Raw genomic sequence first — 72,089 nt, 5'->3', positions numbered from 1 at the left:
CTAAAACTGTTGGTGGCCCAAACAACCTTAGCCAATCTTAATTTCAGCCCCTATCTCCTTCCAAGTTGGGCACCCCTGATGTAGCAGCTACCCTTCAGAGTCAGTGTGGTATAGTGGTTTGAGTGCTTGACTGTGATTCTGGAGACCAGGGTTCAAATCCCTGCTCAGCCATGGAAACCCACTGGGTGCTCTCACCCTCAGAAAAAGACAATGGCAAGCCTCCTCTGAAACAAATCTTGCCAAGAACACCCTGCAATAGGTTAGCCCTAGTCTCAAGAAAAGTCACAAACAGCTTGAAGGCATGCAATACCAAGCTACTTTTACATCAGAGTGAGGACCTTCAGATGTTGCATTCCTCATCATTAGTAACTATATGGAAGCTGCTAGGAGTTATTGAACAACACCTGGAGGACCACATCTCTCCCCCCCCCCCCCCAGTTTACAACCTTATATTTGTCAGATTTTCCACATTGTTTTGCATACAACCTGCTCAAAATTATTCCACTGCCATACACGTGCATATACAAATCTCTACCTGCTTATTCTCTTATAAATATTGTCTGGCATTCTTCTTGGGACTTATCTTTTCAAAAATGACCTTTACATGCACATACATGCTAAGGCAGTGGAGTGGAGAGAAGGATACACTATATACTGATGCTCAGTGGGTGCACTCCCTAATGCACATCTAGACACTTGATAGGATATGCTAGAGTAGAATGGGAACACTAAATGCACATCAGAAATGTCCAATGCCCAGTGCAGCATTCTTGCTGGTGCCCAGCTGCTAATCTTCATTATTCAGTAATAGCATTTCTTTGCATTTCTGAAACATAGCAATGGATTTGTAAAGCTATGAATGATAGACTCCAATCTAGGATCTTGGCCATTCCTTTTAAATGTTCATGCTGGTAGAAATCTAACCCACTGGGAAGAGAATCAAAATGTTACACTCTCTATGTTGTAAATGGCAAAGAGAGATTGATAATGATCACATTCTTAAAAAGTGTATTCTTGTGCATGTGGCTGTCTACTGGTGTGAAACGAAACAAAACCTTACATGGCCTAAAACTCTGTTGCTTCTGGACAAAACAGGCAAGAATATTTTCAAAAGAATGAGAACCTTGGCTTCTGTGATGTAGTTAATGAAGCTGGCAGTCTGTTAGTGACATACATCATCATTGCTAATGATGCCATTCATTTTATGCAATGACCACAACAAACTTGAAATTACCCTGTTCCCTCCCACCCTCAAGACCATTTAGTGAGTGGTAGAGAGTGTAGGATGAGAGCCGTCATTGTGTTGTGGTTTGAACATTGGACTACAAATGTGGAGATCAGGGTTCAATACCCCACAATAGAAGTATTGGAAACCTATTGGGTGACCTTGGGTAAGCGACACATTCTCAGCCCCAGAAAAAACCATGATAGATTCACCTTGTGGTCACCATAAATTGGAAGCACACAACAACAAGATAGTGGAGGCAGTGGAGCTGTAACCAACTATATATCACTGTAGTCAAATGCAGAAGATCATTATCTTATGGAGGACTGACGGGGGCCCCCAGAGACTGTCATTGCCATTGTGTGTCTATAGGTTGCTTATCTGCCATCCCTTGCCCTCCATCAGTTACTAAGTGGTTTTGTTAGAAGGTACCACCCTGGAACCAGGAATTCCATGTGAGGGTGGAAATCGGACATGAAACAAAGGTCCACATAGGGAGAACTTTACATTATGACTCCTAGAAATGAGGTCTATGACATGATAAGGTCTATGACATGTGAACTTTCAAACTGAGCTATAAAAATGCCTAAGAGTTCAGCAAGTTAAAATAGACTGAAACCTGACTTATTTACCTTTTGTACTCCAGTTTTTTAGCAGGGATATCTACACTTTTCTTGTGCTGAAATGTTTTATTCAGACTTTTTAAAGAAGATGCTACATGTGGAGAAGGAGGGACATTCTGCTGGCAACCAAAGCAGGGATATTAATTAGGTATACTTAACTAGGTAGCTCTTGTTGAATACTAACCCCTATTAGCAGAAATAACTTTATTTTCTCCTTTACAATAAGAGTAGAGGATCTGATTGAAACTGGAATCCTAGCATAGACAAGGGGAAGAGGTTTAATATTTTAGCCATGGTGGGGATACCAATCTAGATTGGGGCCAAAGAGTGCTGGTGCTTCACAAAACTACATATCCCAGGATTATATAGGATGGAGCCATGGTAATTAAAGTGGTGTCAAACTGTATTATTTCTACAATGTAGATGCATTCTGTCATTTAAAAATCACTTGAAAAAATGGGACAGTAGAAGATGAATTGGAATTGTCCCTGGCAAATTGGGAAGTTGGAGGCTATGCTTTTGTATAAATATAACTCCAACAACAGTTTATCCAATAAATCTATTCTCATTGGGACTAGCAATTGAATTTTGCTTGATGCTTTTCCTCTAGTCAGGAGATCCTGACCAACAAGTGCAATACAGAAATGCTCCCTGTACTGCTACATGCCGTAGGCTATTATTTCAGAGGAAAGAACTGGCAAAACCACCTCTTACCAAAGAAAAACCTATGAAGTTCATGGGATAGTTGTATGTCAATAGTGAGTTGAGGGTATACACACCACACACCCACACACACACACACACACACACGTAAAATGGATCTCTGATATGAACAGAACTCTGCAAAAACAACATCAAAAACCTGTCCCTGAAATTTGTCTTGCATAGAACCTGGTTCAAGAGACACATGCAGTTAGGGATGCTATATCCCGCCTGTAGGTGGGGCAATCCTGCTTTTGGTGGTGCCGGCCCAGTCCCGGTCCGGTTTCGCACCAAAACTGGGACTGCCCCGTCCGCAGCCACCTCCGCCCCCGCGCACGCCTTCTTTGTGGCCATGGGGTCCTCCAAGGCCTCGCTGAGGCCTGGGAGGGCTCTCTGCGGTCTGAGCTCCAGCCGCGGAGATGCTCCCTCCTGGGCTCCGGTGAGGCCTTGGAGGCGGCTCCACGGTCAGAGCTCCGGCCGTGGAGTCCTCCAAGGCCTCGCTGAGGCCTGGGAGGGCTCTCCGCGGTCGGAGCTTCGGCTGCGGAGACGCTCCCTCCCGGGCCCCAGCGAGGCCTTAGGGTCGGAGCTCCGGGCGTGGGGTCCTCCAAGGCCTTGCTGAGGCCTTGGAGATGGCTCCACAGTCAGAGCTCCAGCTGCGGGGTCCTCCAAGGCCTCGTTGAGGCCTGGGAGGGTTGTCTGTGGTCGGAGCCTCCCGAGCCCCAGCGAGACCTACATATCAAAATGTAGGACTTTTTTTTAAAAAAAAAAGTCCTACATTTTGGTATGTTGTCCTACATTTGTCCCGGTTTGGAGGTCTTCACTTATGGCAACCCTACATGCAGCCTGGAACTACAGTGCAATCCCAAAGTAAAGTGCACCAAAGCATTAACATGATCACCCGATCCCCAATGTAGATCTTTGCTTTTATCAATTCTACCTTAATATTCCTTTATCAAGGGTCTAGTCTGATAACAAAGGCACCTTGGTTGCTAAGGTGCTGTCCTACCATCCTCCTTCTTGAGCCATCCTCCATGGCTGCCATTTTGATTCGGCTTTAACATATTCCTCCATATCACACCTCTTTAAGATTGTCTTCTATTAGCCTTCTGAGATCCTCAGCAACAATCTGTTTTCTTCCAAGCCCTGCTTGCTTCATGGCAGGCCTGCTCTTTGTTACAAGCCTGCACAGAGTTGTATGGTTCCCGTCCTTCTTTCTTTATCCTTCCAGCAACATAGCAACAGAGCAACTTATTTTATTTCTAGCCATATGCTAAAGCTGTGAGATATATGCCCGACAACATTTCACAGATGAAAATGTAGAGATATTTTGTCAAGTGACACTAGTATGTGGTTGAGGAGGTGCAGCCACTACAAGAAGAGGTTGATAGTTAACCAAGGCCCACAAAACTGAGGGTCATAAAAACTCTTTTTATAGGCATTAGATATTTTAAATCCAAAAATTACCTTAGGTTTGCTCCATCACATACAGGTTTTTTTCCACGATTTACTTTGACATTTCTACACCATAATATTGGACTGAATGAAGTGAGCATGCAAAAAGTAAGAAAGGGTTTAAAATCTTCTAATAGACTTTCAAAACACTTTAGTTCACTGATATGAAACACAAAAATCCATTCGAAAGCACTGAAAGAAATCACACTGGAACATCCGCATCCACACTTAATCAATGCTGAATAGCAACTGAATTGATTTTTTAAAAAATCCTGTTTGTGAAAGAACTGTGTGATAAGACATTTTAATTGTGATTTTTGAATCCAGCTCCCAAAATACATTAAAAACAGCTACAATATTGGGGGAGGGAATGGTTTTTCCTTGAAGGTTTATGTTATTAATCTGGAAGAACACACAAAACTGAAACACATGGAATTTATGTAGTGAGTTTAGGAAACCATGAAAAAAAGATAAAGAAAAAACAAAACACCCAACCAACCTTCCTGGGAATGGTAAGACTCCAACTCTGTTCCCATTCTTGCTGAGTTAACTCAGCACAAATTCATTTTGCACTTTGAACTCGGTTCGCAGTAGCTGTAGTGAGCTGAGAACAAAAAGAGTTTATTACACGTGGGGAAAATTGAGTGTTTAAACTGGCATTATCCAATGATATCCGCACGATCATAGGGAAGATTTTCACATGCACCATGATTGAAGATTACTTATCCCAGGAATAACCAGGGAATAACCAGCAACAAATCATTCACAGGGAAATCCCATAAATGATTTGTTGCTGGTTATTCCCTGGTTATTCCTGGGATAAGTCATCTTTGACCGCGATCGTGTGTGAAAATCTTTACTGCGATTTTACAAATATTGTTTGATAATGCCCTTTTAAATCCCAGTTTTCCCTATGTGATAAAGCCCATAGTTAAAAACTGACAGCATACAAAGGTTGAAAAGCAGTTAAGCCATCATAAAATGGAAATCCTTCAAAAGTGATTAAACACAACAACATATCATATTAAACAAGGCCTATTCCCTTTGAAAAATCAGTTCTCAAAGACGTGCAGGAATATAAAGGCTTTTATCTACTTGCAGAAAGATGGCAAGGAGGGAGACAGACTAGCCCTTAACTTTTTTCTTTACTAGGGATGCTGTTGAAGTATCTTTTGTTGCCATGGACTTGTGTCCCCGCCACAAGATGTAAGATTTAAAACTCTAAAGTGCATCACACGGTACTTACTATACATCTTGGGATGGCTGGGGTTGCAATTTCTCCCACATGTGCTCCAGCTGCAGGAGAAAGAGTTACTGCAATCTTTTGTGTCTCCTTTATTGTGAATGGGGTTGTATATTGATCGTTTCCAGTATGTTGGCCACCATTTTGTTTTCCATATTTGTTGACATATATTAGTTAACACTAGAGCTGAGTCTGTTTGTTTGGGCTGCAGCAGTTCAATTGGAATGTCATCTGTTCTCTTCCCCTCTCTCTATAACTTCATTGCCTTGGAAGTTGGTTGTTGTCTTATAATTTTTTGCCCTCTTGGGTGGGTGATATGGGCTTGAGTCTTGCCGATGGGAGCAACAAGCTGATGCTGGCTCTATTATTTCACTGCCTACAGCTCTCAACTCTTATGCTGACAAATAATGTCACTAGTGATCATTTCTTTCAAGGCACTGAAATGATTGACCTCAGCAAAAGTTTAGACCTATCTGATGTGCTGACATTTGTTTGCTTGCTTTCAATTCCCCCAATGCTGAATGCCGCTGACTTTGAGAAAGGAACAAACACTCTGATTATTTAGTGTGGGCCCATTAATAGCTGCTTGTTGATACCTGCATTTTCATTCCATCCCATAAACCACTTGTGAGAGAAGCTTTCATGCACTGCAGCTCAAAGCACTTTGTTGATAATAGCTGAATGAAATGCGATGGGACAACAAATCATTACCCGAGCAAAAAGGACATCTCATAAAAGCTATCTCAGACAAAATGTGAGTGATTTAAAAACAAAGAGGATCAGTGTGCACATGAACCTATCTCTCCCCCTGAGGAGAATGGCTTCATTTGCAAGGGGTGTAACAATGACCATGCTTAGCACTGGCAATCCAGTGTGGAATGCCAAGCGCAAAGGCAAAAAAAAACAATAAGAGGTTCACAATCATCTGATTAATTTGGCAAATCTTGACTGTTCGCTGCTAGGGGTCCAAATCCTCAGCCATGTCATCCTTGTATTTGAGAATAAATCATTCGTTTTTTTTCCCCTCAAATGGGAGAAATCCAATATTCCTCTGAGGTATTCTCCTCATATTTGAATGTTCTGAACAGGACAGGAATTATTCTGTGGAGGAAAAAACATGTATCTTTTTGCATGAAAACCCTACAGAAAACAAGGACATTTGGGGGTGGGGGGTGTTACAAAACCCAAATGTTTTTCTGTGCAGAATACTTAGAATCATAGAATCCTGTTCATTACTTTGGGAATCAAATATCAGCAGAAGACTGGCCAGAATTTTCACTGGTTTATTGTTTTTTTCCTGACAGGAAAAATGGGTAGCATAATCAATGCACAAGTTCACATGTGGAAGAACTTCCCAACAGTAAGAGCTGTTCAACAATGGAATATGCTGCCTTGGAGTGTGAGGGAGTTTCCTTCTTTTGAGTTTTTTAATCAGAGGCTGGATGGCCATCCCTCTGAGGTGCTTGGATTGTGTCTTGCTGCATGGCAGGAGATCAAACTGGATTGCCCTTCTTGTCTCTTCCAACTCTAGGAATCTATTATTCTAAGGGGATTACCACATTGCTAAAAAAGCTGACTTACCCCTGCTGCAATGAAGTCTCTTTCGGGATAAAGTCGGGTATTATCATCCGTAAAAATGCTACTGGTGCCACCTGGCTAACCTCCGGCTAGAAGCCATGCTCAGCTAGCTGAATTGCAAAGCCAAGAGCTTCCCAGTTTTAAAAAGAAGTCGGCTGAGCGCAGCTTCTAGCCAGAAGTTACCCATTCTGCACTTGGCTGGCTGCATTGATGGCATTTTGTGTATGATAATACCCAACTTTATCCCACAGCTGGGGTAAGTCAGGTTTTTTTAGCAGTGTGGTAAACTCCTAACCCCGGTGCTGAATCTTGGCCTGTATCATATCCCCTTTGTGCTTATACTGTATATAACTTTGTAAATGTCACTAACAATGGCGCTTTACAGAGTGCCCAAAAAGGACACTCTGCCGGCACCTGTGGTTGCTGCGCCAGGGAACCGCAGCTGACAAACTGCGCGATTCCCTGGTGCAGCAAAAAGAACCTGCAAAAAGCGGGTTCTTTTTGCGACGTGGAAATGACACCGCAAGGCGCCAATGGCGCACTTGCAGCATCATTTCCGCACCGCGACGTGCGGACGCTAAGTGTCTGCTACGTGAAGATGGCGGCGCCCAAGTGTATAGGGTGCTGCCATTTTGTACATGCTTGGCACGTACTAGGGTTAGGGGCATCTGGAAAGGACGCCCCTTCCTAACCCTAGTATGTGCCAAGCACGTACTTTTTGGCGGTGGGGAACCTGCCCATGTCATGAAATAATTTCTTCCCTTCCCCTCACTCCTGTTGCTGATTTTCAAGAACCAACTAGAGAAATATCCATCAGGAGTTAGTTTCATTCTGTTCATCACATTCTGGAGCTTGGAGTGGCATACATTGGAAAACCTGTCTTCTCATCTCAACAATCCCGTAAGGCAGAACAAGTTGAGACAATGTGGCCGGATACAAATCAGCCAATCAGCTTTCTGGCTGAGAAGTCATCGCGGATACACACACTTCACTGTTAGAGTAGTCTGAAACCACCTTAAGTGCCATGACTCCATCCTCTGCAATTCTGTAGTGTTTTGTGTGGCACTAGAGAATGAATTCTCAACCTTTGCTCCTTTAACTCCCCAAAGCCCTTGCCAGCATGGTTAATGATGATGGATTTTGGGTGCTGACATCCAAACAATATAGAGGACCAGAAGTCGAGACCCACTGTACCTGTTGAACACCCATTCTTCTTTGTTGCATAGACCTCTAAGTACCTCTTAGATCCCAAGATGGGACCATGACAAATATCAAACTGCTATAATGCTGCAGTATGTGCTTTTCTAATCATATCCAATATCAGGTCCATTAAGCCATGCTGACATGCCTCCATCTATGCTTATTTTAACTCAGATTGTAAAAATCTATAGTTTCTACAAGTGAATGCATCACTCCCTCCCACTGAAGCTCTAGTCTCATCAGCAACTCAGAAAAGGTATACTGGCAGTAATAAAAGAATTTGCATATGCTCCAGGGCTGATAATAAATCAGTGTCAAACAACCAGAGAGTTCATACAATAAACACTGGGTTAGAAATAACATTGTTCCCCAAAGATCCCATTTTAAGCATTGTCTTCCCGCTCTCTGCATTATTAAAATTGACAGGAACAACCATTAAAGTACCATACACAACCATGATCAGGTACTCATTCCAGCTTTGTTATGCCCAGAAAGGTAAGTACATAAAAATTCAAAGTACTGGATTGCATCTTATTTGGAGAGTGGAGAACATGTCAGTGGAATACAAAGCATTGCCAACAGAATCTCGTTTCCATTCAGCAGCAAGAGAGAAGGGTAGAGGATCAATGGATTTAATCTGATTGTTATCCATTCATATGATGATTTTGCAATTTATATTCAAACAGTGCATTTGGTTTTAGATGGACGCTGCATTACAACAGAGCTTTCCTCCTGGGAGTTAGATTGAAAATAGTGTTATCCTGAATTCCTGGTCTCAGTGGGCCACCTTTAGAATAAAGTGAAATGCATTTCTAAATGAATTTTCTCCTAATATACACATTTTAAAATGGATTTTGATACTCTGAGCAGTTAGGGAATGTGAAACCTGGGGGATAAGTAAGTTCTGATCCACCCTTTAATCCAAGGGTTGTGAATCAGGTTATTTGTTATCAGAATTGATGAAAATCTAATTCCTCAAACATCCCTAGAGCCAGCTTATAGGCTCTAACTCTGGTGGAAGGGATGAAAGTTTTATTTTACTTCATTTTTCATAAGAAGGTACTCAAACCCACAAATTTCTTCATGTACACGATGGAAAGAGCCTGAGATTAAACATTTCAATGAAACCACAACTAACAGATTTATCCAGAGTTTTGATTGCTGAGCTCTTAAAAACCTGGCTTTGAATCCCTGTGCATTCAGCCATGGACAGGACTTCAGCAGAAGAATGTTGAAATCTGTATACTGGTTGGATGCAGACATAGCAATGCTTAAAACATGCACACTGAAATCAATGAAAAATGTGGATCAGAATGTCACATGGATTTCAATGGCTTTAATTCAAATATGAAAAACCCAGGTCCAGTAAAAGGTTTGAAGTAACTCACAAAATCTTTATGCCAAAGTATCTTGTAGTACCATTGAGACTGAGGCCTTGCCTGCATGGACCAGGATACTCAGTGGGCAGACTTGAGTATCCTGGCCCCATAGCTGCCCCAATCTCTCCCCATTACCTTGGCCTTTATTCCTGAACTGTAGCAGCTGTTTGCATGGGAATCCCACTGTACCAGTTGGCACATCCACCACCATGAGTCATAGAATCATAGAATATTTCTTTTGGTTCTGATACTGTTAGCTGGTCCAAAAGTAGGGTACACCTATTGAATCAATGGGATTTACACAAGTGTTGATTTTTGATTCAACAGTCAAGTGAATGGAGCTACTCCAGCTGGGGCCTCCAATTGTTTTCAGGCCAGGATCTTATAATCTTCTGGCACTTTCTCAGTGTTCTGCAGTTAATTGTATGATAAACAAGGTCACTTCAAATGGGAAAATTAAAATCTCTGGATGTATCGAGAGTTTCCGGTTCTTTTTGTTTGTTTGTTTAGATTGTTTCTGCTTATTCATATGTTGCACCCAGTCCTCTCCCTTAAATTTTCCAGGTTTCCCTCCCACCTTCCTCCCTTGTGTCCTTCCCCTTCCCGCTCCATCTGATCATGTGTCATATCCAATTTCATGCAACATTTGAGAAATTGATTTTTACATTATTAAATTATTATTCAGCAGTGAAAGTGCTTAAGTGCTTTAGTAATACTACACTAGTTAAGCATTAAGATCATTTTGTGTTAGTGCCAACATTCCTCTTGCCTTCTCTTGATCTTTGTTGAATCTCTATCCTGGAAACAATAGCTAAGTTTACTGGCATGACTGTCCTAGGTAGTTCAGAAAATGTAGAATCACATCAGGTAAGTGCAGATACATTTTATTTTGGAAAGTAATAAGTTAATTTAAACTGACCAGAATGAAAATCCTTGGTAATGCCAAGCGCTTCCAAGAAATACTTTCGGCTGAAGTAAATGACATATGTGGACCTCCAAAATAAGATGGAAAAGCACAGGTACAAAATCCAGGATTTCCAGAGTTTTTTTTAACACTCCCCCCCCCCCCCCACGGAGCAGCCTAAATCACACTGAAATGGAAGCAGAAAAGGTAGTCTGAGAAATTAAAAAATCAAGGAATTTTCTTGTTTACCCTGTACCAAACAAGATGGAAACAATAGTACAATTTTGAAATGTACTGGAGCAGGAAATGGTCAAGTTCAATGAAGACAGACAAAGAAGTTGAAGTTTTAATCTTCAGGAAGGCAGATCCATTAATTCCTTAAATCATGTTATGTTCTTATTTTGTCTAAGGATTAAACACAATGCCAAGTATGTACATGCTTGTCAATCATCTCAGTCTTTTTGGACTACTTTGTCTAGAATTCCAGAATGCAGGGACAGGTTATTTCCTCTTCAATCACACTGCAAAGAATAAAATGTTAAAAACGTGAAAACCAGGAGTCAAATACTGGAGTAGAGGAGTGAGATGTTAGAGTTAATGGTGAGTCTTAGGTACAGGAAGCCCCTACTTATCTGATGGGTTAGTGACCAGAGGACTGACAAAAAGCAGAATCCATTGAAAAGAAGAACCATCTCTTTTTAGCTTGCAAATACAAGACCGAACATTAGATGGTGCTAAGTCAACTGATCAAAAACAAGACCAAACCCCTGAGCACATTGAGTAATGATTGAAAGAGCAGACCAGGGTGTGAAAGTGTGGTATAGGTTGCTTTAATTTGGACCTGTCAGTACAATGGAATGTCCAAAAAAGAACCATTGAAAAGAGGGCGATGCCTGAATTTATTATTCATTTATTTAATTGTCATATCAAGAAGAAATAATTCCACAGAATTTCCTCCCTTCTTGGTGAGGAAACAAGCATTTCTGTGAATTATTTGGACAAATTTTCTCACTTAGGGCATTTTTCAAGGAAGAAAAATTGTTCAAAAATGGTTTTCATGTAAAAATCAAGTGTGTTTTTGCACTGTTTGCTGGCAAAAATTGTAGTTATTTTTTTGAACAACCTTCCACAAGTTTTGAGTGAATTCTTTTTTTTTTTTTTTTTGCAATGAGTAAAAGGCTTGAAACATGAAATATCTCAATATCACACAGTCATTATTCTATTAAAGCCTTGGAAATGGAAATGTGTGCCTCATCTCTTTATTCTGGGGTACTGATTCAATGCTTGTTTGTAATTTCTCTGTTCTGGGTTTGCTGATAGGCAGTGGGACACCCCTCTACAACAGGACTTGAGAAGAGACAAAAATTGGTGGGTTGCAAAGACTGGTCAGATGTTTCAATAGATCAGTTCTGGAACAGCTAAATTCAAAGTACAATATTCATTAAAAAAAAAGTTCCTGTCTGGTTCCCACACCATCTCTTCCTCCACCCCCTTAGTAATGTTTATGAGAAACTGTTACAAAAAAAGACATTTGAAGGCGGCCTGAAAAGAGGAAGACCAGATTATAGATTAATTGACTCAGTTAAAGAAACCACAATCTTAAATACGCAAGTCCTGAGCTGTCTCATTCATGGGGTCACAAAAATTTAAAGCCAACATAATGGCAAATAACAGCAGAGATTTATACATTTCAGATAATTGTACAAAGTTACTGGATGAATGACTCTTTTTTTTCCCAATGCATGTGATTCTGAAATAAAATCACTTCTCCCATGGTACTGGAAAACTCTTGGGAAGAACAGAAAAGCTGAGCACCAGTCATAGAATGGTATTTTTTGCCTCGCCTACTGCTTCTGGGCTGCTGTTCCATATGTTATTTCCATCTGTTATTTCATATGCAAACCCAAAGACTACTGAGTATTCTGGGAAAAACAGTATGCAGTCTAAGCAGGGACAAACTAGATGCTTCAGCAAAGACTTGTCAAGTGGAAAAGATTATGGCCAAGGGCAAATTACCAATGCTTTCAATAATAGATAGTCTGGAAAGAGAAACACTGGGGAAGGAAGGCAGCTGGTATATCTCTCTGCAAGAAACGAGTATTTCATGTGGTATTGTCTTTTCCACAGTGCCTGAGAAAATTTCCCTCCCTACAAGCATCCAAACAAGTAATTGCAAAGTTTTGGAGAAAACATGAGTGAACAAACTAAAGGCTTCAAGGGAAATCATAATCTACATCTGGGATTCTCTGGTATCATTCCATCTACTTGAAATAAGTAGAAGGAGCATTGCCATATGTCCTTCCTTTAGCCTTGCAGTGCATAACAGTTGCAACACCCACTCAAAAGGCAATCATGGCATGGCCCAGAAGCCTTGTAAGCCAATTCCTTGTGTTGGATTTATTAAGCTCCCGGAAACTGCAAGTGTAAATGCTTTTCCAAATAGGAGACACAAGATGTGAGAGGATATGGTCCAAGTGATAATCAAATGTGACTATGCTTCTGAAGTAGGTCTGGAGAGAGCAGTGAGCCCTCGCTATCCACTGATTCATTATGCATGGATTCAACTATCCATGGCTTGAATATGTGTGTGTGTGTGTGTGTGTGTGTGTGTGTGAATATATATATGAGTTCCAAAAAACAAACCTTGATTTTGCCATTTTGTATAAGGGACACCATTTTACTATGCCATTGTATATAATGGGACTTGAATATCCATGGATTTTGGTACACATGGGCGGTCCTGGAACCAAACTCCAGAAGATGCCAAGGGCATACTGTACTCAAAGAGAGTTGTGGTGGAGGTAAAAAGGACCACCAACAAAGAGAAATCCTTTTGACACCTTTTTTATTTCCATCTCCACCATTCCCCCCAATCTTTGAATAGTCTTAGAGGATTTTTCAGAGGAAGAAAGAATTGCATAATGTGCTGGACTTTTATATGTCATGTTTTACTTTGTTCTATTATTATTATTATTATTATTATTATTATTATTATTACAGTGGACTCTTGTTATCCGCTGGGGTTTGGTTCCAAGATCCCCCATGTATAACAAAATCCGTGTACGCTCAAGTCCCATTAAATATAATGACATAGCAAAATGGTGTCCCTTATAAATAATGGAAAATCAAGGTTTGATATTTGAAATTTATACATTTTTTTGAACATTTTCAAACCATGGATGCTTGAATCCGTGTATAAAAAATCAGTGTATAAAAAGGGCCGACTGTATTATGCTTTATTTATATAGCACTGTAGATTTGCACAGCATTGTACATACAAACAATAAAATAGATAAGAGTAAAGCTTCCCATGGCGTACAGTCTAAGAAATAATAGCATAATACATATAAATCATACAAAACAATACAGGATAGGGTTCAATAAAGTAAAGCAGGCAACAAATTAAAAACGTCACATAACAAATAATAATCACATAATGCCTGGGAATGCTTCTCTGAACAGGATGGTCTTCAACTCAGTTTTGAAACTGGTTAAAGAAGTGATGAGTCGTGTTCGTGGGGGAAGGAGGTTCCAGGAGTGAGGGGCAGCAAGTGAGAAGGGATGAATCCAGGACAGGGCAGTGAAAATCCTAGGCTGAGACAGCAGACCTTGACTACCAGAACGGAGGGCACAATTGGGAAGGTGAGAAGAAAGAAGGTTAGATAAATAAGGAGGGGGCCAGCCCATGGAGGGCTTTAAAAGTCAGCAACAGGAGCTTTTACTGAATATGGAAGGGGTACTGGTTTCAAATTTTATGACACAGATTGAGTCCCCTTTATACAAAATGCTTGTTGTTCTTAACCTCTCTAGAAAGCCTGAGCTCATTCTGTGCTTTTGCTTTTCTGACTTTACCCCTACACGTGTTAGCTATTGGTTTGAATTTCTCCTTGGTGATTTTCCTCCTTTTCCATTTCTTATACATGTCCTGTTTAAAACTTAGGTCAGTTGAAAGTTCCTTAGTCATCCATCCCAGTTTATTGAGACACCTCCCATTTTTCCTCCTCATTGGAACTGTTTGAAACTGTGCCTTCAGTATCTCCCTTTTAGAAACTCCTATCTATCCTGAACTCCCTTCTCTTTTACTATTCCTGACCATGGGGTTTCCTTCCAGGAGGTATGTCTGACTATGCCTGTCTTCTCCTTTCCACTGTACAACAAGTTCCAGGAGAACATGGTCACTCTCATCTAAGGATCCCACCACTTGCACCCCTTTAACCAGGTCATCCCTGTTGGTTAGGATAAGATCTAAAATGGCTGATCCCCTTGTTACCTCTTCCACCTTTTGGACAATGAAATTGTCTTCCAGGTAAGTGAAGGAGATGGGATGAGGGTGGAAACATCTTAGGGTGTGGTTAAAGTACAAACCTTATACAAGCAGGAAAATCCCACTCTGGGTCTCCACGAATGAGGCCTTTTTTCGAAGAGAGGAAATTTGATAAATACTTTGGGTTACATATAAGGATATTTTACAGAAAGATCAGGATTGACCTTATTGGTTAAAATCACCAGACGAGTGGGTAGATGAAGGATATAAATATTATTGGTACTCCTACAGACAGATCATGGAGAGATATAGAGTAGATAAGAAAACCTATGGGATAGACCTAGAAGAATTGGATCTTGAGAAGATTCTACTTAAAGAGAATAAGAAAGTCATCTCCAAAATTTATAAGGTCTTACTGAATCTTGAAATGGAACCAGAAATAATTAAACATTGTATGATAAAATGGGCCAGAGATTGTGGGGAGAATAATCCACTAGAAGACTGGGAAAGATGTTGGAAAAAACATATTAAATATATGGTAAATACAGATCTTAGGGAACAGTATTATAAGATGCAATATAGGTGGTATATGACCCTGGTCAAAATTGCCCATATGTTTAAAACCATCAATGATCAATGTTGTGTTAGGAAGGATTAAATTAGGGGAGTTTAATTAGCTCAAATTTATGAGAGGCGTGTCCTAACAATGCACGCAGTGGATCAGGTCCCTATGTGTATACCAGAGGTCATCTAGTCCAACCCCAAGAAACAGAGACTCAAATGCCAAAGAGTTGCAATAAAAATATAAACATTTATTAAAGCCATATAACAAAAGGGATCACACACGCACACACACATTCAATGCTAAAGCAAGGGAGGGGTGAGTTTGGGAGTAAAGGAGAAAGGATAGAGGCACAGTTGGAATATTTACCTTAGGAGTCTTCTCCAAGCGACGGATGTGAGAGATGGTGGATGGTGAACACGGCCGCGGGGAACGGGGAAAGCAAGCTGCGACCATGGTGGCTAGGAGCTGAGCTGCAGCGGGCAAAGCTGACTTAGAGGCCCAAAGGAGACAGTGAGCATTGGCTTAGCTCAAGTGATTTCAGCGGAGCTCGGAGAACTCAAGCCTGGAGCAGCAGCTCAGCAAGCAAGGTTTTGAGGTTTGGAACTTCAGCTCAACAAGCCCAATGAGGGCAGAAATCTTGGTCCTATTTATACTGCGAAACGTATCCTCAGGCTATGGCTACCTGGCGAACAAAGGTCTTGATGGCTGTCTTTTGTTTAAGCTGAAACTTACACAATGGATACACAAAGGAGAAGTCTGACACCTTTCAGGGGAGGACAAAAGTCTAGATGGCAGAGCGAGTGATTGTTTAATACAATCACTCGCTCATTAGGAGAGAGGTTACTTCTTTGTCCTCTTCTCTTTGGGGCAGCCTGTGAAACTTGTAGGGCAACTCCCAGAACTGGTTTCTTAAGGTTTTAGTCTACCTTTTCCTATGACCTAGTCCAGCCAGGCTTGCTGGCTATGTGGTCCGCTCGCTTTTAGGGTAATGGCGGCTTGCAATGGGGTCAGTCAGGGGTCATGATTTTTTTTTAAATATATATTTTTATGGAGTACATCATACCAACAAACATCAAAACCACAGAACGGAACAAAAAAAATACATAATATCAACAACAACAAATTACCAAATTCCCATACCATGCAACAACTTTCCTATCCTAAAACACATATAACATATAACGAACCTTCCTATTGCCTGAATTCTTCTTATTCTTGTTCAAGAATGTAACTGTTTCATCTATTTTCATAACTTAATGTTAACTTTACACTTATATTGTTCATAATCAAATAAATAACACACAATGTAGTTGCTATACATATCTCAAATATTTTCCATGTCTATTTTGATAAATCACTTATAGCTTTGTTTTAACACATTATCTATACCTTCTTTTAGCTAAGATTGTGTGAGTAAAGTTCTTGCTCTTCTCCTCTTGTTTCGGTTTGGTATTATTTCTCTTGCTATAATTCTCTTAAACCTTAATATTTACAGCATTCTATTTGCCGCATTTTATTGTTCATTGAAGACCTTGTCATATCTCCTTTTTCATCTCCAGGTCAAGTTTCTCTTATTTTCTTATATCACTGGTAGTCCTTGTCATCTCGTCTTTAGAAAGGCATATATTGGTTCCCATTTCTTTCTTACACTGTCTTCCAATTTCCACTTTCCCCCCTTTGACATCACATCAAAGGGGTCATGATTTTTGATCGCTTGGCATCCAAAATTGATATAAAACCAAACTCGGTAACAATTGGAAATGTGGGAAAGGAAAGGGATTTTTAATTCATATCTGGTGGTCCTGCCCAAAGGAAAAACAATACTGGGCAGCAATTCAAGAAGTTATTGAGGAAATTATGCAAATAAAGTTAAAGAATATCCCAAAAATCTTTTTGTTGGGGATGTTTGAACAAGAATTAGAAAAGAAATTTGGGAAAATTTTAGTTTATTTGTAACAGTGTCCAGACAGGTTTATGCCAAACGCTGGAAGGGGGAATATATCCCATCAATACTAGAGTGGAACTGGAAAGTGTATGATTTAATAGAAATGGATAAATTAACTCAATCAATTAAATTTAATTATTTAGGAAAATTTGATGAGGATTGGTACCTGATAATGAATTTCTTTGACAAGTATTAGACTCAAAAGTTCTCCTTATAAAAATAAAATTAAAAAAAAAAAAAAGAAAATGTTAAGAATCTGATGAAATCTCTCTCCTGATTAAAGGATAGAAGTAAGCTTATTTTGTAGAAACAGATCCTAGAAATGCTTATTTATATTTTAAGCTTTGCTTTGCGGTAAATTGTAATAGTCATAAATTCAGAAACCCAACTGTCTGTGAAATTATTTATTGAAATAACAGATTGGAAATATATATATATATATATATATATATATATATTTCAACCTTCTCTTATTAATCTTTCTTTTGGGATCAAATATAAGATGTAAGATGTATAGTTGACTATGATGTATTGTAAATTGTAAATTGTACTTTAATTGATATGTATTTGTGTGATGTATGTATGTAATGTCTTTTGTTTTTCTTTGTTTGTCTACTATATTTCTTAATAAAGTTAATATTAAAAAAAGGAAACATCTTCCTCCTGTGCCCCAATAGTCAGAAGAACAGACCTCAGTCTTTCAGAACAGCTGCTGCCCAGTAAAGTAAGCTTGCACAGGGTGGGCTAGGAGGTGTTACTTAATTACACTTGTGTAACTATGGCCCGATTTACATGGGCCTTTGTGCTGCCCCCGTCACATGCTAGGGGTTGACTGAGGATGAACCGTCCATATTGGCCTCACCCCTAGCACATGACAGGGGCATCAAAATGGCGGCGCCCTGTACACACGGGTGCCGCCATTTTGATGCAACGGACGCTTAGTGTCCGCACATCCTGGCACCTTTGTGACACCACAAGTGCGCCATTAGTGCCTTGAGGTGTCACAAAGGTGCCATAAGAAGAACCCACTTTTTGTGGGTTCTTTTTGTTCTGCGACAGAGCCGCACAGTTTGTCCACTGTGGCTCCCTCACAGAGCAAACCAGGATGGCGGGAGACCGCCCTTTTTGGGAGGTCTGTATCCTGTCTATGTATCCATTGTAGAATATGCCCCCTTTTTTATTTAAAGGCAAAATTCCACTCCATTGTGCTACTGTGGCAAGGAATATCCTCATAACTGTTTATTTGTTGGATTTGCCGTGAGTTAGATAATGCTTCACCTATTAACTGAAGTACATAGTGATGAACAAGTGATTTAAAAAAAGAAATCAATACTGCATTGACCATGAATTATCTTAGAAGGATGTTGTTGTTGATTCCTCATCATTCAAATTCCTAGATTAAACAGCCCATGATTTGATTTTATCTCATAAAGTAACAGAACATAGCATTTAGCAATCACTAAACAGCTTCATCAAGGCATCACTGTTTTCAAGAAGAAAAGCATTCTTATTCCAGAAAGTGTTCATAGGTATTTAGCCTGGGTTATCTAGTTCTTTGGAAATGAAATTTGGATGAAAAGCTGCATATTTCAATGAATAGATTCTTTAATCCTAACTTTAATAAATATAAATCTCAGAACATCCCAAGTGAATTTCTTTCCCAAATCCCCAAATGCTTTTTGGTTTTTCTTCTTTACCAAAAGATGATGAATTATAATTCTTAAACACTGTAATCCTCTAAAATTACTCAACTGCCTTGCCTGATTAGGGAATGATTGATCATAGAGGTGTGCACTCCCACTGGTCTCTCTCATTATGATTAAATAAGAATATAACTCTGGGATTATTGCCAAAATATCATTTTATGCAAAATATGAATTAAAGCAGCTTCCCCCCTAAAGCAGCTTCCCCCCTTGTAGATTATGAATGAGGCCCTAGTAAGGATGATCTTAATGAAGATAAAGCAATACTCACTTGGGTGTTCAGCAATACATAACTCTGGAGGAAAGCAGAAGAACTGTTCTGACACAATTGAAATGAATTGGGGTGGGGGGAATGTTCACAAACTTATTGGTTTCCTCTCAGAGAGGAGGTATATTTGGGTCTGTGCTCCCACTCTAGGAGCTTCTGCTGTTCAAAGGGGTCAGTTTCACACCCATCAAGCTATTTGATATCTCATCTGGTATCTTGGAGAGCATCCAGGCTGTGGACCTCCCTTTCATGGAAGATTCAGTTAGGGCCTGAACAGACAGGCCTAAATAAAGCTGCTTTGGGTCACTTTGGAGGTATGCTGTTTAAATGACACACACATCTTAAGAGGCCAGAAGTTGCATCAAAGCTGCATTCCAGTCCTTAGGACTAAAGTGTGGTTTTGGCGCGACTTCCAGCCTCTTAGGACACATGCATCATTTAAATAGCATACCTCCAAAGTGACCCGAAGCAGCTTTATTTTAGTGTGTCTGTTCAGGCCCATAGTCCCCTTCCTGCTCTTTTTCCAGCAGAAGGCTCAGGCCTTTCTGTTGAGGCAGAACTTTGATTTCTAATCATACAGTTTACAGTTGGCTGGGCAGAAATCATATACATTCATGCATCTGATGAAATAGACTTAAGTCTACAAATGCTCGTGCTGCCAACTTCTTTCTTTAGCTAGTCTCAAAGAGGCTAACAGAGCTATACAGTGCGCCCGCATCATGGGCTGGAAGCTGCACCAGAAAAGCTTCTCCCATGCCCCAGGAAAAACAATGGGGGTGTGCACCTTGAGTTTACGTGGTATTTCCCTTATGCAGTGGGGTCTGCAACGGATCCCTTGCATAAGAGAAGGGCCAACTGTATTTTTGAATTCTACCAGTATGGTATGAAAAAAGTGAGTCTGAGGGGATGATGATGATGATGATGATGACGGTACCTTTTCCTAGTTTTAGATTCCAGACAGCTTGCAACAAAATATAGTTAAAAAACAAATATATTTAAAAATTAACATCATACAAAAGTTAAAAAGTAATTATGCTACAGGTTCCGTCTCCCTTATTCAGAATTTCAAAATCCAAAATATTCCAAAAACAAAACATCTTTCATGGTGACACTTTTCCTTTCTGATGCTTCAATGTACACAAACTTCATTTCATGAACAAAATTATTTAAAAATATTGTGTAAAATTTCCTTCAGCCTATGTATATAAACATTATATACATAGGCTGAAGGAAATTTTACACCATGTTTTTAAATAATTTTGTGCATGAAATGAAGTGTATATGAAACATAAATGAATTTCAATGTTTAGACTTGTGTCCAATCTCCAAGGTATCTCATTATGTAGATATATGCAAATACAAGTAGTTCAAAAACAAACAAACAAAAAAATCAAAAATCAAAAACACTTCTGGTCCCAAGCATTTTGGATAAAGGGGACTCAACCTGTGTCATAAAATTTGAAGCCAGTTAGAACAAAGTAAAACATGGCATATAAAAGTCCAGGTGGAAGCACTAGCTTTAAAGGTCCAAATGCACATCTGGCTGACACTGAGAAAAAGGTCTCTGGCCTCAGGGTTGAATCCAGGAAGAGCCACATACTGTATTGCGACCCTGCATTTTCAAGAGGAGTGTAATCACATCAAGCACAGGCTGAATCCCTATTTCCGGATCTGTGATTTGACTGAGGAGGATCACATTTGTCTTATCTGGATTAAGCTTCAATTTGTTCATCTAGTCCCTTACAGCTGCCGGGCACTGGATTAGCACAGAAACAGTTCCCTTGGAAAGGAGTGGAAAGGAATAATAGTGCTGGATATCATCATACTGTTGACACCTGACCCCCAAATTCCACATAACCTCTGGTTTCATGCATATATTAAATAGGCTGGGGGATAAAACAGAAGTGTGAGAGACTCCACAGGCCAAAGGTCAAGAAGTCGAGTAGAAATTCCCCGTTACCACCCTTTGAGAACACTCCTAAAAAGAACTTATTGTGGAACAGTACATCTCAGCAAGGCAACACAGATGGCTACCATAGTTTATGGTATGGAAAGCCAGACAGGTTCAGCAGAACCGATAGGGACATATTCTTCTTGACCAGTTCCCAGTGTAGGTCATCCACCAAGGTGACCAATTTCTGTCCTATAATTATGCCTGAAACCAGATTGAAAGACTTGGAAGGACATCTATGAGGAACTAGACAAGATAATGAAATGTAAAGATAGATCACTAAGGTTAGGATTGACCATGCCATTGTATTTCCCATTTCTAGGTATGCTTATGAAAAGGGGACAGTGAAGAAAGCTGATAGGAAGAAAATCAACTCATTTCAAATGTAGTGCTAGGGAAGAGTTCTACTGATACTGTAGACTGCTGAAAAGATAAATGAATGGGTCCTAGTTCTAGAGCAAATAAAGCCTGAACTCTCCCTTGAAGTCATAAAGATTCAGCTGAGACCATTATACTTTAGCAATTTCATGAGAAGACATGACTCACTAGAAAAGATAATAATGCTTGGTAATGTAGGAGGCAGTAGGAAAAGAGGAAAACTTCACTACAGATAGACTAAGGGGTGAAATAGACGATCAAGATAGATAGACTAATAGGTAAAACAGACTAAGAAGAAAGTTCTGACACAAGCTTTTTGTGGACATAGTCCACTGCATCCAGATGCATTGCAACGTCCATGTATCTGATCTGTGCATCTGCAACTGTGCATGGATGTGCCTGCACATTTGACTGTGCATTTGGTTGCATATTTGCTGTCTTGGTTGCATAGCACAATTAATGCATGACACTATGAGGGAGAAAAGAGCAGCTGGGCACAGCTTTACTAAGCCTTGGACTCAGGGTGATGGGAGGCCCTTCTTCCACTCCAATTGTCAGTGTTGTTACTTCTGAGAGAGTGAACAGGAACCAGATGCAGTTCTATCATGCCTTGATCCCAGTGGCTGGTGAGAGGCCCTTCCTCCATTCCAACTGCTATTGCTGTGGCCTCTGAGGGAGAGAAGAGCAGCTAGCATATGCAGAACCTAATCCCCCTTTCCACTGATATCTCCTTTTCTTTGTGTGCAATGTCTTTTTACATTGTGACTCTGAGGACTGAGAACTGTCACACTGACAATTTGTAAACTGCTCTGGAAGCCTGAAGGATAGTCAAACTATAGGGCTTGTCTTTGCCCCAAGTCCATGATGCAGCAGCCGGATGCTGCAGCATCAACGCGCTGCCAAAAAGAAGCTGCGTAGAGCGGCTTCTTTTTTGCGGCACCATAAAGGGGAAAGGGCGCCACCATGACACCATTTCCTGGAAGTGACATCTGGATGCTGCACGACATCGGCATCATCATGGTGGGGCACATACTAGGGTTCAGGAGTGTGTGGTTGGTGCTTGCTCCTGAACCCTAGAATTGGGCCCAGGGCACCAAAAAGCACCCATTTGTACTGGGTCTATCTTCCTGTCCTTCCTGCTCTCTCTATAGTTTTAGAGATGGGGGGGGGGAATAACTCCATGCAGATTAACACTATGCAGTCCATATGTAGTGTGTCAGCCCATTCTTCAAAAGCTTTACTTTTTGGCAAATTTTTCTCAGGATAAAGTGGACTTCTCTTTCTTATTAATGTGGAGCCCCCCCCCCCCCCAGTTGTAATCCAAATGTAACTGGTATCAAGATCAGACAGGGTATTTTCCCCAAATTGAGAAACAGTTCTGAAGCAGTTCAAATTTGATAGACACTAGTTTCCTCCTCCTGCCACTATTATTCTCTAATGACTTTCACACCAGTCTCCAAATTGTCTAAATATCCTGAAATTAAATGGCAGAGAGTCATATTCTTGGGGGCCACCAGACCAGAGTGCCTAGAAAGGCAGGGAGCCAGGCACACGGAGATTCAGCCTCCTTTCTCTGTTTCTTTTATCATGCTTGGCCCATTGCCACAGCTGCTTCTCCTACGCCATTCATGAACTGTAATTTAGATAGAAGAGGAGATTGAGTTTTGCAGATCAGAAACCTGCCAAAGGCTAATGGAACACCAGCTAATGGGTTTGTAGGAAATTTCATGATGATGTGCACTATCTGCCCCACCCTTCCTGAGCCTGAAGAAGGCTTCTCTCTGATATAATCTGTCCAGTTAGGTGCACATTCTTGAATGAGATGGGGGAAAAACCCCTTTTAAGCCCTGATCAAAGGTGATGAATGAGAAGATCCTTCAGTTCTGAAGAGGAGTGCCCTTGTACAGTTTGGGTTAGGATAAGGTATGGATTTTTGTTTTTGCATTTTTAGAAGCATCTGTCTTCCCTTTTGCTGCCTCTCTCTTTTCTTTCATCTGCCTCCCAGTCAAAAATGCCTCCACCCTTTCTGTGTAGTCCTTTGCTTATGTTCTAAACCTAAATGACTTGTAACCATCATGAATGCCTTTGCAAACATTTTTACCTGACTCCATTGTCCCTCTCTTTCTATGTGCTTTCTTCTATACATCAAGGTAACCTAATCCTGTATTTGGAACCTTGTATTTGGAAATGTATTTGGAAACTTGTATAAATGATGCAAATTCATCACCTTTACATAATCTCCTTCTTTGCATAATTTATATTGCCATTTTGCTTTCATTTGTGAATCCCATCAATCAGAGGAAGGATCCAAACTGACAAAGTATACTGGATTGCAACCTCTAACTGGTAAAAATCTTAATTTATAACTCCTATGGTTTGGGGGATTCTCTAAGCATTACCCATGCTTGCCAACTTTTATCTTGCCAACCAAAATGGCCAGAAAGCTCAGTGGTGTGTGTATAATTAAATGTATTTTAGTGAAAGTTGAAGTTCTCCAGAAGGTGAATTCTGCAAGCTGCCAATTATTACATTTTCACCTGTGGCACACGAATAGGCTACTCCCATGGTGGGGAATCTATGGCACGCGTGTCCTCTTTGACACATCTCTGAGGGCATGCAGAGAGATGGGAGGGCAGGGGAAGAGGCGGAATAAGCATGTAACCTCCTGTGCCTTTAACTGTCTCTTGGGAACTCCTATCCCCCAGAGGTCTTGCCCCCAGAAGGTGGACGTCCTTTCCCAAGAAGTCTCACCCCCTGACACCAGGTAACACCTGGTGACAGAATGCCTTTCACTTTGGGCACTTGGTCTCTAAAAGGGTTGCCATCATAATGATAAAAGCCCCATGCAGATGTTTTTCTCAGAGTTTAGAAATTTTCTTTTTGAACTACATGTCTCAGAATCCTCCAAACCATTATAACAGCTCAAAGCATTATGTTTGGTGTTGGTTAGCCCCAACAAGAATAAAGTCATTCAATTAGTTGTTGAATTGCGAGTCAACCAGAGGTAAAATCTTATTGATTCAATGAGTCCACTCTAGTAAGGAGTAACAACAGTACTTAGACCTATGGCCTGGTACAGGCTGCCCGTTTGTGGTGGCCTGGGGCTTGGGAGTGCAGAGTATCTGCACACTCCTGAGCCCTAGCGTATGGCAGCAGCGCCATCATGGCAGCCTCCCATCCACACAGGGGCCACCATGATGACACAAGCATGGCACAGCATCCACATGTCATGGTGCCATGCTTGCGTCACTGACAGGTGACAGTGGTGCATTATTCCTACAGTGTAGATGCACCCTCGGAGTCCTCCATGGATTATAAATCTCAAGGTCAGCTTCTCCATGTTATGGCCCTTGATGTAGACTTTCATCCTCCATTGCATGGAGAGTGATGGAGCTGGCAAGAGGGACGTGACTGAAGGGGCAGAGCGGCTACAACATTCCTACTATTTTAATCCTTCAGCAAAGAGAAGAACATCTGAAGAGGGCTAACACCTGAAATGAGTGCTGCTGATCTGGTCCTGGACTGAATGTTTAATTAATAAAACAATACTCACTGGTAAATAGCTATGGAAAGCATTTAATCACTCAGGGCTATTTTTAAGGTACCTGGGGCCCCTCCAGCATGATTTCTGATTGACTTCCTTTTACCCTGGAAACATCTGTTTGGTCCTAAAATGTCCCAGAAATGCTCCAGAAACATGGCAGAGGAGGGGGAAAAATCACATCTCTTCTGTTATGTGAAAAACTTTATATTGATGTTGCTTTTAATAACCTTTTTGTATGCAAATAGTTTTGATCCATAGCAGGACAATCCACTGGTTTAGACAGAACATCCCAGCCTATAAAAGGACCATCAAGACTGTGGATAAAAAAAGGGTCACTGAGAAATAAGAGGGAGAATGTTTGTGCAAAAACATCTGGTTTTGTTCAAAAATGTTCTCTGTGGGGCAAAATATTGCACAAAAACTCATTGTAACATTTTCGCAAAAGTAATAATATGTGATATATCACACTCCCTCATGTAATCTTGTGTGCTCCCTATAGACTGAACAACAAAGATTAGCTACATAATATCAATTCAAAGAGTACATAAAACCAATACATATCAAAAACACTAATGCATACTTTAAAATAATTGATTTAAAAATCACTTGGGCAAGCCTTCTGGAAGAGACTGGTCTTTACCACTGTTTTAAACTGAGAAAGTATATCCATCTGACAAATCTCATCCAGAAGGTCATTCCATAATCTGGGAGCAGCCAAAGAAAATGTGCTCTGGGTAGTTGTCAGTCTAGTTTTGGCTGACTGAAGTAAATGTCCTGCAGATGACCTAAATGCAGGGGTAGGTTATATGAACAAGGCAATCTGGTGGGTAACCTGGACCTAAATAATGTAGGGTTTTAAAGGTGACTTTGTGCCTTGCCTGAAAACTAATCGACAATTAGTAGAGTGGTTGTAATATTTGTGTAATATAATCATTTCTAGATGTACCAGTAACCAGTCTGGCTGCTATGTTTTGAACTAACTGACATTTTTGAAGTCAGTACATGAGTAGTCCAATGTGCAGTGCACTGAAGAAGTCTAGCCTTGAGATTGCCAGCATATGCATTGCCATCTTTATATCTTCCAGCACTAGAAAAGGGTGCAGCTGGAATAATAGCCAAATCTGTTAGCCCTTTCTTACGCCCTTCATTCTTGTGTGTATGTGTTATCCAAATTGCTAGGTTACAAAGATGACACCCACAAATTAATATATAATAGGGGAATTTTAATAGCTCAAATTAATAGCAGCAAGCAGGTCAGGGTAACACTGGCTGGGACACAAACCTTTGTATACTGGTTCTGAAAACCTAGAACTCCAAAGTGCTAAGTACAACTTAATTTTATTGATTAACAGCGAAGGGAATACCACCATCCATACAATAGAGCGTGCGCGCACACACACACGAACTAATGAAATTAAAAGTAGTAGCTTGTAGCAAAGTTAAGGGAAGGCAATACCTTACCAGTCAAGCAGAGCTACAATTGGGGATGAAGTGACAGTGGCTCAACAATATGAAATATATGGGGGGGGGGGGGGGAGTCAGCCTGTGTTGAAGGGTCAGCATGAATTCTGACAGCGTTCTGCCTGATTTCAGACTGAGCCAATACATGAGTGCCAAGCTTTTTATAGAGTCTTGAGGCAGCTGGGCAAAGTTTCCAAGAATCCCCCAAAGGATGACATTCCCACCTGGCTGATGGCTTTAACTTCAGAGTTACAAAAGGAATATTTTTGGCTGATGGCAGTGACATTGATTTAATCAAGCAGTAATAAAATCAGGACAACCTCAGGGAGTTTGGGATAGGATCAGGTGTGGGGAATTAAAATGGGTGCTAGTGGAAAGACTAGCTCCATGTTTTAGGCTGACCAACCTTGGAGCTTGACAGATGGCCAGAAAGAGGTGGTGAGATGCCGCCCCTTTCTGCCCCAGCAGCAGAGCTGTGGCAACCACATGGTGCGGCCTGCACATGGTGGAAAAAGAAGCCCTGAAAAGGGGCTTCATTTTGCACCACAGAATGGGGTCCATTGGCATGCTTGTGCGCCATGATGATGCCCCTCATGTGCCGTGCTGTTTGGACATGGCACATGAGGCACATCGTCGGTGCACACACCATTTGGACGTGTGCACACAAAGATGGCACCCGGACAGAACAGTAGGGCTTGGGAGCATGTGGACGCTCCCCTCTCCTGAGCCTTAATTTTGGCCCCAGGCCACTGCATAGCACCAGTCTGTACTGGGCCCTTGTTTGTGACCTTTAAGAAGACATGCATGCCACAGGGGGTGGGGGAAGCAGCAATATTCACAGTAATAAAGTTACTGGGGTCATTGCCACATGTCCTCTGGTCGGTGGCCAGTCAGAAGTTCACTTAAAGGTAATCTGACCTTTCAGGTTCCTGATTATGGCCTCTCTGTAACTGCTATTATAATATAATATGACAAAATATTTATACTCCAGTCCAAATCAATGCAGGTTATGCAGGGGTGCTAACGTGTGTGAATGAAATTAGCAAAGATTTACATCCCTAGCAGGGAGTTGAAGCAGTCTGGATATCTTGTATTAATATGGTCCTCAGTGGCTTGTATTTGTGACAGAGGAAATTCATTTTTTCCTAAAAGCACAACACACACACAGACTCACACTTTCTGAATCACTGCAAACCAGATTTGGCTGAGCATGCCAGTAACACCAGACTGAAAAATTAACCTGCATCACTACATCTTCAGCTCCTTAACAGCAACTGAATGAACTTCTGTCTTTTGTTTCTTAGCAGGAGTGGCCCCATCTAGAAGACAAGAAGTTAAAAAGCAGAATCTCAGCATCATGCCAGTTTTTAATCTCGCCTTGCTATCCTTTACTAAACCGGGATTTATTGATGGAAGTGCCACAGGCATATCAAAATCAGTCGATTATGAGCCATATTATTTTTATCATTATTACTATGTAATACTGGTTACAAATGTTTTTATTTTTATCATTTCCTGTTTTGGAATTGTAATGAATGGGGCGGTCATCTGGATTCTAGGCTCAAGTGCTAAGGTATATCCTTTCACCATTTATATCCTGAACTTAGCAATTTCTGATGTTGGTGTCCTTGCATCCAGAATGATATGCTTCTTTGTTTTCATGTGGAAAAAAGTGCCAGTTGCTTTTGGCAGTGCATACTTTCAGTTCTTCCTGTTCATGTGCATTGTTGGGCAAATTCTACTGACAGTCATCAGTGCTGACAGATGTGTATCTGCTTTCTTCTCAGTCTGCAATCAACACCAGGAGCCATCACACTTGTCTGTTATTTTGTGTGTCATTGTATGGATCCTTTGCTTCCTGTTCACTGCAATTCACTTTCTTTATGCCAGTTTTGGGGAAAATGAAAATACTAACACCTTAGTGTTCTACCCATTTAAGGCAGCTGCTTTGGTTTGCCTCCCAATCATGACTATCTGCACTCTGATACTGGTAATCAAAGTGTGCTTAAAAAGACGACAGTCTCAGCAGGTTGTGCTCTTCACAGCCATCACAATTGCTCTTTCGTTCTCCCTTCTTTTTGCCTTCCCTTTGAATGTCATCTGTATCATCCAAACATTTATACCTACCTATGTGTTGGAACTGGGCTGCTTAAGTACTTGTCTGAAGAGCAGCATTAACCCAGTCATTTATTTCTTGGTTGGGAGAAAGAGGGGAGATGTGTGTCTAAAGGATATGAAGGTCATTCTTCAGAGGGTTTTCAACGAGGAAGAATCTGAAGGAGAAGAACATGATCTGGAATTGGAAATATATTCAAATCCAGCAGTAAGACCTTCATAATACAGTGGGCTCTTGGCATCTGCTGTGGTTCAGCTGCATGGATACCAAAATCTGTGAATACTCAAGTCCCATTATTTATTATGGCATTGTAAAACGTGTCTCTTATATAAAATGGCAAAAATCAAAGTTTGCTTTCGGAAATTAAGCCATGGATGGTAGATACAGAACGCTAACTGTATAAGATTCCTAGCCTTACCAACATAATCATTCTGGTAATCCTTTTACATTTTTAATTTGAAGTTATCAGAAAAGTCCATTTCAGTCGCTGTAGGCTTGCCACAGATTTAATCAGTAGGAAAATATAGAGGTAACTTCCTCATTGCCTTTTGAATAATGGATGGTTCTAGTGTTGTAGGCTTTGAAAGAGAGGGAATGAGTTCTGCATGAACCTTTAGTAATTTCTCCAACTTAGGTATCCTGAACTTCAGTGTTACGCTACTCAAGGAGTCCTGATTAGGGCTGGATGCATCAGTCTATTTTTGCTTTGTGTTACATCCACACATTTTGCAACCACAAATTCCTTTGTTCCTTACTACACCCCATTTTGTGGTTTTAAAAAAAAGCTGAAGAAAAATTAATAGGCATCTCTGTGCATATTTTCATGTGCACAACAATTCATGGAGTTTCTCTGTGCCATATTTCATAAAGTATGTGCATTTGGCCCTCCATATCCACAGATTCAACAACCCACAGATTCAACAACAAAATTTTCCCAAAATCAAAGCTTGATTTTTGCCATTTTATGCAAGTGACACCATTTTACTACCTCACTGTATACAATGGGACTTGAACATCTATGGACTTTGGTGCCCTGACACCAAATTCCAACAGATACCAAGAGCCCACTGTGTTTTTGCAAGTGTTTCCCTCTAACACATGTTCTTTACCATTCTATTTTAAATGATTTGTACCCATGTTTTGCATGGAAAAACATTCTGCAAAATTTGGAGATGTGTGAAAACCACAGGATAAATTGAATTCAGGTTTGTAAGTTTACTGGGAAGTGCAATTATAAAATTGTAAAATCAATATACAAATAGTGCTCCTTTTCATATTATACAGCTTAATGAAGAAATCTAGAAAAATCAAAAAGCTTTCATAGAATTCTGTGATATTTTGGTCAGTTCTCATAGAGGTATTTTCCAGCTGTAGATTTTCAAATATTAATTATACATACTGTCAAAGAACTGTGGAAAAATAGCAATAGGTAAGATACAGACTCAATCACAACTGATGCTGACCCACTGAAATCAATAGAGTAGTTATTGGTAATCAGGAGTTTTAAGTATTAATGGTTTTAATTGATAAGTAAGAGCATGTTTACATGAGCCAAGCAAACCTGTTTTCTCCACTTTTGCTTTGCCCTGCCTTCATGAAGCATGCATTGAAGTGCTCGGCTGATGGAGGAAATTAGGGCAGATTCAGGACCAGAATACTCTGGGAGTAGCATGGGATATTTTGGCCAGTTTAGACTCCTCCAAAGTAAAAATTAAATCAGAACCCAACCCATTGTCACTAATATGATCACAGGTTACTGCCATAATCACCAGTACTTCTGTATGATATTATACCAATCAACATAGAGTCGGCTCTTGGTAGCCACTGGGGTTTGGTTCCAGGACCCCCTCCCATGAATACCAAAATCCAAGGATGCTCAGGTCTCATGGTATACAATGGTGTAGTAAAATGCTATCCCTTATATAAATATCAAAGTTTGTTCTTTGGAACTTTTACATTTTAAAAATGTTTCCAAGCCATGGATGGTTGAATCCATGGGCAAAATATGGATATGGAGGGATGACTGGAGTTTCAAACTGCACCTTATGTTACACTATGCTTGTCTTGGTTTTGATGCCAAATGTCTAACCAAGGAGGTAAAAGCCAAAATGTTAATAAATCTGTAAAATCCTTGACTGTTTCATTGCTTGGCACAAACTTCCAGACTTGGCTTGGCACAAACTGCAATCACAATGGCAAAATCAGAGTAACCCAAAGGGAAAAGGAGTTCCTGTGATGTTCATGTGCCTTATAATGAGGAATATTTGCACTGTGCACTCTCCACCAATAAGAATTTTCCAAGTGAATGCAGGATAAAAAGCTAATATTTTTTTCTCCGGATTTTTGGAAAATGTTGTGTGCCCTGGTTGCAGCTACTATGGGCTGAGTATGCGGTTTTCCATTAGTTTAGACAAGACCTGAGGAAAATCTAAATTAAAAATTCCATTGGACAGAAGCATCTATTATTCTTGCTTGCACATCTAAGAAGCGCATTTTGACATATAGTATGTGCTTGTTGCTTCATCAGCATCGCTATGCACATACTTTGCTTGCCCTGTAATGGCTCTGATAGCTGGCATTATTAGTACCTAGTATGTTACTCCAAAGCCCACACTGAGCTAGGCTAAACAGTTAATGATGAAACCTGATCCTCAATGATATTTACACAAATTCTGCCACTGTCTAATGAAAGCCTTGATCCAGCTAATATGAAGGTGGTGTTGCTATTAACCATTATAGAGCTCCTGGAAGCAGCAAGATGGGTTTTGTGCCTCTGATGAGGATATCTGCAGGGCATCACATTATTTCCTCTGTAAAAATATGCCCTTTCAATGAGATGCTTTAATCTCTGCTATTAACACTTCTGCTAATTCCCTCCATTTTCTTCTTTATTAGTACTCTGCTCTTTCCAGGAACTGGCTCTTCTGTAGCTCTATAGGGTCTAAAGTCAATAATGTGAATAAATATGAGAGGATTAAAAGGAATAATATATGGAGAGTCTTGGGGATACATTTTGATCAAAGGAAAATGCATGTCAGGGAGATTGTTGCCATGCTCAGAAGTACAGGAAAACTAGGCTTCATATTAGATGGACTGACGGAGGTAGAGGCCATGGACAAAATGATGCTCATGTAATGATGAGGTGAAAGCCATATCTGGATGAAGCCCAAGTTGCCAAATGGCAACTTGAATCCTATTGTTATTATCAAATACAGTAGTCTTACTGAAACAATGGGATTTACTTGTGTGTGGATTCACTATTCAAAAATGATTTTAATGGGTTTACTTTATTTGGGACTATCCAACTTGTTTCAGGCTTATGTCTGATTGTGTGTTGAAGGGATAGAAAATGATGGACATCTTGTCTCATGAAGGAATTTTGCTTGAATCAAAAAAAAATTCTTTCATTACAGGGTTTGGGCTTCAGCTGTTGTGACATTGGCTTTAGGGATAAACTACTTGAGTCACAGACTTGCTGTTTGATCCTGGACAGTTCACATAGGCTTTCTTTCAGTGCTCTGTGCACTAAGCAGATTACTCAAGATGTATCTCCTCAAAGGACCCTTAACATGAGGAGAGCAGGTGGCCTCACATTCATCGTGGCAGTGGTTACCTACGATAACGGATGCAGAAATGGAATAACATGGTTCAAGAGCCTTCTTGGCCATGGCACTTAATGCACATGGGGTTTGGATAAGTCACTGAATATGGCAACTAAAAACAAACAAACAAAAAACAAGGAGGAAATGACTGACATCCTGTTGCTTAATGTAAATCTCTACTTTTGGACTGGCATATTAATTGTGTTACTAAGGATATAATTCTTCACTAGGTTCCTTCTCATGGACCCAGTACTGTTCAATATCTTTATCAGTTACTTGGATGACAGAATTGGGGGCATACTTATCACATTTGCAGATGACACCAAACAAGGAGGAGTAGCTAATACCCCAGAGGACAGGATCAAGATTCAAAATGACCATAACAGATTAGAAAGCTGGGCCAAAGCTGACAAAATGAATTTCAACATGGAGAAATGTAAGGTACTGCACTTAGGGTGGAAAAATGAAACGCACAAATATAGGATGGGGGACACCTGACTGAACGAGACTACATGTGAAAGAGATCTAGGAGTCCAAGTAGACCACAAATCGAACATGAGTCAACAGTGTGATGCGGCAGCTAACAAGGCCAATGTGATTTTAGGCTGCATCAATAGACTTATAGTGTCTAGATCAAGGGAAGTAATAGTGCCACTCTATTCTGCTCTGGTCAGGCCCCACCTGGAATATTGTGTCTAGTTCTGGGCACCACAATTTAAAAAAGACATTGAGGAGCTGGAGTGTGTCCAAAGGAGGGCGACTAAAATGGTGAAGGTTCTGGAAGCCATGTCCTATGATAGGAATGACTTAGGGAGCTGGGGATGTTTAGCCTGGAGAAGAGAAGGCTAAGAGGTGATATTCACTCACATGGCACAACACAACTGCCTTCCTGCTGTACTATAATAAAACAGTCACAGAAAAAGTTTGGAACAAAAGAGGGATAGTCGTTGAAGGGAATAAAAAGAAGTGTCCCTTTTACTTTGTCATCTTGCCTTTGGAACCCATGCTGGGCCAATTTCCCTAAGTGCCTATATAAAAGCTGACCCCAATCCTCCTTGATGTATCTTTAAACTATCTTCTTTAAGTCCTTGCTTATCCTATTTGCCTGGCTCTCTGCAGTCTAACTCCACATCATCAGAAGAACTTTGGCAGCAGCCAGCAAAAAGCAGTTTCTTTGGTGGCAAGAAACACAACTAGGAATGATAAAACAACGAGAGAAACAAGAGCTACCTGGCCGACTAGTAAGTATACTGAAGGGCAAGGGTCTTTACAGCTAGAGATAGATCTTGTACAGCATTTTTGAGGAGCTACCTCTTTACATGCAATGCATGTAGCTCTGTTCCAACTGCATCCATCCGACTGTTCCATTCTGCTCAATAGGGCCATACAGAGAGTTTTCTGCTTCTAGCAGCACTGAAGACTACACCAAATGAGAAGGAGAAAGAAAATGAGGCAGCCAGACTTTTCCTGGAGTCTATCATTTCATACTGGAGTGTGATGATTACATGACCTGATATTTTTCCATGTATTCTTTTCCCCCCTCCAACTTCTTCCCTTAGAAAACTAGATGTCTTTTCCTTGTCATGCTTGTTTTCTATGAACAGGGAAACCTTTGCTATAAAGGAACAATTTAATCTTCAGTATCCCTCCTGTTTTGAATATCTTGTTTGTGTTGAATTTGTAGTTCCTTTCTCGACTTTCTCAGCATGGTTTTTAGCATAGCTCTGTTTTACAGTATGGGACATTTGCATGCCTCGATCTGATCATGATCACTCACATGCGCCCTATTTATTAAATTTCACATTAGTATTATCAGGATCATATCAACACAAATAAAGCTGTAACTATGCAATTCAATGCTGGGATGAAAAGAGTTATTCAAAATTATTTGACGGAAAAAATATTGATAAACATGCTTTTTGCTTATTAAAAAAAACCCTGATAAGAAGTTTGAAATTTTTGCAGTTTGGAGCATACTCTGTGAAAAAATTGCATGAGGTTGTTTTTGCACAGAAAACAGCATTTTTCTGTGCAGGAAACTGGTTTTTCTATACAGAAGATAATATTTCTGTATGGACACATTATTTTCTGGGCAAAAAAAAAAGAGTGATTTCCTGCACAGAAAATGTTGCACTGGGGGGGCACTGAACACAAATTTACAAGAGGTCAGTTTTTACTGAAGTTAGATTTTTTTTGGACAGAAAATATTGTTTTCTGTGCAAAACAACCACATGCAAATTTTGTGCAGTATAACACCTGCATGAGAAACAGGCTTTGAAAATTGCACAGAAGAAAACTGATAAAATTGTGCATTGCTTCCTTTGAGAAGAAGCTAAGTGCAGAATTATGTCCCTTGTTCCATGTAGCCATTACTTTTGAAGGTTTAAATTTTGTAGTATTTGTTATAGATGAGGAGATAATTTGGTGTTAATCCCTCTTGAATTTTATACCTCCTAAATTCATAGTACAAACAATTGTTTCATCCTAAACCTAGCTCTGTTTGAACCCACACTTGCAGGCTCAATCAGAATTTAGAAAAAAATCCTTTCTTGGACTAGAATTTCCATAATCCCCTTCTAATCAATCTACATCCCAGTTTCTGTAGTGTAAAATGGAACAAATGACCACCTTACTTTGCTCTTTTAGAGTTCAGTGTTCCTCCATAAGCCAGTTGGTTGGTCTTACTCTATATAATAAGAAAAATAAATACCAGGCAAAGCATTAAAGATCTGAAGTATATTTCTGACTTCTAGCTAGAGCAGATCCATTGTTGTATGGAAAGTTAATACATAGATCAATATCACTGATTCAATAAGTCTACTCTGGTTGGGACTAACAATTGGATTCAGCATAAGAATATTACATTTGTCTTCCAATGCTAGAGAATTCCCTAGCATTGAATCAGGGCAGTTTGGTTGGACCTTTGTTATATTTGCCACTGTGAATATTTTTTTCAAAGTGGAAAAACAGGATAAAATTAGCCAACAAATGGAATGGAACCCCATGTTCATGTTCACTAAAGGATCAGAAATGCTGGAGCAATGCAACCTTGCCCCTATCCCAATCGTAAATAGCCTTGAATGAAACATATCTGAGCTAATGTGCGACATGAGGCAGATGCCACCTGCTCAGTATCTCAAGTGGCTTCTGACAGGACTTTTAGCCTTACTAAGCACTCAGATCAGAGCTTCACAGTCCTGCTATAAGGCCATTAGTCAGGCAAATACATCACCATCATGTTAAGTTCTCTCTCCCCACGTGCAGCTTAATCCTAGGCATGTTTGTTCTGTATTCCCAAGTATGTCTGAATACATCTACAGCTTTATTATGGATCACTGCTGTTTCAGTCGATCTCCAGCTCCTAAATTTGTTTGCACAATCTTGCATTAAGGCTTTTTTGGTTTCTTGCCAATAGCATCTAATGTGGTACCTTTGTTTGCTTCGTTTTGTTTCTCCATTCTGATATTGACATTTAGGACTTCTTTATTAGTTTTCCAATAGTGGTACAAATCACACTTGATGTGAGGTTGTTGCTAAATAAGGCAGCTCTACATCTAGTTGCCCCTGTCTCTTACCATTCTAGCACACCTATCTGTGTGGCATCATCACATCTTGAATTTTCCCATCCCTGGTCCACCTCCAATGTTGGCTACTGCCAAAAGTGACAAAAATCACACATTGTGATAATGTTATGACTTGAGTAAGTGCCAGGGTCAGCCTTGTTTGTCAGCCAGTAGTTTTCATGGCATTTATGACAAAAAAATATATAGCTTATCTAAATTATTACTGGATTTTTACTGCTAGACAGAAGAGGTGGATGCCTCCTTGGGTTTTTTTTATGAGCAAAAAACAGTTTGGCTTTTGGTACTATACAACATGACTTGGGAGAGGGGGACACTAGGGGTGTCATGCTTTGCTAATTTTCTTCTTATGGAAGCAACAAGTAATTTTAGCAATTTTCTTCCCACTGTAATATTGTGTGACTTCTGTCAAAATTGATATGTGTTATTCTTTTGCCCAGAAAACATCATTTGCTGTGCAGTAAACAGTATTTACTGTATAGAAATATCATTCTGCACACGGAAAATACTGTTTCCTGCACAGAAAATGATGTCTTCTTTGACAACAACCACATGTGAATTGTATGCAGATTAAATCTCCAGCTGCAGTATATTCTGCCCAGGAAACAACGTTTTCTGTGCAGAAAATATTTCTGAGCAAGAATATTATTCTATGCAAAAAATATATATATGCTGTTTCATGTGCAGAAAATGCTGCTTTCTGTGCTAAACACTCCTTGCAAATTTTTCTTACAATAAACCCTGAACTGTGAAGATTCTTGTCAGTTCAGAAGTCTTGGTTTCAAGTTTTCTTAATATTTGATAAATGTTTAAAACTAATTTCAGGTATTTTTGAATATTCTTGCCATTCCTAGTGAGCACCGTTTGTTCCTTGGCCTCAGTGACCAATGTGTCTTGAGTCAATCCTCATGTACATAGACAGTACAGGAGAGATGCAGAAGTACTTTATGCTGAATGTTTTGTATCTTCTGGATAGGTTTTTGATTTTCCCCAAACAAGGCAAAATTCAGGTGTTTGGAGCCCTTTAGTAGTTCACAAAATAGGGCCACCTTGCCCCAAAATGAATGAACCTCATTTGCCTTCTCATTCTTCTAGTAAGAAAAAAAAACCACTCCTTGGACGTGTCCTCTTCGGTTTTCTCCTAGTTCTTATGTACCACCATTATGCTCAACACTTCTCTAAGTAGGTCAGGCTGACATACTTGGGACTGTCTGATTTTTGGTTTGTTTGCTTGTTTGTTTATCAGGTTCTAAGTTGAGCTAAGGGCGAATGATCTGTTCACTGTCATTGAGTGAGAGACTTTCATGGTGACTGGTGGCTCCCATGTTGATGGAGCAGTGAACCCATTCCAGGTTTTCCCTGTCTTTAAATGAACTGCTCACAGTGCTGACCCTATTTAAGAAGAGAATTCAGGCCTACCTGAGGCTGCATCCACACTGCATAAACTATCCAGTTTGACACCATTTTAACTGCCATGGCTCAGTCCTATGGAGTTCTAGGCACTGTAGTTTTGTGAGACATTTAGCCTTCTCTGTCAGAGAGCTCTGGTGCCACAACAAACTTCAGTTCCCAGGATTCCATAGAACTGAACCATAGCAGTTAAAGTCTTGTCATACTGTATTGTTTCTGCAGTGTGGATGCAGGCTCAGACAGCCTAGATTCAAACCTGGAGTGGATTCATTGCTCCAGTAACATGGGAGCTACCAGCTGTTGCTGCTTCCCCCCAGTTTTAGTCTTATTTTTATGTGTAAACTGTGAAGTGGCAACAATTCCAACAGTTACCACCATTACCACTATATTAGCATATAAGCATTGCTTTCCTACTCAATATATATATATATATATATATATATAGGTTTCCCCCAGGCATTTATGTAATTTAGGAGAACTTGCTATAAATCACCATAGATTTCTGCTCCAAAAAAAAAAGAAATTCAGAGCAAAATTTTGTTCAAAGGATATATAAGAATATATGGGAGAAGGTGTTTCTTCAGAGATATATGCCTAGATCTTTTTACAACTTAATTAATAATAACCAGTCCCTTGGTAAGAATTGGGACACATATACTAGACTAAGAGTGAGTTGCTTTCTCAAAATCACCCATTGAGATTCATCGCTAAAGGCCCATTAGATTATACTGGATTAGATTTAAATCCAAGATGGTGGCACTTGAATTACATAATTTCTTCCGTAGGGAAGTTAGATTACCCCTTTATAGCTCATTTGCCAGAGGATGGTAAAGGCATTTTATTTGCTCTCAGTGCTACATACTTATTTTTAACAAAAGGTTGATAGCTCTGTTTGTTCTCTTAAAACTGTTCTGGAGGTTTTATTGAATCCTTGTGGGACAGAAAGATGTACTGTTAAACAAATACATATAATGTTTTGTTTTTCATTCTTGCCATGGTTTAAATTATTTTGATATTACTTTTATATATGCCCTTGGGAAGATTATAACTAAAAGATGTTCTAAGAATATTTTAATAAATGGTAATAGTAAATAGATTTATGTCGCCTTTTCCCAAAAGAGCTGTGCACAATGTAAAATAAAATAACTACATGAATAAGAATAAGCATATAGAACAGCATCAATAACAGTAGGTATCAATCACTTACAAAAGCATTTCCTAATAAGATCCATACACTGCATGAATAATTATGGCAAACACACAGGGTTGATTCACACTGGTTATCCGCAACTGGAGCAGACTCTCGAGTTGTTGAATAGGGAGTCAACACATAAGCAAATCCTGTTAATTCCATGGGATTTACAATAGGATTCAGGACATAGATGATACCAATACAAGTCTTCAAGGTCCAGCTTCAGCACTGCATTCACTCCACCGCCTTGGTTTGTAGAAATTAAATCCCACTTCCATATGTACAAGCAAAAATCTCTGATCCTTGGACACATGAGACAAAATTTTAAAACTCATTGAGATGTCATTAATAGCATTCAGTGATAAAATGGCATATAAGCTTCTGTTGTAGGTTAATAATGATAATGATAATTTATTACTTACTTGTCTCTCCCCAAGGCTCAGGTCAGGGCACAACATATATTAAAACACATAAAACCATTTAAACACCTTAAATTAAAACACATAAGCACAGAATACATTACTATCATCCAATAAAAAATTAAAAATATTCTAATTTAAAATACATAGTTCAATACTGTTTTATATTCAGACAGTATGTTTAGCTGTCAAATCTCTCCCGGCAGTTTATACAGCAATTTAGAGCTGGCCACCAAAAAGGTCCTCTGGGTGACAGTTGCCAATCTAGTCCTGGTCGGTTGAAGTACAACCTTATAAAAACAGATATGGTTAAGTACTTTCCCTATAAAAGTGACATAGTGTTGGGTAACAGCACCATTCAATCTCATTACACAGAGGGGCCTTAATACATATGCATCTACTCTCATTCAAACTCATTAGGTCCAGAAAGGCTTATGGAAAATGGAGATTTTCTCTCTTGAGCTGGACATTTATATTTAGGCATGGGCAGCTTAGAGGGTCACAAAGTAATAGCTAAAGTTAGATTGCTTAGTCCTTATATTAGCACTTAAATAAATGAACTGCTTCAAACTCACCACTGAAAGCGAAGCTAATTTTAGTTTCTCAAATGTTATATATTATATTAGGATATTATAGCCTAATTTTGGATATCTCTTCTTGGGAACTTTGACCTTAACCAATGTAAGTGGAGAAGAGCAAAGGTTTTGGCCTGCATGACATTGCCAAGAGAATGTAGTGATTAAATTTAGAAACGTGGCACTCCCAATTAACTTAATTCTTGTCCTTTGTTAACTTCAGTTAGGCCTCCTTTTCAGTGGGTGTACTATAGCTAGATTAAGGCTATTAAGCAATCAATTGCCTCATTATGTAACTGTTATGTAAGGGCCATTGATGAGTTGTAGAGAGAAGAGTGCTATTCAGATGTTTTGAAACTGAGTTTAAGTAAATGCTCATGGAGGGAAGCACACAACCTTCACCTGCCCAATAATCATCTTCCACATGCAGGAGCAACATTGTGAAGGGGGGGGGGGCTCCTTTTGGATGTGGGGAGCCTCCATGTGTAGAGGAGACTCTCCTCTTCGGATCTTCATTGTCCACACATGGAGAATGATGCTTGAAGGGGAGCAGCTAGAATACTTACCTTCTTCAGTGTTTATTTCATCTGGAATAGATAATGACTAAGATAGAGCATTTGAGGAAGTAGACTGAAATCTACAAAAGCTCATACTACCAACTTCTTTTTTTTCCAATTAGCCTCAAAGGTGCTACAAGATCTCTCTACAAAGAATAGAGCCAGTGTACCCAAAACAATACAATATGTTTGTGTGATGGGAGGAGCTTTCGTCATTTGAAAATAATTCTGGCCACAAAGCTTACTCTCTCCCACAACTGCATATACCTAACAGTGCAATCCTAACTCAAGGATGTTGCTGCTGTAGGGCTTTAGAAACAAGCAGAAGTATCTTGGACTCAAACTTCTCCAGGAGATTAAACTAGCTTTCTGCAACCTGAACTGCCTTTATGCTGGCATCACCCCTTCTAATCAATGAAGAACCCAAAAGGGGCAGTTCTATGCATACCATGGGCTGTCCATAAGTCAAATAAATGGGTGCAAGAGCAAATCAAGCCTGAATTTTCTTTAGAAACCCAAATGACTAAACTGAGGCTCATACTTTGGATATATCATGGTATAACAAGACTCATTTGAAAAGACTATAATGCTTGCTAAAGTGAAAAAGACAATAGGGCTTGCTAAGGTGAACAGGGCTTTTGATGACCGAGACTCTTGGAGGTTTTCATTCATTCATAGGGTCACCATAAATTGAAGTTGATTTGATGGCACATAACAATAACAAAACAGAGCAACAAGCAAGGAGATGAGATAGACCAGACCCAGTCTCCTACAGACCAGAGACAGTCACAAGACTGGCACAAGGTTAGGGCAGGTAGTCATATATCAGGGGAAGGGTACAACAGAAATAAGCAAATGGTTACTGTTATGTGCCATCAAGTCATTTCTGACCTATAGCAGGGGAAGAATTTGTTTAGAGGGAGTTTGTCTATGCCTTCCTTTGAGAGTGAGGCCTGGTACAGACCAGCAGGGAAATGTTGGCCTTCTTTGCTGTGCAGCATTGTCGCAGCAACCAAACCACACAGCACAGCAAAAAAGAAGCCACCTAGAGCAGCTTCTTTTTTGTGGCGTCGCAAGGGCTGCACTCTGGTGGCGCAGTGGTTAAATCCCAAACTGCAGCCACTCACTTGCAAACCATAAGGTTGCAAGTTCAATACCAGCAAAAGGGCTCAAGCTCGACTCAAGCTTGCATCCTTACGAGGTCGCTAAAATGAGTACCCAGATTGTTGGGGGCAATTAGCTTAAACTTTGTAAACTGCTTAGGGGGTGCTTAAGTGCACTGATAAGCGGTATAGAAATGTACTTGCTATTGCTATATTGCTATTGCTGTAAAAGATGTGTGGGTGCTCAGATGTCCACAGGTCATAGACACCCCCCCCCCGGTGTGGATGGTGCCACACAATAATGGCACCACCCACACGTAGTAGGGCTCAGGAGTGTGTGGTTGGTGCATGCCCGAGCCCCACTATCGCCGTCAGGACATTGCTTCCTGGCAGTGTGTACTGGGCCACAGATAGTGTGACATGCTCAAGATAACCCAGTAAGTTTCTGAGTGAGTAGGGATTTGAACCCTGGTCCCCCAGTGTCCTAGTTCAACACTCAAACACTACACCATGCTGGCTAAGTAATTCCCAAGCTGCCTAAGTTGGGAATGGTTTAGATTCACAGAAGCAAATTGACCAAGTATTTTTCTACAAAAACTGCCAGGTCTGCAGACAAAACTAAGGTTGTTGTTCCACAGCAGAAAATATGAACAAATTTTTCCAAAATGTGAAAAATTGTAAGATACTTGACCATTTTCTTGAAATGTCCCACAATATTTTCTCATTGAGACTGAGAAAATTTAGAAGTATTTTTCATATCGCTAGAGCTAGAGCTAATCCATGGTGAGGGGGAAAAGAAAAGGTACATTTTGCAAAGAAATGCCTTCATGTTGCATGGAGACTTCATTGGCAATGTCAAAGGGAGACATCTGAAAACAACAGATAATGTTTTGCAATCATTGGCTAAAATCCTACTTTGGAACATAGCTCTGTCCACATAATTCTGCATCCTCCCACTGGCTGGCAGTTGGTACCAACCTGGCAACTAGGATTGCTACTAACTGGTGAGAAGGGGAAGGGAAGGTGATTCCGACCATGAAGGAGCAGAGGATCTCAGTTCAAGATGTCAGGCAGAAACAAGGGCATACTCAATAATAGAGTGCACCTCTTTCCTTCCCCCGTGAACCCAGAGCAGCTGCGTCTTCATGATCTGAACTGACTCTCCATTCCCTCCCCTCATTGGTAAGCAGCAGCAACTGGTGTCACTGCTGCCTACCAGGGATTGACAGCTGTCAGGACAGAGGTTTGGGGATGGCGTACAAGGGCAAGAGCTCAAATTCCTGTTCTCATACCCCCCAAAAGGATATACATGTACATATGCCTCATTTACACATGTATGTGTTCACAGAAGGATATCTGACAATATGCAATAGGATAGAAGAAACTATAAAACAGATCAGGTGTATAGACATAACTCCAACTGTTGGTCCCACTTAATCAGTAGAATGCACTTGTGCTGCCATCCGTTCAGTGAGTCTATTCTTTTTTTAATTATGTTTTATCAAATAACAAACTTATAAACAATACTGAGACTAACATTTGTATTTAGGACACATTTTTGGAACTTTGTATAACTCTGAAAAGTATTTTCCCCCTCACTGAAGGATTTGAAACTCTGGGAGGGTGGGATGTGATATCCACTGACATCAGCTAAATAATTTGTGTTGGCATATTCTTTTGCTTACAACTGTAGACAGGTCCTGCATTGACAGTTTTCTTAGAATTCCCTCTGCCCCTCAACGTGTTCCATGTGCCACTGCACATGTGTTGTGTCTCATTGAGTGAACTGGACATTGAGTGACAAGCCATTAGAAATGGATGAGAGGGTTCAGGACAAAGCTTATGCTGACTCAAGGAATGTTAAGGACTTCAAGTTAAGTTGGATTTCAGCTTTGGATAATTTACTCTCTGAGGACAGCTTACCTCTGGATAAGCTGAAACATTTGGTCAGCAAAATGGCTGGCCCTCATCAACCTATCACACACAGTCTCATCAACCTATCACACACAAATGTGTAACTGAGTCCTGTAAAGATGAGAATAGACATGCTCTTTTGATGGGCTAGTTAGCACAAAGTAACTCATGTCTGAACATGTGAGATGCTTCCCTTGAAGAAGCATTATGACAGTCCATGGTGCCAGACTGTTGGTAGATCACTCACACATGCAGTCCAGCCACTCATATAAAGTAATCAAAGAGTGGGTTGCATGTGTGAACATCATATATAGAGTATGCAAAGTGATCTTAAGGTGTATTTGATACTAACTGAAAGAGAAATGTTGATAGCATGAGCTTTCATAGACATAAGTATACTTCTTAGATGCATGGGGTACAGTGGAAAGTCTAGGGACAGACCTACAACATTCTGTTGTATGTGCCGAGTATATCATCACCATCTCCCTTTCCATGGTGCACACAGGGCAACTAAAGACAAAGGAAAGGGCCTAGAATGGAGTTCAGTCACAAGAACTTTTAATCACTGTATTCAAAGCGGCTATTAAATAACATGTGCAGGTTGAGGGGTGGGGAGAAATCTTGTGCTTAAGGCTTGACAGAGGTTAAGTTAATTACTGCAGGGCTTCAGGGGGATTATACTGACATGCAACTGAGGCTGTTGGAGCCACAATGAACTACAAATTCCAGGTTTCTATAGGATGGAGCCACGATAGTTAAAGCAGTGTCAAACTACATGAGAAACATTGCAGTTTGAGACTTGTTCAGTGCAAAATTCATAAGTGGCTGTTTGTGCAGAAAACAACTTTTTCTGCTCTGGAAACAATAAATAATAGCTCTAAGCAAGAATATTATTTCTTGTGCAGAAAATACTGTGTCCCATACAGATAATGCTGTTTTCGGTGAAAAACAACCTTGTTGGTGATTCACAGTTTTCATAAGCATTTACACTTCTCTCCCCATTCCAGACTATTAGGTTTATCTCACAGGCCCTAGAATGGGCCTGTTGCATTGCAAAAGGAGGCAGGATGGGGGTGGGAGGCGACATAGAACTGATCTTACCACACAGGAGAACGCCGCTGCTTCTGTCGGAAGTTCCCATTCCATTCCGGATGTGTTCTAGAGGGGCCGATTTTCGGGAACACTTCTAAACAGTTCCTGAAAATCGGCCCCTGGGGAACACATCTAGAAAGGAATGGGAACTTCCAGCAGCGGTGTTCTCCTGTGCAGTAAGATCCGTTCTATGCCACCTCCCATCCCCATCCTGCCCCCTTTTGTAACACAACAGGCCCGTTCCAGGGCCTGTGCGATAGACTTATGAATCAGGAGCTGATATTTTTATTGCTTGTTTAGTTGATTAATGTGTTTACTAAATTAAAAGACCTTCATTTCCTGAGGAGGAAAAAGGAAACATTTAACCAAAAGTGTATTAGAACTCATGCATGGTACTAAGTGACCTCTACATTTCTGTTGTATTTTCAGGGTTCTGGAGGGGGAGAGGAAGGAATGTCCAAGTTCAATTGCACAGCCACTGATGTTATAATGAATCTGCAACCTCAGAAACCTGTCCTAAAGCTGACAACAGGAGAAAAAAAGGGGAAGAATCTCAGGCCTCCCAACTTTCATCGTTCTGCTCCTAACCTTTCAGATACAAAGCTAATCAATGAGGAGACAAAATTACCCAAAGAAGGAGGCACATCTTTTAAATTTTATGCAACAGAGGCTCAAAGCATGAATAATCTTGCACTGAAGCAACTGGTGAAGTTGGCTCCTCTGGAGATCCCCTTGGAGGTGAAAGAAGCTCAACTGAAAAAGATCATGAGCCTTCAAAGAGATGCTCAGCTGGCTGCTTTTAAATTAGCTAGTGTTGGCTCTGTTAACAATGAACCTCACATTAAACGGGTTAAAAATGTGACACAGGCAGAAGTGGAAAACCTCTACAAGGTCAAGGCAGTTGAGAAGTCCACTTTAGAGAATCAAGAAAGCGTTCATTCATCAAGTGTTTCCAAACCCTTGTGTGAGATTCAGATTATTTTGCCCACAGAGGGAAATGGCAAGCCAGCTAAAAGTTCTCCTATGCCATGCCGTAAACCTCTAATCCGCCAAAATGTGTGTGAGAATCTTGAAACTTCTGATCCTCAAGAGGATGTAAAGACTCCAGAGAATCCTTCCCAGGGAACTGGAAGACATCGTTTTAGAGTGAAGCAGATGAAAGAGCAACAAGATCAGTTAGGCAAAAACAAGCCCTTGAAAGCCATGGAAACTGGCCTGGAAGATGGAAAGCTCAAAACACCAAGTCAGCGAACTCACAAGACTCTAATTGATGCAACAAAGTTAATTGACACTGTGGCCAAAAAGCACAGAGGCCAAGCTGATGAGCCAGATGAGATAGAAGATGATTTCCTGGTGGGGAGACCATCCTCACGAAGGATGGCACTTGGGGACATCATCCTGGTAGATGAAGAGTAAAACTGAATTGTAGACTTCAACTTAGTTCTAATCCTTTCATACATTGGTCCAGAATATTGTTACTTTTAGCAATTACATATTAATGAGGGACATTGATGTTCCATTTTTTCTACTAAATTACAGGTAGATACAAGTCCCCCCTCCCAATATCGGTTTGTTTGTTTGTTTATCTATTTATTTATTTTTATTTATGGTAGTTATACCATGCCCTTCAGCCCTAAAGGCTACCAGAGTGGATTACAATTATTATTTTTAACTAGACAGTTCTCTGCCCTCAGACTTACAATCTAAAAGACACGACACAAAAGGAGAAGGGAATGGTGGTGGGAAAGGGGAGGAGGTCCAGTGGTTATTCTCTCCCTCTGAGGCCTGGACCAAGGCAAATGGAATGGAGGGAGGGTTCTCTTTCTTCAGGCTAGCCCTGGTGGAGCTGAGCCTGCCTGTTTACTCCCTTGCGGGCCAAAATATGACAGTTATGGAAGGAGGGCTCTCTATCTTCAGGCTAGCACTGGTGGAGCTAGGCCTGCCTGTTCACTCCCTTGCGGGCCAAAATATGACAGTTATGGAGGGAGGGCTCTCTATCTTCAGGCTAGCCCTGGTGGAGCTAGGCCTGCCTGTTCACTCCCTCACAGGCAGATGACAGTTATTTTGATAACCATGGTTCCGCTTACCCACATCTTAAAAAAAAACTCTCTAGGCATCTGGAGATCCTTCAGGGTGACTCTATGGTCAGCTTCCACTAGAAGTTGACAACAGAGGTGAGCTGGAGGACCTTCAGATGCCTAGAGAGGCATCCCCTCCAGGCACTTTCTAGGCCCTTCACCATGATTCTATGGCAGATCACTATTAATTAAAGTTTCATTTATAATTGTAAATTGTGGAAGATATCCCCCATGGCTATGGGGTGGGATGGGACCTGTACTACAGTATGGAACTGACTCTCTGAAAGGGTAGTAGTCTTTCCTTCTTTGGAGGTCTTTAACAGAAGTTAGATGGCAATCTCTCAGGAGAATGTTAGGCTGGGCTAGGTGGCCTTTGGAGACCTTTTTGATTCAATGATTTCCCTCGCCCTTCTTCCTTCTCCTCACTTGCTCATCTCAGCACTAAAAGTCACCAAGGAAATCTTCCTCTAAAATCTAAAAGTGGGATCAATACATGTGGAAATGTAGGAGTTTTGACTGGCACCAATGTTGGCTTCACTTTGACATCAAGTTTAAGCATCTTTATCAATGTTTTTGTGGCCTAGAGAACCTTGGCCAGACTAGTTTATTCTGTCTACTGTAGTTTGAAGTATACTGTACTGTAGTGTATATTGAATGTGTTTTAAATTGTTACATGCTTTTTAATTGTTTATGATTGTTCCCTTATCTGTACACTGCCTTGGAATACTTTGATATATAGAGGGCGGAGATAAATATTTTCAGAAATAAATAAGCATGCTTTTAACAGTTTTATTATGCCACTACTATATGCAGTAAATATCACTTGACCACATTAAGCTTCTATGATCTTGAGTGTCCTTCAACAAATCTCCTTTTCCTTTATTTAAATTTTTGTGTGTGGCAGTTGTGTTGGTAGTTGATCTACAATAAGATTGTCAATTGGGTGGTCATCTGGGCTAAAATAGAGTTGCCTGGTCCCAGGTCCTCAGATCCAAGTCATCTCCCCAGTCTTTCCATTTAAACAATGGTTGTGAGAGTGGAGGAAAACACCAACACGTGTGTGGAGGGAATGGAGCCCCAAGCGTTTTAGCTTGGGTCCAACCCCGTAACCAGGGTGACCTGATGTCCTCACTCCAAAGGATGACAAAGTTCCCCCTTCTCTGGATATGCTTTGCTCTTCCTCTTGTTGAGAGCAGGTGGGTGTGTACAGACTGGAGTTATATGCCAGCCTTGGGGCAGAGTGGGGTATGGCACCTGCACAATACATGCCCTGATGCCGCCATCATGCCGTGCGCCCGATCGCATGTTAGGTAGTGTCATGACACTCTTTTGGTGCTGCATCCAGATAATGCAGTACCAAAAGAAGTACTGGAAAGTGCCGCTGCAGTGGCAAAGGCACCTCTCCCCTAGCGCGAAAAGGAGTGGCATTTTACCATTCCTTTTAGTGTTGGGAAAGGCCAGATTGGAGCTGTAGCATGTAGCTGCTCCAGCCCCAATCTGGTGCTGAAAGGGGCGGCAGCAGGCCATTTCAAATGAGCAGTCTGTTTAGTCCCTAACTTTCAAAAGCTGTGGGAAAGATTGGAACATTTTCAGCACATTTAAATCTTGGTGTGGGAATACAAAAAATGAAAAATCCAAATTGATTTGAGAAATTTAGGAAGCCAGGTGTAATTTTGGAGGGAGGGAGAGATCTACATTTCCTTATCTTCTCCCTGAATGTCCAAAACATGCTTCTTTACTTTAATATCCCAAGAATAGAGAAACATGTGCTGGATCTGCTCTTTAAAAGGCCAGAGAATTGAGAAACCGATTTAACAAAACAAAACAAAAAACCCTTAAAAATTAAAATAGACAGCACAACCAAAATCTCAAATCTAGCCGCATACTTTATGCACATTTGTGGTAGACAGGGGTGGTAGTGATCAGCAGTGCCAAGCAGTAACTCTTCTTCTGGCTTTCCAGAAAGTTTAAATTCTTTTGGATCTCCAGAGACCTTGTTCTTCTTTCCTTTGGCTGCAGTCAGGTACTTGCAAGTCCCCAGAGGTTGGGGGATGACATCCTGTTGGTGACACACACAAGTGTAAGTTGTGCTACACATGTAGTGTAACTGTGATAGACAATGCTGAGAATGGAAAAATTATTTCAAAATATTTTTTTAAAAAGAAAGGACAAAAAAACAAAAACATGTTTCTCCAATGTCAGAAAACTCTGATGGCTGGTTAGAATCTTCACAGTTTGGGACTTAATTCTGCACAAAATTCATACACAAGATGTTTTATTTTCCCAAACAACAGTATTCTGTCTTCTTTTATTTTCTGCACATAAAGTGTTGGTTTTTTTTTGGGGGGGGGGGCATGTAAATTTTAAAATAATTCCTGAGCTGCAAATAGTCTTCTAAAACTCAACAATTCTTTTGCAGCAAGAAGCGCATTGCTAAAATTACTTGTTGCTTTGTTTGAATAAGAAATTAGTCAGGAATTACATTCCTGCACACTACACAATGGTTATATGCAGCTGACATTGGCTGAAGCACATATGATTGTATTACAGGCTAACAACCAGGTGCACTGACCACTAATGTGCATATCTTTCACTACATTGCAGTTCAGTAGGGGGGCTGCATAATGCACCTGGAACACAACTCTGTTGGCAGTACGAATGTCCAGTTACATCCCTGAGAGAACAATCTCATTCCTCTTACCTCTAGCTGAAGCTGGGCACCTCTGTTTCCTCCCTTTCTTTCCCAACACTCAGTGAAGAGCCATAACAGTGGTCACCAGGGCTTCACAGTTGCTAGTAGGGTATTTTTGAGATGTTGCACAAGGAGCTAGCAAATAGTTGCTTGCACAACATCCCAAAAGTTTTTTCCCCCATGTGATAAACTTATTAGATTACTATCAGACAACAAGCAGACCAACATAAAAAGTGAAATGGAACAAAGAAAAAGATCAGATGTTCCACTTAAAGAGATGCTTCCATGCCTAAGTAGAATGAAATCATCACTTTCAACTAGAAAGAGCATATCCACAGACACAACTCCACCGCAATTGCACTGAAAAGCTAGTTAAAAATAACACCAAGGGACAGTAAACAGTTTCCTTAGGTTAGAAAGGGGGCAGCTGATCTCCATTACTCATTTTGCTGGCTGCTGGGTAGAAAATAAACGTCTTCCCTCCGGACAACTGTTCTTTGGAAGAGTGAGCCTAAGAAAAGTGGCCTCTATTCTCTGTCAGCTGCTTAGTTAAGTATAGTTAACCAAACAATCTCTCTTGGCCTGATCTCCCTCTCCAAATGTGATGGAAATGCCATTCACCCATGTTTTGAGTGGCTGCAGGATTAGGCTGGCCATATTTCCTTGAGACGAAAATGGAACATTGGGGTGGCAAAAATCGGATGGAGTTATATAATATTCCGTATTCATGAAATGTATGATGACAACAAAAGTTTTATTACATGAACATAGTGAGGTAACAATTATTCTTCAGTGACAGAACTCATACAAAAATTAAGGGGAATTGTATTTCACCGCAATCGTACCACAATTGTATTGAACATTTCTCCAATGAAGTCATCTTATGCAGCAAATTTTGGTCGTTCAATACCTCATCATAAAACCTCTCACACTCCATGACACACTTTTGTTTTAGTAGTTACCACTTCACTTTTTCTGGACTCTAAATTGTTTACAAGATTTTCAGTGTTTATGGCTACCTCAGTAGCTGAAATATTCTCTTTTTCAGTGAAACTAATATATGTCTGGAGTGTAAACCCTTGACCTCTTGCAAATGACAACCAAAATTTCAAACAGGGTTCTTCAAACCATTTTCTCAACGTTTCCCGCTGTTCCGGTTCGATCCCGTGCTAATGTCTGGATCATGCAAAAATGGCTGTGTGATAAACTCCTTAGTAATGCATGGTGGGCTGGAGAAGAATTTCTGAACAAAGGATTCCTTCCCTTTAGTATAGTAAGGTTACTCTGCTTCAGAAAGGATTTCACTTTCCAACCAATTACATCAGACATCTTTTCACCATAGTCTACCCTCCTCCATTCTCTGACCATCTGTTGGAGTATATAAATAAGGAAGGAATTGAAAGCCCAGTTCCTTTTTTATTGTGTAACTGTCCAGTTATATGGAAAGATATTTTTAAACCAACTCCAGAAACTTCTGGTGTTGATTGTTTAAATGGTAAGGATAATTTTTTATATGAAATAACGTGAACTATTAAGATTGTAGGATTTTTTTTTTAATCATCCTACTGGGGACACCTAACCACTAAACTCTGGACAACATCTCCCACAATTTCATGTAGATATTAAATATTAGAGGGGACAAACAGAACTCTGAGGGATTGCATACACGAATGACCAAGAAGAGGAGTGGCCTCTGCCTGCATTGATATTCCTGTAGACCATTTTAACTAACAACAAAAATAGCATGTGAAACAAAATATAGACCTGTAACTCTAACATCATTACTTTTTTTCACCCTCCTGTATGAATTTCAACAATGTTTGCCTGGTGAAGAAGCCAGTGAAGCTTTGAAAGCTTGCATGATGTACATTCTGGATTTTGGTTAGATAATAAAGGTATTATTTTGTGAATTTTGGATTTTGCTTTATTTTGCAGAGTGAAAGTGGTTTCATTTTGAAGTGCTGTTAAGTGAGCTTTCCACTAGATGGCTCAGCAGCGTCATGAAACAAAAACACCATTTGGGATTTAGAAAGGTTGCATAGCTTTTCCATGTTTAAGTAATCATTTGCATGCACATTGCACTCAGCAAGACTTGGGAAAATGTGAACTGTTGCTACTAGAAAACTTGAAATACCTGAAATGTTTTTTTAATAATTATTTGGTTTTTTTGGAAAAATAAGTTCTCATACTTTTCTAAATCTCACCTGTGGAATCAGATAAGATATGTCTGATTAAACTGTATTTGCTAGATATTTTCGTGATTAATGTGGCCATGGACTTCTGCAATTCCACCATGACACAAGTGGTTGTAAGCTGCAGTTAAAATGTGATAAAATAAGAAAACACGTGAAAGATGTGCTTTACATAGTTGCAGATAATGAGAAGGTGCACATGATTTTTTTAAAAAAATACTTTATTACTATATAATTATAAAATTAATAGTGTATTTTTTGCTTTAGCAATCCAGAAAAAAGAAACAAAAATATAAGTTGCAAAAGCCTTCAACAATAGGAAAAAAGTAATGTTGGCTTTTAGAAGTAGAATCATAGAATCATAGAATCATAGAATCATAGAGTTGGAAGAGACTGTAAGGACCATCCAGTCCAACCCCCCTGCTGTGCAGGAAATCACAATCAAAGAATCCCCAACAGATGGCCATTCAGCCTCTGCTTAAAGAGCTCCAAAGAAGTATATAAAGGTAAAGGTAGTCCCTTGACATGAATGTCTAGATGTAAACAACTATAGAGGGTGATGCTCATCTCTGTTTCTAAGCCGAAGAGCCAGCATCGTCTGAGGACTGTTCTGGTATTCATGTGGCCAGCATGACTGTGCCAAAAGCTGTTACCTTCTCACCAAAGTGATAACTATCTATCTATTTGCATTTGCATGTTTTAGAACTGCTAGGATGGCAGAAGCTGGGGCTAGTGAGAGGAGCTCACCCCATCTTGCAGCACCCGGGCCTTGAACTGCCAACCTTCCAATCTTCCAAAATAAATACGCTCCTTCTTTAGTTAGCAAGGAAACCACTGTAGTCCCAACCGTGGTTTAAAAAATTATTGACCTATCATTACTTATATTCAGTATAATATAAGATTCTTACATTGTTATACTTTGCCTTCTTCTTCTTCCTCTTCTTCGTCTACTTCTTCTTCTTCTTCTTCTGCATTTTAATTTTTTATATATATTTACACTTTTTAAAAATGCTTTTTTATTGTTTTTAAAATTTATACTGCTTTAAATTCTTTGATAGCTGCCTAGTGCCTGGACTGGGAGAAAGGAAGGATATATGTAAACAATTAATAATTAATAATTAATAAATAATAATAATAATAATAATAATAATAATAATTTTTATAAAGTTTTATCCCACATTCCTCCCAATGATGGGACAAGGTGGCTAACAACATAACTAACAAAGGGAACAAAAAACTGGAAAGCATGTATTCACAGTCGAAGAGTTTAAGGAAACAAGGTCCCAAGTGTTGTTGATGGTCCACAAACTTTATTATCTTAAAAAGCGCAAAGCATTTCGGCCTTGCCACAAACTGGCCTTCTTCAGGGACTATTATAAATAAATAAAAGTACATTTGTTATCATTGTGGTTATAGTTTAACAATATAACTAAAACAATATAGATTAAAAACTATGCAATAACATTGACAGAAATATAAATAGAAATTTATCTAAAAAGCAATTAAACAATTTATCAGGTAAAAACATTAAACATGAAACACAGTAAAATTCATTAAAAGAAATTCATTAAACAGACCATAAAACATAAAAAAGTACAGCATACCATTAAAAGGGAGGGAGTTTCAAAGACTGGAAGCAGCCACCAAGAAGGACCTCTTCCTTGTTCCTACCAAATAAGCCTGAGAAGGTGGTAGAACAGAGAGAAAGACCACTACAGATGATCTTAGAGCATGACTGGGCATTTAAAAGGAGATGCATTCCTTCAGATAGACTGAGCCCAAGTTGTGTAGGGATTTATCAGTCATCACTTGCGTTTTAAACTTTTTTGAGTCTTGTGTTTGGGTTGAGAGTTCAAAGTACTCTTCCACTTTGCCCAAATTCAGGGCAAATTCAGACGGTGGTGCTAAATAAATCTCTTAATATCTGTGGCGATTGCTGCCTGATGTCCCCAGAGTCCTTTCCCCTCCTCTCTGTAACGAGGATGATACTCAGAAAAATATAATGCCAGAAACATCAGCTTTATTGAATAAGCATAGGAGTCATATTATAAGTTATGTTTGGCATTTGCTTTTGTTACATGCCGTCAGTCAACATGTATTCACAAATACTAAGCTTTATCAGTTTAGCTACAAATGTAGTGGCTTAACATGCTTCATCAGGAGGTGTATTGCCAAGCTCCACATAGGCGGAACCAATACACATCTCTCCTCCCCCCTCAAAAAAACCATTTTTGCTGCTGTTGCTTCCCCCAGCATAGCCACTTACTTGTGAAAACAGAGCAAAAGACAGTGGAGAAGTATCATTGTATGGTGCGGTACAGATTGCCTAAAAAGGGTGGCCTGCCGGGGCCTGTTTTTCTGCCAGAGGGAAGCCTCAGGCACCAAACCGTGAGGCTTCCCACTGGTGGAAAAAGAACCCACAAAAAGCAGGTTCTTTTGAAGCCATGGTGGCGACATAACAAGTGTGCCATTGGCACACTCGTTATGTAAGTGTCATGCGGCGCCATGCAGATGCTGCGCGGCACTTACATAACAATGGCAGCACCCATGTATACAGGGCACCACCACTGTTAGCCCCTCGTCACGTGTGAAGGTTGCAGGCCATGTAGGTGCTCCGCTTTCAGCCAACCCCTATCATGTGACAAGGGTGCCTATGTATTTACAGCATGATTCACAGCAACAGGAAGCCTCTGAGATCTGCTAAAGATCCTCTGAAGTTCTCAGAAGATTATAGCATTATGTTTAGTATAGAAACTAGCTAGATGCTTCTCCGCCTTCCTTCTCCAGGGGTACAGTACATCTACACTTTAGAAATAATAGTGTGACACCACTTTAACTGCCATTAAAGAATCCTACAGAATCCTGGGATTTGTAATTTTGTGAGGCACCAGGACTCTTTTGCAGAGAAGGCTAAAGAACTGGTAAAAATACAAATCCTAAGCTTGCATAGGATGGAGCTACAACACTTAGAACACTGGTATAAAACTGCATTATTTCTACAGTTCTGATGCAGCCCAGGCAGTAGGTGGTAGTGTTGTTGTAGGGAGATTGCAGGAGCTTAAGCAGCTAAAAGGCGTTGGTTTTGGGGTGAGCTGGGGGGAGTTTCATCATTGTGTGGTCGTAACTGGACAAAAAGTGAGTTATGCAGAGATAAATTGGACTGACGTCTGCACAATTCAATAACAAGATATGAGCAAGGATCTTTGTCTTGAAATTAGTTTGACCCAAGATACTTGCCACTCATGGATTAGGCAGTATATTCCAAGGAACCAGAATGAGCAATGTCCTCCTCTTTCAGGACATGTCTAACATTTCAATAGATTCAGACAGACAGACAGACAGACAGACAGACAGACAGACAGACAGACAGACAGACAGACAATCATTTTAATAAATATAGTTACAATAAATATGAATATGTAATAGATATAAAGGCAGTGTAGTGTAGTGGTTTGAGTGTTGGACTAGGTCTCTGGAAGACCAGGGTCAGAATCCCTCTTTGGTCAGGGAAACCTACTGGATGGCCTTGGGCAAGTCACACTTTTTCAGCCTCAGAGGAAGGCAATGGGAAAACTCCCTTTGAATAAATCTTGTCAACACAATTCTGGGATACATTAACCTTAAAAGTAAAGGAAAGGTAGTCCCTTGACATGAATGTCTAGTCATAACTGACTGTAGGGGGTGGTGCTCATCTCCATTTCTAAGGTGAAGACCCAGTGTTGTCTGAGGGCTGCTCTGGTGGTCATGCGGCCAGCATGACTGCACTAAACACTGTTATCTTCCCACTGAGAAGTGGTACCTATCTATCTACTTGCATTTGCATGCTTTCCAACTGCTAGGTTGGCAGAAACTGGGATCAGTGACAGAAGCTCACCCCATCATGCAGCACCCGGGCCTCAAACTGCCATCCTTCTGATTTCTCTGATCATCAGAATTTGTGTCTTAACCACTAAGCCACTGCATCCCTCTGTGCAGTGCAAAATGCACAACCTTATGGTTGCCTTAATTCAGAAATGACTTAAAGGCACAGAACAGCAACATCAATAACACACACATACATCTATAATTATAGTATTAGGTTATTATTATTTACCAACATATCAGTAATTTAGACATATATGGCACCAACAAAAAAATCCAAGATAATCCAAAAGAAAATTATTCATAAATATGACTCATTTCTTGAAAAACTGTATTCTGACAATGACTACATAAACTCTGTTTTCTACAAATTTGTTATGGATCTGTCCATCTTCAACCTGTATAGAGTATGTAAGTTCACTTCAACATCCATTCATGCTATTTTGAATGTGAAGTTGGAAGTTTTCTAATGCAATCACTAATTTTCCTTGAAGCAATTAGTAAAGATGTTATTTAATTCTCTAGAATCCATTTTATACTATACTGTCAATTTATTTTATTCATATGGTTGTAATGTGTGCCTCTGTGTGTGTGTGTGTGTGTGAATATTTTCAATTAAATTAAAAATGCCCAATCCAAATAAATTAATTTTTAGAACACATGGAATAAAATTGCAGTTCCTTGCCCTCATGACTGTATGAGCATTATTCCTCTGACTTCTTTGTGTGCTTGTCTTTAGCACTGATAGGCATTCACAAGATTTTCTAAGACAGAGAAAGAGAATTTTAAAAAGGCACAGTAGCCTTCAGCTTGATAAAACTGACATTTATTCTGGAAAATGCATGAGGTACTGATTATGAAACAGAGGCATTCAAAATAGATGTTTGGGACTTTGGGAAAATATCAGTATTTATTACTATGCTTGCTTCATCCCCCCCCCCCCCATTTTATCTTATGTAACTAGTCCTTTGTACTTCTGTTGTTGTTTTTACATTCTCGGCTTTTAAGATCATGTCATATTTTTGTATTTATATTATTGTTCTGCCCTCACTCCTTCTCTGACTTTACATTCTAGGATTTCAAAAAGACTCACTATCCAAAGAATTGGCTTTTAGGATTAAGTATATTTAAATTTAAGTTCCCTGGCTTCCTCACTATGCTGTTATTACTCAACTGACTTCTGTATGCTCTGTTTCATCTTTAAAAACTCTTTGGAATGTGCCTTTCATGGATTTCCAGGATCTACAATTGCACTGATTCCCTACAAAGAAGTAAATAATTGGGTTAATGCTGCTGTTCAGAACAATTAACAAGTCATACATTGGAATGGCAATAACATACAAATCATAATCAGTTGTAGTAAAGAAGAAAAAAAGTGAGTATGGAACAGCAGTAATAATGAAGAAGAGGACGATGATCAACATAACTGTGTGCAGCTTTCCTGGCTGATGCCTACAGGTCAACTTGATAAATAGGATCAGAGTAGACACCACCATGACTGGTGTGAAGAGAAAGAGGTTTACACCACAAATAAACCTGATCATTCTAAAGCAAATATCTAGCAGCTGAAAATATTGAAGTAAGATTTCAGTTACAGCAAACAGGATAGACAATGTCCAGATCACAACTGAAACAATGGTGGAAAGATACCTCGGCCGGTGACAACGGACCCAGATTGGAAAAAGAATGGAAAGACATCTTTCCACACTAATGGCTGTCAGAAGATATAAGCCCACACAATATGTGATGCCACATAATTGGTTGGACAACCTCCATAAATGTTTGACATCAGCCTTTTTTAATATAGCAATGACTACAAAGACAGAGGAAACAAACATACACATAAGCACACCAAAATCAGCTATGGCTAAGTTCAAGACATAGATGGTGAAATTGTTTTTCTTAATACAGAAACCAAGAAACCAAATAACACATCCATTCCCCACCATCCCTATACTGCTTATAAGGAAGATGAGGATTAAAATTGCCAGCAAAGATGAGTCAAGTTTGGTTATGAGTAGCATACTGATGGGTTGGTCTTCAAACCTATTAGATGTATTGACAGCCTCCTCATATCTGTCACTCCAAGTTGAATAATTTCCATGATAGGTTTGTTGTTTGCTTGTATGGTACAGAGACAACACACTTCCCATGGTCAAAATCAAATTGCTTGTCAGAAGACGTCCACACAGACACACACAGAGAGAGCAAGATGATCCTGCCTGGAAACATAATACATGACAGAATTATCCTTTCTGACAGAGATAATTTACAGTTTAACACATCCTAGTCTTCCACCACTCTCTCCTGAACTGAAAGAAAAATATAGGCCTCCTTTTTAAATGGCAGAGACAAGAGTAATGCTATATTGTCTAGTTTATGCATGAGATGGACCATGGACAAAGGATAAAATGAGTGTTTCATTTACTTACATGATGCAACACAAGTTTGCTTTCCAGTGGAGGGACCCTTATAGATAATCTAGGGCCCGTTACAAATGGGCACCCTAGTATGTGACGAGCGCGTACTAGGGTTAGAAAGGGGTGTCCTTTCCAGACGCCCTCAACCCTAATACGCGCTCTGAGTGTAGAAAATACTGCCGCCCTATACAAATGGGTGCTGCCATCTTGACGTAGTGGACATGCTGCGTCCGCATGTCTTGCAGCACATATGATGTAGCGAGTGTGCCATTGGTGCCTTGTGGCATCATAGCCATGACAGAAAGAGAAGCGCCATTTTCGCGCTTCTTTTTAGCTGAGCCAGGAAGCCTCGTGGTTTGGCCGCTGGGGCTTCTCGGCCCAGCTAATGATGGTGCAGGCAGAGTGCTGCTTTTCGGTGCTCTGTAATGCGCCTAGGACTGTAAGGATGAAGAAAAATAAACATATTAGGCTATGAAAAGTCAGCCCTGGCTAAGTTGAAAACACAGGCAGTGACTATTTTTAATTAATGCAGAACCAAGTAGTTGAACAACACTTCTACCGATTTTCCTGGGTTAAAAAGTAGTCTTATATGCCAGAAAATACAGTATTTTGGCTGTATATGATTTGTTTATGAAATCACCATTTCTTGCCACTACAAATTGACTCATCTTCATGATAGTTTCCTTGTATATGTGCCAGAATTATTATTATTATTATTATTAACCTTTATTTATAAAGCGCTGTAAATTTACACAGCGCTGTACATACAATCTTTTAGTCAGACGGTTCCCTGCCCTCAGGCTTACAATCTAAAAAGACACGACACAAAAGGAGAAGGGAGTGGTGGTGGGGAATAGGATCAGGTCCAGCAGATCTTCTCCACCTCCGAGGCCTGGACCAAGGCAGATGGACTGGAGGAAGGGCTTGGCTTCTTAATGGATGGTTAAAAGGAGGCTTCCTGGGTCAGAGAGGGGCTCGGCTCTGGGAACACTTCTCTAAACAATATAATCTTTAACTCAGTTTTGAAACTGGGTAGAGAAGTGATGAGGTGTGCATGTGGGGGAAGAAGGTTCCAGGAGTAAGGGGCAGCAAGTGAGAAGGGACGAATTTGGGAGGGGGCAGTGGTAGTCCTACACTGTGACAGGAGACCTTGACTACCAGAGCGGACGGTGAGAGTAGGAATGTAAGGAGAAAGAAGGTCAGATAAGTAAGGAGGGGCCAATCCATGGAGGGCTTTGAAAGTCAATAATAAAAGCTTGTACTGGATGCGGAAGGGGAAGGGGAGCCAATGAAGGGAGGAGAAAAGAGGAGAAACATGGTCAAAGTGGTGAGCGGATGTGACAATATGGGCAGCTGAATACTGGACAGAGATTAAAGGATGGAGGTGTGAAAGAGGAAGCCCTGTCAGAAGGAGGTTACAATAATCTAGTCGCGAAACCACTAGGGCATGGACCAGAGTCTTGGCAGTAGAGATTGAGAGGAATGAACGGATCTTGGCAATGTTGTGAAGAAAGAATCTACAGGCCTTGGCGGTGGCCTGGATCTGGGGAATAAATGACAGAAAAGAGTAAAAAATGAAGCCAAGACTGTGGGCTTGATGAACCGGTTGAATAGAAGTGTCGTCGACAGAAACAGAAAAGGAATAATGAAGGGTGGGTTTAGGTGGAAAGAAAGTTAGTTAGAACGAGTGTGTTTTACACTATGGTTAAAATGAAATCACTCGTTTAGATAATAGGCACACACATGCACACAGTCTGGTTGGGAGAGCTGAAATATTGGAGATTTATCAATCCAGGTAGAACTACGTTTTCTCTTCCATTCCTTTCTCATGAATTGAAACAAGAGTTTCTATTCTCTCTCTCTGTGTGTGTGTGTGTGCATGCGCGCGTGTGCATGCACGCGCTATTGGAAACAAATCAGTAATGAGAGAAGGGACCCAGAGCCCAATTTACACACAGCATGAACTAGGGGGGAAGGACTCCCAACTATTTCATTTATCTCCATTTGGTGAATTCACTTTCCATTGGAGCTGTCCTTGCAAGTGAAACATATCCATCTGGTTCAGCAACTTCCTAGTGTTGCATGAATACAATAAAGACCATGTCATAGTTTCCGCAAAAGCTACCTGGGAAATATCCAGGGTGTGCATCAGACTCAGCCACAGTCTAAATCTAGTATTAAACTAGGCTGATTCAAGAACAGTTAAAATCAAAGAAGGACTCCAAAAATCTGGAAAGGGATGAACGTAAGGGTGTAGATTATGATATTATTATTATTATTATTATTATTATTATTATTTGCTAGTACTGAAGAGACTGAAGACAATAAGTGACTGAGAGAAAGTAAGAGTCTATGGAGAAGAAACAATAGCCAAGGAAAATATGTATAGAATATCCAACCTTGTTTCCAGTTCAAATGTTCACAAATACATTAGATCTGGCTTGAAAAAAAATTAATTTAGAAGTTCCAGATCTAGCTCATTTCTTTTCCTCTGTGTTCAAAAGCATGGGTTCATCGAACAGGTGTCAGATTGAAAACAAGAGAGAACATTTCTTTCTTGGTTCCCTAAGGCTGGAGCAAGACCATCATTTGTAAGTTTTCCTTAGTCATGGACAGAGATCACTCCCATCTTAAACCAAATCTAGAAATCTGGGGATTATGACTCATCTGCCCCTTTACTTTCCCCACAGAGTTATGTGAATGAAAAGAATCTTTTATTATAATCTCAAGCTTGTATGTTGCACATAACTTAAGTGTATATCTAAACTCTTAAGTTTCAAAACTTAGAACTACAACAGGTTGGAATAGAAAAAGAAAAGTAAGATAATAAACAAATGGAAATTAACATTGCAAAGAATGAAATTGAACAAATGCTTTTAGAAATGGTTAGTCATCATTTTTTGTCAGGCTAGAAACTCAGGATTTAAAGTATAAGATCTACATGAGAGCTTACCTTTGAAGAAGATAAAGAAAATTAAGAGAGAGAGAGAGAGAGAAGCAGCACTAAGGAGAAGAGATTCAAAAGGAAGAATCTGTGAATAGAATGACTTGCCTTCTTCCAATTCAAAAATTCAGAACTTTGTCCAAATAGGATTGGAACATTGGTATCCTGATTCTTTCTGGGTTTAGAGAATCTGTCCATCCAAAAGTGAACACTAGGATTTGCCTGAAGAATGTACTTGCATCCTTCCAGTTCAGTAACTGGGACGTGGTCATGATGTCACGATGAAACATGTTCTGCTATGGACAGAAAGAACATTTTAAAATGTTCAAAATTGGATCAAAAACATGTTATAGGACTATTGAGAAACCCTGTTGAGAAGAATCCTGGACTGATGAGAATCCTCATACTTTGAGACTTATTCAGTACAAAATTCAGTGGTTGTCTTTTTTATACAAAACACCAAATTAGGAGAGGTTATTAATACCCCAGAGGACAGGATCAGAATTCAAAATGGCTTTAACAGATTAGAGAATTGGGCCAAAACTAACAAAATTAATTTCAACAGGGAGACATATAAGAGACCCTGTTAACAACCTCTCCTAATTTAGTGTCATCTGCAAGTTTGATAACCATGCTCCCTATTCCATCATCCAAGTTACCGATAAAGTTGCTGAATAACGCTGGGCCCATGACAGAATCCCATGGCACTCCACTGGTCACTTCTCACCAGGATGAAGAAGAGCCATTTCTGAGCATCCTTTGGGTTTAATCAGTCAAACAATTACAAATCCACTTGAAAGAAGCATCATCTAGCCCACTTAGGCAGAAAAAAGTGAAAAGCACAGATATAGAATGGGGGACACCTGGCTAGACAACAGTACATTTAAAAGGGATTTTGGAGTCTTAGTGGACCACGGGCTGAACATGGGTCAGCCATGTCATGCAGCAGCTGAAAAGCCAATGTGATTCTAGGCTGCCTCAATAGATTGAGGGAAGTAATTATAGTATTCTATTGTACTTTGGTCAAGCCTCACCTGGAATACTGTGTCCAGTTCTGGGGACCACCTTTCCAGAAGGATATTGACAAGCTAGAATGTTTATAGAGGAGAGCAACCAAAATGTCTGGACACCATGACTTATGAGGAGAGGCCTTGGTGGTGGGTATATTTAGCCTGGAGAAGAGAAGGTCAAGAGGTTAAAGAGAAGGTTAAACATGATAGCCATGTTTAAATATTTAAACAAATTTCATACTGAAGATGGAGCAAACTTGTTTCCTGCAGCTCCAGAGACTAGGACTAGCAATGGATTCAATCTACAGGAAAAGAGTCTCCTTCTTTGGAGTTTTTAAACAGACTGGATACCCATCTGTCAGGAGTCTTCCTGCATAGCAAAATGGGGTTGGACTGGATGGCCCTTGTGGCCTGTCTCAGCTCTGTGATTTTATGACTCTATGATCGCAGCAATGAAACTTCATCTATCTAGTATGTATTGGTTTAGGCTATGATCTTATACCCAGGGAATAAGTCTTGTTTAACTCAGTAGGACTTATTTTTGATTAGATTTGTAGAAAATTACCCTATCACCTTTTTTTGTTAAGGTTGTTTACCTCCAACATTTATATTCTACACAATTATAATGTTCTCTGATATCCTATCAGAAAGGGTTAAAATACAATAATGATCACACAGCAATAAAAGCAATTGAACTAATTGTAGCGTTAAAATGTACAAAAAATTCCAATGGCAGAAAGCAGCTAAAATGCACATTATTATGTTTTCATTTCATTTCAAAGCCCAAATCCATTAACAATGAACATTACAATCACAAAGTGCAATATGCCATCAGTATTATATCAAAGAAAAGTGTCCCTTGGCGTGTATAATAACACCATATCATGACTAATTAACTAATGGTGCTGACATTAGTAAGCCAAAAAACATGAAAACAACAACAATGGTCTGGTCATGATACATAGTCAGGCCCTTAGGCCTGTTTCTTTCACATCCCTTGTACTGCCATGTGGTCTCCACTTCAGTAGAGCAGATACAATCTCATACCAAGGTATACTAGCAATGTATCTTTACAATACAGATAAGAATGGATGGCTTTGTCATACTTGTCTTGGTTTGTAGTAGACATGCCATAGGAGTTGGCCACACTGTCTAGCATGGCCAGTAAACACCAGCAATAGTTGGATACCAATCCCATCTGATATTGGAAGCTAAGCAGAGTCAGCTCTAGTTAGAATTTGGATGGGGGACCGTGAAGGAATACCAGGGGCTTCGGGCTATATTTCAGAGAAACGCAGTGACAAACAATCTCTGAGAATTCCTTGCCTAAGAAAACTCTATGATATCTGTGTGGTTGTCATAAATTGACAGGCAACTTAAAGTCACATGCTGTGCACACACACACACACAAAGACAGAATAATGCATATGTAATATGTGAAGCTTTTAGGGAATTTACAAATTATTGGTATAATACAGTTACAGTTAATCGTTTTCAAATTCCATTGTTTTCAGCAAAGGGACTTAGGTATACATCATTGGTAGAATTGAACTTATGGTGAAATCTCTCCGATCAGAACAAATCATAGAATCATAGAGTTGGAAGAGACCGTAAGGGCCATCCAGTCCAACCCCCTGCTATGCAGGAAATCACAATCAAAGCATCCCCGACAGATGGCCATTCAGCTTCTGCTTAAAGACTTCCAAGGAGGGAGACTCCAATACACTCCGAGGGAGTTTGTTCCACTGTTGAACAACCCTTACTGTTAGGAAGTTCCTCCTAATGTTGAGGTGAAATCCTACTCTATCAACCTATCTGTGATTCTCAAACTCATTGAAATAATAATAATAATAATAATAATAATAATAATCCCACAAAGGTAGCACAATATTCTCAAACACTGATGAAAAAGATAGAGAAACTAGGAACCAAAGTCAAAGAACCACAAGCCTAAAAAATAAAATAAAACAAATCAGCTTTTCATCTGACCATTATAGGATTGCCTTTACCAGCTGCTTGATGAGATGCAGCACAAATATTTGTATCGTCAAATAAACATTATCTGCAACCCATGAGAACTCTCACCAGCCGCTTTCAGGAGACTGATATCAGAACAACTTCACATGTGGTTGTATATGTTTCTTTACTTTTATCTGGTCAGCCAGCAACCCCAACCAGGAGGAGACTGTAGTAATCGTAGTAACTTATCTTAAAGAACCTTGATTTTTGGGTGCTCTGAAGGTTTCCTACTTCCTCACAAGAATGAGTCTGAAATCAGCACTAACCTTTTAGTGATCTTCTGGCAATCTGAAGCAAATCTGGTCATCTGCTGTGCAGTTTCTGGACATTGAACTTCCAATATTCACATGATTTTATGGGTTAATAATCAGATTCTGCAGTCTTTCACTCACACATTTTATGCCAAGCTGCATCTGGAGGCAGCAAGAAGGAAAGAGATGAGAAGCATGTTGCTAAGTAGCTGAGATCATCTTCCCTCCCCTTCAAGGGGAAAAAAAGGAGTGGCTTGGTTAGCTTTCATTAACTTTTCTTGTCCTTAAAATATTGAAGACACTGCCCTCTTGCAAATTATCTTCTCCTTTCATCAGCACCCTTCTTCTTTGAGTGGCAGAGGCAGGATTCTTTAGCTCTCAGTTTTCTCATTTCCAAACATCTGTTTCTCCATTTTCTTTTAAGCCTCAAGTTTTTAAGAATTCAGTATCTTAAGCCTCCTATTTTAGATACACGGTTTAGACATGTATGGAGGGTGTGTTGGGTGGGGAGGAAGGCAGAGGAAAGTCATGCCAAAGAAACGTGGACAACAGGATATCTGCACTGCACTGTTATAGCCGTCTAAGGCCACTATAACTGTCATGGCATCATTCTATGGACTCCTTTGAACTGTAGTTTAGTGAGGTGCTTAGAATTTTCTGTTAGAGTGCTCTAATGATGTATTTCAGAGGAGTGGAATTCTGTACTGTACATATCTGAGTATTTTTTAAGATGATCTCATGGCTGTTAAAATGGCATGAAACTGCTGTAAATGAGTAATGCAAAGACTTTAAAAAATAACAAATGCCAGGGAGAAAACTGCAAGAAATTTTAAGTCTTTCTTTGCAAATAAAATGAATTACAATCCATAACCTAAACAAACATTTTATGATCTTGTCTAGTTCTTTTATAGCAGCCTTCCCGAATCCTAACTTCTTCTAATTTCTTGACTGCAATCTCCAGTCTGATCTATATTTGATCCAAGATATGGGAACTTTTTGACTATTTCAATTTTCTCATTGTCTAGGGTGAATTCTTGGAGATCTTCCATGGTCATTATTATTTTTTATAAAGAAATGCAATTTCTTTTCTTGGAAATATTACATAATAAAAAGAATTTATCATTTTGTTTGTTTGCTTTGATCCTCATAAACTATCAAAACTCTCCCTCTGAAAATTCCTTATTGGTGAACTATCCCCTAATGCTCCTGTTTGTCTCTGTTTTCTCAAAGGAACATGATTCATTCCAGTATTACTTAACCAAGGCTTTTACTAGATTTGGAAGATAATTTTTTTTCATGATCTCATTGTTAAACATGTACATGTGGTTACTTAACCATACTAATTCAGGTAAATGTCTATCAGGCTTTTGCTTTGAGAGCAGCACAACCAGGAAGCATTTTTCATTATTATTATTATTATTATTATTATTATTATTTATATAGCGCTGTAGATTTGCACAGTGCTGTACATAAAACAATAAGTATATAAGAAAAAGCCTGCCTATGGCGTACAATCTAAGAGGATAATAAATATAAAATACATAGCGCTACAGGAAATGGTTCAATAAAACAGGGAACAAAAGAACATCACATAACAAATGATAGTCACGCAATGCCTGGGAACGCTTCTCTGAACAGGATGGCCTTCAACTCCGTTTTGAAGCTGGTTAAAGAAGTGAGGGCTCTTGTTCGCGGGGGGAGAAGGTTCCAGGAGTGAGGGGCAGCAAGTGAAAAGGGGCGAATCTGAGATGGGGCAGAGACAGACAACCTTGACTACCAGAATAGAGGGCCCGAGTGGGAAGGTGAGGAGAAATAAGGTCTGATAAGTAAGGAGGGGCCAGCCCATGGAGGGCTTTAAACGTCGACAGCAGGAGCTTATACTGAATACGGAAAGGGAGGGGGAGCCAGTGAAGGGATGTCAACAAAGGAGAGATATGGTCAGAGTGGTGAGAAGATGTGATAATGCGTGCAGCTGAATGCTGGACAGAAATTAAAGGGCAGAGGTGAGAAAGAGGAAGCCCAGCCAGGAGGATGTTACAGTAATCAAGTTCTGAGACCACTAGGGCATGGACCAGAATCTTGGCAGTAGAGGCGGAGAGATATGGTCGGATTTTGGCAATATTGTATAAAAAGAATCTACAAGCCTTGGCTGTGGTCTGGATCTGAGGGATACATGACAGAGAAGAATCAAAGGTAAAACCAAGACTGCGGGCTCGCTGGACTGGTTGAATAGAAATGTTGTTCACAGAGACAGAAAAGGAGTGTTGAAGGGTGGACTTAGGAGGAAAGACAAGAAGCTCCGTCTTCGACATGTTGAGCTTCAAACGCCGATGGTGCATCCACTGTGAGACAGCTGTGAGACAAGACGAAACTTGCTGTTCAAGCCTTGGAGAAAGGTCAGGGGTGGAAAGATACAACTGGGTGTCATCGGCATACAGATGGTAGGAAAAACTAAAAGAGTGAATGAGTTTACCTAAGGACAGAGTGTAGAGAGAAAACAGAAGGGGACCCAGAACAGAGCCCTGGGGAACTCCTACAGATAAGGGAACAGAGGACGAAGTCTGACCACCTGTGACCACTGCAAAAGATCGGCCTGACAAATAAGATCTAAACCAGTCGAGAACAGAGTCTGAGAACCCAAGGTCAGAAAGTATATCGACTAGAAGACAGTGATCAATGGTGTCAAAGGCTGCAGACAAAGAAGGATGAGAACAGAGTAAAGGCCATTAGCCTTGGCCAGTAAAAGATCGTTTGAGGTCTTGGTGAGGACTGTCTCTGTAGAATGCCTTGGGAGGAAGCCAGACTGAAAGGGATCGAGGATGGAGTTGGCTTCAAGAAACTCAAGACAGCGAGAATAAACAACCCGTTCCAAAACCTTAGAAAGAAAGGGAAGAAGAGAAATCGGGCGATAGCTAGACAAAGAGGAGGGGTCAAGAGAAGGTTTTCTTCAGAATTGGGGAAATGAGAGCATGTTTAAAGTCTGAAGGGAAGGAGCCTGTAGAGAGAGAGATATTGAAGACATGGAGAAGCGAGGGCAGAAAAGAGGGAGCTATAGAAATTAGAAGACGAGTAGGAATTGGATCAAGAGAACAGGTTGCAGGTTTGGGAGAGTTCAGAAGTGTAGATAGTTCATCCAAAGAAGCAGGAGGAAACACAGAAAATTTGTTAGGCGAGGGCGATAGAAGATTAAGAGCAGAAGAAGAATCGGGAAGGACTATCTCAGAGCGGATAGTGGTAATCTTTGAGATGAAATAATTAGCAAAGTCGTTAGGAGAATAATGAAGAGACAGGAGGAGAGGGAGGTTTAAGCAAAGTGTTGAAGGTGGAGAACAAACGCTGTGGGCGCTTCTCATTGGCAGAGATCAATGATTTGTAATAATTTTGTTTTGCCATAGAGAGGGCATGTGAGAAGGACAAAAGAACAAATTTGTAATGAATAAAGTCAGCCCACTGTTTGGACTTTTTCCAAAGACGTTCGGCCACTCTAGAGCAGGACTGGAGAAACGTAATGATGGGGGTAAGCCAGGGCTGAGGCCTAGTCTTAGAGGAAGAAGTGCGTACAGAACCAGGGGCAAAGCTGTCAAGAGTCGAGGAAAGAGTGGAGTTAAATTGCAACAATTAATAGTTAATGTTTATTGTACTAGCCAAAGGCCATGACAAAATGAGCTTATCAAAATGCATAAGAACATTTAAAACAAAAGGCACAGAATACAAAGGACGAAAAATGTCCCAACATTTAGTGTGCAGTTAAAATAGTTAACTGTTAAAAAGGACAAAAGGAAAAAGAGACATCTTTCCTGGATATTAGTAAACATATACAATATAATCATAAAATCTAATTAATACTTGCCGTCTCCATGGCAATTTATGGCAATTTAATTTAACTCCCTCTTTCTAATCTTGTTAGATAGTTACAAAGTCATTGATATCACTCAAAAGGAATTGGACCGAATCAACAATAGAGCTCCCACTTTTGTTTGTCAGCAAGGATGTTAAAAATTTCTTTCTAGGGTTTCTATACAATGGACACATTAACAAGTAGTGAACAATATCCTCCACCTGAGACTGACTGCAGATACATAGTCTGTTCTCAAAAGGCACTTTGTTGTAGCATCCGTCTAGAACTGCAGTAGGCATTACTTGACGTCGTAGCTCAGTGAAGGCAATTCTTAAAGTAGGAGACTTGAGTATAGTCAAATATCTGGCTCCAAAATGTGAATTGTAATACTGTGGAAGTGTGATAATGAGAAGCAAAGAAAGAATGCTGCAATTGCCACCTCAAAATACCCTCCCCTCATTTTATTCCTAATTTTTTAAAAGAAAAAATAAATATGTGTTGGCCTTTGGGTGTGGTAAATACTGGAGATGGGGGGAGCTTACCAATTCAATTTATAGTCCATCTCTAGTCTTTGTCATTCAACTTATGAGTGAGTTGTACAGCTACATTAGCTCCACAGTCTACATTAAGAGTGGGAACTACATGGGGGCAGAGGAACACCTACCCCCACAGAAAATCCAAATGCCTTCAACTTTCCTTTGCAGTCGATTTCATCATAGAGTCATAGATATGGAAGATACCACAAGGGCCATTCAGCCCAGTCCCCTGCCATGAAAAGATGCACAATCAAAGCACTCTCAGCAGATGGCCATCAAGCCTCAGTTTAAAAACCTCCAAAGAAGGAGACTCCACCACACTCTGCAGGAGCATGTTCCACTGCCAAACACCTCTTACCATATAGAATTCTTCCTAATGTTGACATGGAATCATTTTCCTGTAGTTTGAACCCATTGCTCTGTGTCCTAGTCTCTGGAGCGGCAGAAACCAAGCTTGCTCCCACTTCAATATGAATCATAGAATCATAGAATCATAGAGTTGGAAGAGACCGCACAGGCCATCCAGTCCAACCCCCTGCCATGCAGGAAATCCAAATCAAAGCATCCCCAGCAGATGGCCATCTAGCCTCTGCTTAAAGACCTCCAAGGAAGGAGACTCCACTACACTTCGAGGGAGTGTGTTCCACTGTCGAACAGCCCTTACTGTCAGGAGTTCTTGGCATCCCTTCAAATATTTAAACATGGCTAAGAAATAAAGCAGGCGAAGATCTGATAGATTTTGTTTGGGGTCAATTACATATTCATTGCAAACACCTCACAACCAGAAAGAAAACTGTACACATAGACATTGCCAGATGGCCTACACAAAAACCAAATAGATTACATAATCAGGAGTAAAATATTGAGAAGTTCGATACTAGTGGCCAAGACTAGACCAGGTGCTGATTGTGGCACAGACCACAAACTACTTGCATCAACAATAAGAGTAAAAATGAAGAAGAAATCAGGATCAGTCATCATACCAAAATATCATCTGAACAACATCTCAAGAGAATTCACTGACAATATAAGAAACAGATTTGTACTATTAAGCATAATCAACTCTGAACCAGAAGAACTATGGTCAGAAACCAGGGATACAATAAGGGAAGAATGCAGACAGACAGTTATAGTGGTCAAAAAGAAAGAGAAGAAACAATGGATGACAGATAAGAAAGAAAAGAAGCAAAACAAAAAGTGATGCCAGTGAGGTAGCTAATCCACTCTTTATTTTAGTCCAAATTTTAAAAGAGCTAAGATGTTGATCATATTTTGAGGAGAGAAGTCAGCAGGTTGGTTTGCTCTTTTAAGATTCAGAGTAAAACACAAAGGAGATTCACCACCACACTAATTTCAACGCTGCCAGCTTCTACTGGACCAAGCATCTCCCAAAACGCCTTAGGTTCAGATCACAGGCTGCATTCATAGTGGAGAAATAATGCAGTTTGGCAACCCTTTAACTGTCATGGCTCTAAGAGAGAAGGCTAAATATTTCACAAAACTACAAATCCCAGGATTTCATAGCCTTGAGTCATGGCAGTAACACTCCAGACCGAGATATTCTTAACTTGTACTAGGTTTATCACAGTATTTCTCAGGTTGTTTTTTTTTAAGTTTAGTTTTGTTTTGTTTTGCTTGAAAAAGAACAGCGTTTTTGAGTTTTGGTGAGAATGTAGACCTTCCTCCAGTCATATGTTACTCACAATGAATTAGAAATACAAAGGCCACCGGGGGAAAGCTAATATAGGTTGTACATGAATATAATGTATATTTGCAAATCAAAATCTACTTGTCAGTAGTGCAGATTTTTAAAAATAAAAATCACAGATTAATTTAGATGTGTTATAGAATGAATTTGAATGAATGCATTTGAAAGCCATGCTTCACCCATATTTATTCATCCATGGCTCATGGATGAATGTGACATGCAAGAATGGAAAGCATGGGGAAAGGTGTCCCACAGACCATGGGTCGCTTTGAGTTGAAATCCATCCTCTCTTGTAATTTGCACATTGTTTCTTTTTATCTGCATCTTTTGTCTGTGTTCTAATCTAATAATGGTCAATGCACATTGCAAAATACTCTTTGGAAGAGCAGAGGAACCAAGAGTGTAGCGAAGTTCACCCATATCTGTTATCTCTCAATATTTTGTCCCCTTGAAGCTTCAAAAGGTGAGTGTGTCCATAAAATTCAACATACAACAGGCGAGTTATAAGTTGTATTGGACTCAGTAGGGCTTATTTCTGAGGAGACATAAATAGGATTGCACTATAAGGCTGATATTCTAAGCATATTTATTCTACAATCTGCACAACTGAGAGAGGCTTACATCTGAGTAAGGGTGTTTGGGGTTCCCACTATGTGTGAAACTACTGTGGGCATTTGGCAGGCATTCTGCACTTGGACAGTTTTCTTAGAATTGTATCTTAATTTTAAAATTATGGTTTTCTTCTTAAAGAGAAATTCTTAAAATTATTTTTGAAGGCAGTTTATAAAACAAAGGAGTTATAACATGATGTGTGTATGGAATCTACAGGACTAGCAGAGGTTGAAATAAGCTTCTGAGTACTAATTGCTGCAAAGAAACTATGGGGGAACATTATTGTTGTCATTCAGGGGCATCCAGAATGTAGAAATAATGTAGTTTGACACCACTTTAAATGTTGTAGCTCCATCCTATAGAATGCAAAGATTTGTAGTTTTACAAGGTCTTTAGCCTTCTTTGTCAAGGAGTGCTGGTGCCTCACCAAACTGCAAATCTCAGGATTCCGTAGTATGGAGCCATGGCAGTTAAAATGCTGTCAAAATGCATTATTTTGACAGTGTAGAATATAGACCCCTCACCTTCAAGGCCTTCTAAGTGGCTTAGACTGGATGTGCCTTTTTTTCAAAATGATTTTTCTTAGGAGATTATTGCACCTAATATAACACGACTTACAACAGTCGTGTTTAAATTTAAAAGCGGGTGTTATTGCACAGGCCGATGGACAGGCGAGTGCATCCTGGCTGCATCCTGGCCCCCAACTGTGCTTAGCCAGCTCATCTTCAAAAATGTGAGTCTGCTGTTTTTGAAAAGCTATGGGATAAGTGCAGCTGGGGTTCAGGATGCATCCAGTTTGTCCGTTCACCAGCACATGCAATAACACCCACTTTTAAATTTAAATGTGCCTGCTGTATATTTTGCTTATTCTGCTCACACTCTCTGGTTCTTTACTTTCCTGGCTCCCCTAAAAACTTTTTTTGGCAAATTAATAGAATTATATAATCATAGAATCATAGAGTTGAAAAAGACCACAAGGGCCATCCAGTCCAACCCCCTGCCATGCAGGAATGCACAATCAAAGCATCCCTAATGGATGGCCATCCAACCTCTCTTTAAATACCTCCAAAGAAGGAGACTCCACTTCAAGGGAGTGTGTTCCACGGCTGAACATTTCTACTGTTCTTCTTAATGTTTAGGTAGAATCTCTATAGATTGGATCTTGTAGTTTGCATCCATTGTTCTGGGACCTATTCTCTGGAGCAGCAGAAAACAAGCTTGCTACACTGACATATGACATCTTTTCAAATAGTTAAACAGGGCTATTATATCACCTCCTAACCATTTCTTCTCCAGGGTGAACATACCCAGCTCCCTAAGTCATTCTTCATAAGGCATGGTTTCCAGACCTTTCACAATTTTATTTGCCCTCCTTTGGATATGCTCCAGTTTCTCAACATCATTTTTAATTGTGGTGCCCAGAACTGGACACAATATTCCAGGAGAGGCCTGACCAAAGCAGAATAGAGTGGCACTATTGCTTCTCTTGATCTAGACACTATATTTTTATTGATGCAGCCTAAAATTGCATTGGCCTTTTTAGCTGCTGTATCACACTGTTGACTCAAGTTCAATTTCTGGTCTGCTAGGACGCCTAGATCCCTTTCACATGTAGTCTCGTTCAGCCAGGTGTCCCCCATTCTATATCTCTGCATTTCATTTTTTTTTTGTCCTAACTGCAGTCAGTACCTTACATTTCTCCGTATTGAAATTAGAGCATTCTGTTTTCATTTCTCCAAAGTACAGTCGGCCCTTCTTATACACGGATTTTTTATACATGGATTCAAGCATCCACGGTTTGAAAATGTTCAAAAAAAGTATAAATTTCAAATATCAAACTTTGATTTTCCATTTTAATAAGGGACACAATTTTGCTATGTCATTATATTTAATGGGACTTGAGCATACATGGATTTTGTTATACACGGGGGATCTTGGAACCAAACCCCAGTGTATAACAAGGGTCCACTGTACTACAGGAA

At 40.0% G+C, this 72,089-nt stretch overlaps 2 protein-coding genes across 2 annotated transcripts; one reads left to right on the top strand and one right to left on the bottom strand.

Annotated features, from left to right (window-relative positions):
- Positions 1-33,185: 33,185 nt before the first annotated feature.
- Positions 33,186-48,297, top strand: LOC149317690 (uncharacterized). The gene is made up of 2 exons (XM_089518015.1): positions 33,186-33,344; positions 44,376-48,297. The coding sequence occupies exons 1-2, from the start codon at positions 33,303-33,305 to the stop codon at positions 45,360-45,362; spliced, it is 1,029 nt and encodes a 342-aa protein (XP_089374141.1). The 5' UTR covers positions 33,186-33,302; the 3' UTR covers positions 45,363-48,297.
- Positions 48,298-55,427: 7,130 nt separating this feature from the next.
- Positions 55,428-56,922, bottom strand: LOC149317689 (proto-oncogene Mas-like). The gene has a single exon (XM_089518968.1). The coding sequence runs from the start codon at positions 56,920-56,922 to the stop codon at positions 55,939-55,941; it is 984 nt and encodes a 327-aa protein (XP_089375094.1). The 3' UTR covers positions 55,428-55,938.
- Positions 56,923-72,089: the final 15,167 nt, after the last annotated feature.

Source organism: Sceloporus occidentalis, unplaced genomic scaffold, assembly GCF_023333645.1.
Source record: "Sceloporus occidentalis isolate IW3139 unplaced genomic scaffold, rSceOcc1.0.p SCAF_3, whole genome shotgun sequence".
NCBI lineage: Eukaryota > Metazoa > Chordata > Lepidosauria > Squamata > Phrynosomatidae > Sceloporus > Sceloporus occidentalis.
This window is presented reverse-complemented; position numbering and strand designations above follow the sequence as displayed.

What these genes read in the sequence shown, in the direction of transcription:
- LOC149317690 (XM_089518015.1), top strand. Translation starts at nt 33,303, where the DNA reads ATGATAAAACAACGAGAGAAACAAGAGCTACCTGGCCGACTA. An exon ending in AAGAGCTACCTGGCCGACTA is followed by an intron (nt 33,345 to 44,375) that starts GTAAGTATACTG and finishes TTGTATTTTCAG; the next exon opens with GGTTCTGGAGGGGGAGAGGA.
- LOC149317689 (XM_089518968.1), bottom strand. Translation starts at nt 56,922, where the DNA reads ATGGGAAGTGTGTTGTCTCTGTACCATACAAGCAAACAACAAACCTAT.